This window comes from Erigeron canadensis, chromosome 2 (assembly GCF_010389155.1).
Source record: "Erigeron canadensis isolate Cc75 chromosome 2, C_canadensis_v1, whole genome shotgun sequence".
Lineage (NCBI taxonomy): Eukaryota > Viridiplantae > Streptophyta > Magnoliopsida > Asterales > Asteraceae > Erigeron > Erigeron canadensis.
In genome coordinates this window covers 20,757,014-20,821,179 of record NC_057762.1, presented here as the reverse complement: position 1 = coordinate 20,821,179, position 64,166 = coordinate 20,757,014, and the positions used below count along the sequence as shown (strand labels likewise).

At 33.0% G+C, this 64,166-nt stretch overlaps 3 protein-coding genes and 1 long non-coding RNA gene across 9 annotated transcripts in view; 3 read left to right on the top strand and 1 right to left on the bottom strand.

Annotated features, from left to right (window-relative positions):
* Nucleotides 1–15,030: 15,030 nt before the first annotated feature.
* LOC122589717 (TOM1-like protein 4) lies at nt 15,031–22,726 on the bottom strand. The gene is made up of 10 exons (XM_043762042.1): nt 22,566–22,726; nt 21,975–22,145; nt 20,201–20,279; nt 19,720–19,818; nt 19,513–19,626; nt 19,049–19,194; nt 18,174–18,255; nt 17,246–17,331; nt 16,570–16,764; nt 15,031–15,814 (listed from the first exon to the last, which is right to left on the bottom strand). Exons 2-10 carry the CDS (start codon nt 22,100–22,102, stop codon nt 15,118–15,120), a joined length of 1,626 nt encoding a protein of 541 aa, XP_043617977.1. The 5' UTR covers nt 22,103–22,145; nt 22,566–22,726; the 3' UTR covers nt 15,031–15,117.
* An 8,484-nt stretch (nt 22,727–31,210) lies between these two features.
* On the top strand, nt 31,211–37,763 carry LOC122589771. Of its 6 annotated transcripts, none has more exons than XR_006322335.1 (9): nt 31,211–31,481; nt 32,663–32,775; nt 33,750–33,873; nt 34,005–34,087; nt 34,520–34,808; nt 35,085–35,157; nt 35,397–35,462; nt 36,719–37,140; nt 37,469–37,763. It is a non-coding gene; the product is annotated as an uncharacterized LOC122589771 (long non-coding RNA). The 6 variants fall into 6 exon arrangements; XR_006322334.1 differs by lacking the exon at nt 34,005–34,087 and adding an exon at nt 32,478–32,559; XR_006322332.1 differs by lacking the exon at nt 34,005–34,087.
* A 20,339-nt stretch (nt 37,764–58,102) lies between these two features.
* LOC122589133 (putative pentatricopeptide repeat-containing protein At1g77010, mitochondrial) lies at nt 58,103–60,602 on the top strand. Its single transcript, XM_043761376.1, has 2 exons — nt 58,103–60,170; nt 60,522–60,602. The coding sequence occupies exon 1, from the start codon at nt 58,103–58,105 to the stop codon at nt 60,146–60,148; it is 2,046 nt and encodes a 681-aa protein (XP_043617311.1). The 3' UTR covers nt 60,149–60,170; nt 60,522–60,602.
* Nucleotides 60,533–64,166, top strand: part of LOC122589134 (probable serine/threonine-protein kinase PBL15) — an 8,348-nt gene continuing 4,714 nt past the window's right edge. The window contains exons 1-5 of the mRNA XM_043761377.1: nt 60,533–60,752; nt 61,251–61,516; nt 61,939–62,060; nt 63,594–63,691; nt 63,949–64,166. The exon at nt 63,949–64,166 is cut by the window's right edge and continues 135 nt beyond it. Of these exons, the coding sequence (XP_043617312.1) occupies nt 60,739–60,752; nt 61,251–61,516; nt 61,939–62,060; nt 63,594–63,691; nt 63,949–64,166 (718 nt within the window). The 5' untranslated portion in view covers nt 60,533–60,738. The remainder of the gene's footprint in view (nt 60,753–61,250; nt 61,517–61,938; nt 62,061–63,593; nt 63,692–63,948) is intronic.

Below are 64,166 nucleotides of genomic sequence, written 5' to 3'. Positions count from 1 at the left end.
CCTAATATCGTTTACACCTCAACTCCATTCCTGCGACGTTCGTGCTTGCACATATTTTACATGTGGGGTAGAATTTTAAATTTTCAATTTATTTGTCCAATCCTATGGTTAGCCTAACTAAGGTTGTTCTTTCTCACTCAGTAAGGTTCATAGTTGTTTGAAGACTCAAAATAAAATCATTATGTCCCGTTATCACCATCGATATTGACTTCGTAGTTAACTCCATTATTATTCATTCATTCTCATCAACTCACCCTAGTTAGCTCAGGGCGTTGTCCTAAGGTTCAATCCTAAGGGCATATAACACAACAAGGTTCTCATAATCATTATACAACTATACTTGAAATCTTCACGCTACTGACTAAGTTCTAAACTAAACAAGGGAGGATAACCTAGCCAAGTAATTTTTAATCGTCATACCACTTATACATACAATTGCTCACGTGACCATTTATACCTACGCATGCATCTTTAATTCCTAACCGTGTATACGATAACCAAGTTAGGCAACAAGATTTCGAGATATTCAAATAACTAGGCTAGCATGGCAACCTATACACACAATTGCCCAAGATTTCCATTAACTTTACGTATGTATTACCATGTCCTAACGATTTATCTCACCAAATTAGTTAGGCAACCAAAATTCAAGCATATTCACTAATTAGAACATCATGGCAACCATACATGTTCCACCAGATATTCTAACAATTCATCCACATAATCAAGTATGAGGTAAGATTTTTTCATGTTCTATCAACTAATCCCGAAAACCAACTCATACTTACGGTTTCTCACACGTTAAATAAAACTATGCATGTTTTTTCAATCATCACCGATTCGTCCTTATAACTAAGTTAAGAAATAAACTTAGGACATACTCAAATTTTAAACATGTCTACCATTCTTATTCGTCTAATTGTCCATTGATTACATATTTATACATGCATCACCGTATTCGCTTATCTCATGTATACAACTTAGCCTAACAACATAATTTATACATGCCAAGCTATCAAACTAGTACACCAATCCTTTATGAAAATGCTCTCCGATTAACACACCTACACATGCATTACCTACTTCCGTTATATCATGCACAAAAACCAAGTTTAATGATATAGTTTTCCCCATAATCATGCAATAAAACTAGCATGCTAAATTCATTCATATATAATCGTCCACCAATTAATACATTTTACGCATGCATCACCAAATATCTTATATCCCAAGTACAACCTAGTTCAACAAGGTCTCATGTTAGTTCAACTTCACATATTATTAAACAAAACATCCTCATTGTTCACCATAATGTCAACCTTAGTCCAAACCATGGATGTCTAGACAAATCAACACTAAATTTCTCAGCAACTAAGAGATTCAAATTGCACCTAAATATTTAAAATATCAACGTGACCACTACGGGCCATAGATAGATACACATCACACATGCATAACATATATGTTACTCCATCATACGAAACATGTCATTACATCATCAAATCTCCAACCATAGTAATAGCCCTAGAGTTTATGACCCGAGGAGTAGCTTCACAATTGTTCTTGTGTTAGTCGCACTAGTAGTTAGTGCTTTCATGTCGACACAATACACATGTTCAATGTCTTTACACTAAGGCCAACATATAAATGTTCTCAAGTAACTATCATATATCATGCTATCATACCAACATATCATATGTGTTTCACATCACTGTGCTAAGGACAATATACCAAGGTTCTCAAGTAATCGTTATCTATCATGTTCTCGTGCCAAGTTCACAACAACTGTCAACCATCAATACCAAGTACTCATATTCAACACATCACATTACAAGCAACTAAAATAAATCTACTAATACAAGTGGTTTAAAGTATAATCTGAATCTGATATGCTCTCCAGTTATTGTCCGGATATGTATACAGGGTGTACCAGTGGCTAACCCTCCACCCAACCAGCTTCCATTAAGCATAGCGGTTCCTTATTATACTCTAAGCCAACATGTGCAATCCGTGATGTCATTAACTTGTTATAATACTTGGTGACCACAAAATAGTTGATCAGGCTCTTTTTGAGTTGCCACAATATTATACTAAGTTAATGCCATAACTTCATTACCCTAAATCATCAAACTATCACTAATCAATTAAAACAATCCATCTCAACCACAATCAAGCTCAATCTAATGTATAAGTTGACCACATCGTACTCATCACACATTATCACATTGTACTTGTCACAACATAACACATTGTTCATCTAGTACACATCACAAAACAACACATTGTCCAATTGTACCCATATTGTCACATAAAAGGTCTCGTCTACGAACTCACAATGCATACTTTTCAAGGTTCATACAACTTCACATACAATAATCATATAACAACCACGTATTTGACATCAACAAATCCATCAATTAAACAATGTCATCATTCAACACACTCAAACATATGCCCAACTCAAATCATCTCATCAATCAAGAAAACCAAGCATATGCACAATTGAACTACGTCATCAATCAAGGTAAACATATAATTGCACAATCAAGCAAGTCAACACACAAGAGTTGTACACTTTTCAGCCCGAATCTCAATTGAGTAGGGAGCTACGAAACTCACCTTGACCGCTTAAGGATCGAGAAGGGAAGCAAGAAAGTAAGTTAGTATCTCGAGCTCCTAAACAATCTCAACCTACTACAATCATCACAACACATTACAATGGATCCCATACAATAAGGTTTGACTCTTAAAGATCTCTAACGAACTAGTTATGGCGTTTTCAAAATAGACCTGTACACTTTCCAACTAGCTATAACCTTGTAACCAAACACTCCACAAACTCTAGTTTTGTTAATTAATCCGACTTGTGAAGAAACAAAACTTAATTTGTCCATTGTTACCCACAATTAGACATAACAAAACATAACCCATATCACCAATTTGATTTAGGAAGCCAAATTCGTGCACACTTGTTCTTGACCCGTTTTGACTTTTGATATAAAAAACAGAACCCTAATTGACCTAAAATCGGTTCTTAGAGGTTTGGAACACATTTTTGCAACTTGTATGAACATATTTAGACATAACCCACTTCAAAACTTGATTCAAAACAACCATTTTTAGCTTAAATCCGAATTTGACCTAAATTACCCACTTTGTAACCCTAATTTTGACCCACTTCGCTTTTGACTTGCAAATTGACTCAAGAACACTTGGGTTTGACTAGAAACATGTTAATAAACATAAAATGATGGATTTGAGTGAAATGTAACTTACCAAAACCCCTTCCAAGTTGTTGACCCAAAATTTGAGCTAGATGGGAAGAATTCTTGCACTTTGACTTTCAAACTTTTGATATGATATAGTAATGATGTTGATTCTTTCATTAATCTAACTTCAATAACATTAAATGATGATAATTTTCTAGAGAGATTGTGAGAGATGCAAGAGTGTATTTTTGATGTTCTTGCAAGAATAAAGCGAGAAAAAGAAAGGTAAGGAATGGATGGGTGGGAGGGAGGGAGGGAATTAAGGCAAAGATAGGGGGGAACGTGGGAGCCGGTTTGGGAAAGTAAATTATGTGGGTTTTCATCCCACTAATGCCTCACAGATAGCTAATTACCCCAACACAAGTATAATGTAAATGCCTAAAAGTATAAATTACACTAAGGTTCTTAAATATTCCTTTCAGAAACATAAATTAATCCAAGTTTAACAAACATAATATAACGACAAGTAAGCAGTCAAATTGACAAATGTCACACTATTAACTTATATAAATAATATCTTTTTGTCTCCAACTAGTATATTTTCGTTTCCAACACTTTAAGACTATTATAGTAGATAGTTAGTTTCTTTCTGTCCACTTTTTTCTTTTCCATCTCTTTTAGACTATTATAGTATGTAGTTAGTCTCTTTTTGTCCATTTTTTCTTTTTAGCCTTTTTTAGACTATTACAGTAGGTAGTTAGTCTCTTTTTATCCACATTCTCTTCTTAGTCTCTTTTAGACTATTACAGTGGGTAGTTAGTCTCTTTTTATCCACGTTCTCTTTTTACCCTTACATCACACACGAGTTCACTAGCGTTGACCGGTCAAAGTGGCGGGTGTTACATCATTCCCCATCACAAGGTTTGATCTTTGACTTCAAAATGCAATGCAAATAATCATGATGCATACAATTCCTCAAAGCTTATGTTAAATCCTGAAAAGCATGAAGAAAAAATATCAACTACGAAAACGTAGTTGGTCAGTGCATAGGTTTTCAAGTAAATTTCGTTACATATCCGGTTCAAAACTTGGAAAACATATCATTTCATATCCATATACCCAAACCACATGACCGACGAAATTCTCATATCAACTATCAAGTTTACCAAATGCTATAATTTTATTTCAAAGAGTGAAAAATCCATGGTAATTGTAAAGTTCTCATTTGTCACATTCATCCTGAGAGAGAAATATATATATCAATCGATTAATCATATATCACACCCAAACCATGCGGTCATCAATAATTCAGTATCACCAAGTCCCACAAAGGCCATTGCCATGTAACCATGGGTATTATTATGATTTCGTATACCAAAACCATATCTTCAACACCAACCAATCACCAATAATAATGTCAACACTTGGTCAATGGTAAGATTACCAATGACATAATTTTGATGAGTTTATCTTGTGCCAATACTAAGACCAATCTACCATCCGATAATAATAATCAAGTATGTACCAATAATAATAATGATAGGCACATGCTGTTAATCACTTGCAATGATAATAAATGGGTCGTGTCATGGAGACGACCAATAATATAAAGTAGATTAGAGCACCCCTAGGCAGACCGGAGATGAGGGCGGCCACATAGGCGGCCAGTCAACCCGCTGCCATCTTGGAGAGTGAGGGGGACGTAAATCCTAGTTGCACAACCCTCTAACTATTCAGAGTTGATAGTGGTGTAACCGGGGAACAAGGTTTGACAGAACTCAAGCTCATCATATTTCTCATAATATATTGAACATACAATAATATTACCATATAATCATCGATCTTTCAAGATAATATTTTCATAAAAGAAAGCCATTTTAATTAATCTCACTTTTCACCCCGCAAATAAAACATATAAAAGAGTTTGAAAGGGGGCTATGACTCACCACGATATGCCGCGCATTATATCCACTTATCCAAAATGGGCACTTCCCATCGATCGCTTCTTTGATGATATGTCCCTTATCGTCCTCAATCACATTTCAAAGCCAAGACTATCCCTACGATAGGACTAATATATATAATCTTAAGTCATCACTTAGAAATGCCACCTTTCTTTATACGTTTAATTCCTGGTTTACATTTGTCGTGGTTTCGATTGTATCTTTTGTACCACTCGATCATTATGGTGTTTATTATCTACGTATAAGGTGTTTATAAGTATATAATAACTTAAATTTATTTGTTTGATATATAATTTTATCTACCATTTACTCGATAATTAGTTAAAATGATTTTGAATTTACCGTTTAGTTTACTTGACTTTGAAGTACATGCGTTATCGGTTATCTTCTAGTACTCTTAATTCATATCAATTCAACCTCTCTTGTCTTTTGATCATTTAGAGGTTTCTAGTGTTAAAATTGTAAACCGAAATAAAGATTTTAACCTAGTTTCTTAGAGGTTTCTAGTGTTGAAATTCTTGATATTGGTGGTGGTGTAATATGTGCAATTTGTGGCTTTCGGTTTGTGCTCAAATGAACCGAAATAGTGATTTTTAGACTTGTCTTTGTTATTTAACGACCAAGTAAGTTTTATAACTTCTCTTTGATATATTCACAATAGGTTTGACATATATTTGAGGCAATATTGTTAAAGTTGATTAAAGTTGCAATTTGGTGATTTCTAGCTTATTTTGTTGTAAAGTGCTTCTACTTGGAATTTTTATGTTTTAACACTTCTTTTCATGAAATCTTGACTAGGCATTCAAGGTTAAATTAAATTATTTGGACATTGGTGATTTTTCTACAAAGACATATATGTGTCGTATATTTATGTGAATTTTTACTAAATTTTTAGATATTGTTTGCTATCTGATGTGTAATTGGAGTGTATAATTTGTTGAATTGTTTTGCTCGTAAAAATCACCCGAGTTTTAAATTTATAAAACAAGGATATACTAATAGTTATATTACACACGGGCAGTGTACCCTGTCGCGTATAGCATAGCTAGTAATAACTCCAGGATCGTCCACAGGGAATTAGTATTAGTAGTAAATAAAACTATTAAATTTAATCTAAAAAGAAAGTGTAAAATTGGGGGGTTGTGACCAAGTTGTCACGTTTCTTAACAAACTACAAGTGATCTTTTGAAAGCTTTTAAATGACTAAAAAGGAAATTTTTGCGTAAGAGGAGCGAAAGATAAATCTTAAGGTCATTACAGCCTAAAAATAGTTTTTAACTATTTTTAACGAAAAGAGTTTGTTTGATTTTTAGAACTAGAAAATATTTTCAACCCCCAGTTTATAATCGGACTGTCACTATCCGATTAGTAAACTAATAAGTGAAATGACTAACCTGTAATTTAAACGATTAATTGCGATTACAAAACAAAAGTAAGAATTAGAACGAAAGGCATCAAGATTTAACACTGCTACTTGAAAATGACATGTCCTTGACTTAGCTTTTACTACAACTTGTGGCTGAAAATTACGTGAAAAAAATCCACATGCACTTCAATTGAAAATTATGACTTCTTGAACTCAAGTAAAACCAAAGCTAAATTTTGCACCAACGGAGCAACTTCGTCGCCCTCAAATTAACTACTGCGGTAACCGGTAACGATTCTACTACTTAACACGGGCTAGACTACACCTTAGGCTAACTATAATGTCACTCGAACGGACTTGAACCCTTTACGATTAATCCGTAAACTATATCGAAAATCACGAAAAATACTCGTAACTAATTTTTATGCGAACATGCAAACTACTACAAAACTTCACGAAATTTAACATACTACTTAATGGATGCTAAATGAGCTTATAACAATTTTTAGAACAAAATTTTAACGTGCGAATTTTATGCAAATTGAGATCGAAGTTTACGAACAAACTAATGAACTTAACTTAGAAAAGAGATTCAAATGACGAGAGTAGTTTTTAGAACATTTAAAACTAATAACTTTCAATAGTTCAACTATTACAAACTTAATTTGAGAGTTGGTGATGAAGAACTTAGCAAACAGATTACGACAGAAAGTTTGTTAAACGAAATTTGATGAACTAAATGTAACTAGAGTTGGTGATTTAAAAACTAAACAACTTTATTATAAACTAAGATTGACACAATGGAACAATGATTTAGAATTGGTTGTGACTGGAAATGGTTTGGAGACCATGGAAGACTTCCCAAGCACACTTTTGACGTTCTCTGCAAGCTTCTTTTTATAGCCAACTTCTCCAAGTGCTTTCTTAATTGTGGGAGACATTTAGGAGCTATAGAGTCAATTTGTGAACAGGAGGATTTTGCTCCAAATAGTGAAGAAAATGTCAGGTGTTGAAAATATGGTGTGATTTAAATTTGACTCTTTACTTCTTTTGCTTTTGCTTTTGCTTTTGTCAAAGGCATTGAATGCATGATGAATGTATTCATTTCGTGGATCAACTGACTTGATTACATCTTATATTGGTAAAAGTAAAATTGGCAAGTTGTAGATTTTTCATTCATCTTCGCGTGGCCAGCTTATTCGTCAAAAACGGATATCGGATGAAGAAGTTATGACCAAAACAGTGTATCAACGTCAATTTGTAATTTTTCAAGCACTTTTTCACCAAAATCCATTGCATCCTGTAAATTCACTCATACACACAATAAGTAACTAAAATATATTAATTTACATTCAAATGAGTTATAATTATACGTTAAATTGCACAATAACGATAAATTAAATATGTATAATTTAAGCGTTATCACTATCCTTAAAAATTACCAAATCAAAACTGGTCAGAATAAAAGCTAATGTGCGACTCAAAATAATTTATAAAAGATTTCTATGATGAACCTCTAAGAAAAATCTCCCAAATTTAATTTAAATTAGAGACACTTTTAACTCAATTACCACCAATTTAAGCTCCTAAGACCTATTTATGAAGTAATTAAAAATCATCAAATTTTACTCAATATTAAGCCAGAAATCCAGCTTTGACTACGTTTGGTAGAAAAATCATAACTTTCGTTGTACTCAGTGAATTGACCTGATTCTAACTCCATTCAAAAATAAACTCTTTGAACTTGATTTTAGACTCAAAAATCGTTCAAAAATGTTACACCAAACTCGAGATATGACCTCTCCAATTAACATAGTTTTCTGATCAGCTTTTCTTGAAAACACAATCACATGTCTTTACTTTATTACTTCACCCAACACTTATTTTGACTCCCCCAATGTATTAATTTTATTTTGTATCATCCTATTTCATTTGATTTGTATTTTCATAGATTTTGTACTCACTTTTAATAACAAAATTGTTGAATTAAAATGGTGGTTTCAAATTTGTATACATGAGATTTTCGGTTTGTGATTTTGATGTTGTTCTTGTTTGATTCTTACAAAAACCCATACTTCTTGCTATATTATCTTTAAATCCAGCATGTTATACATATTTTAACATCCATATATATATATATAATCATCAATCAAAGAACCATCTCAAATCCCAAATCAAAATCAACCAAAATTTTGCAAATCTAAGCATGCATGTAAAGATCTAACTCTTTTAAGCAAGATTAACTTATCATCTTTTATGTGTATGACTCTTTTATGATTATTTCTTTTAAATCAACATTTTAAATGTGCATGCATATGTAGATCTATGTGTATTTAGTGACAAAATGAAAGTTTAAGAAAGTGATAATCAAAAAGGTTCAAGTTATCAACCTTTGGAGATAAAAATAACAAGATTGAGTGTGTTGTTGAGTCTTGTTTTCATGGCAGATTTCGAGCTCCTTGAGGGCTGTTTTGACACGAAAATGAGAATTAAAAAGGGCAAGAAGGTTACTAGATGAAAGCACAAGGAAGAGACCAAATGGAGGGACACTGAAATCAACCTATGGTGATGAAAAAATAGGGAAGAAAGAGGGTTGTTCGGACAGCAGCTGAATCGTGACTTTGAGAGCTCTTCGGGGGTGTTTTGCTTCACCATGCATGCTTCAATCTTCCATAGATTGATCCCTTACTATATTATTATGTTATTGTTGTTTGATGATTTTTGTTAAGATTTAAGGGTCTTTTTACCCCATTTTTCTACTGGAAACCGAACAGAGAGAGAGAGAGAGAGAGTTAAGAGCATATTTAAGAGTGTGTTTGAGTTGTTTGCCTGTAAAATGAGAGAATGGTGTGTTTGAACATATGTCTAGGTTCGTATTATGGGAGTGTTTTGGATTAATGGATGTTTTAGTAACCAATTCTTGTAAAATATATGAGTATGGGTATTGAATTTATAAATAAATAAATATTTGTTACAAGTACATTTGTTGCAAGTATTTTATGAAAGTATTTTGTATATACATCTATATATACGTGTGGGTGTGTGAGTATACATATCTATTTATGTATTAGCTTTATAAAATTGATAATGTTCAGTGTTATTTTTGGAGCTTTTGATTATATTTGGATGTATGGATACTTGCTTGTTCAAAATTACATACTTATAAAGTTGTTATTGTCTTATATAGACTTTGGGATTGACTTGGATAGTTATAACAATTGGTTTGACATTTCTAACACATCTAGTTATCTATGAGCATTACGTTGAACTAGATGACAAATATATTTATGCCTTAAATGTCTAGAAGGTCAATTCTCTTAATAAAAATCTAGGGATAATGCCTAGATAAGTCCAAGTAAATTGTCCTAGTTGGATTTTGAGGGTTGTTAAATCATTACCCCCTTAACAAGAACTTCGTCCTCGAAGTTTGATGGTTCGCACGGTAGTAGGAATGAATAGATTGAGGATAAGGATAGCTTCACGGAGACTTATAAAATGTGAAAATCCAATTAGATTTCATCTTAATCCTAGGTTTCTTGCTAGCTTTTAATCTCCATAGTTGGCACATCCATTCATTGGTGCCCTAAAATTTCTCATGATTTGAAACTTTGAAAATGTTAAGAATGTTGCTCAACTTTTGAGACAACTAGGGTTTGATCATATGTAATCTCACAAAGAGCAATAATAATAAATGTGATGATGGAAAGAATAAAAATACGGAGGGTAGAATGAGCAAACGGTTTGTAAGGTGAGCTACAATAAACTTATAAGAAACGTATGAATATCGCTCGATAAGGTTGTTTCGCTACTAACCATCTTCTTGGTTAGTTTATGCATGTTACTTCATCGTTCTCTTTCACAATTAAGGGATCATTCCAATGGCTTCTCACTTACTTCCATTTCCTCCAGCTTCACATTTGACACGCTTGTCACTACTCAAAAATATTGACTTTGTTTGTGACCAATCACTTGTTAAGGGATTACCCCCTTAACAAGGGTGATGCTAACCCGGGATGCCGAGTTGTATTAAAATTACAAAGGTACATCTTTGTAGTACCTCACTTTAGGGTTTTCTAATGTCATCTTTATTGCTTTATGGCGTGCAAGGGAATCATGAATTGGTTGGTGATAGTTCCATCTTGCTCCTCATACTCACCTTTGTCCTTCAACTTCGCCCTTATATTCCCAAGTCACCTTTTCGTTATTCGTTAAGTCGCATCATTATCCATTTTCTCTTGTTCTTGCCAATATTGGCTTGCAAATGGTTTTAAGGTACCTTTAATTACTTCCTTTTTAAGGTAGAAGGACTACCATATATGACTCATCACCGGCAAATCTCATTTGGCATCGCACATATAACCCCCCTTCGGTTTTTTTGCTATACTTACGCATTCCTCATGATAGGATTTACTCATTTACACAATCCTTATGCTCACCAATAATCATATCACCACTATCTTGGCAAGACAAACACTTCAAGTCCTCATTGGTATGAAATCCGTCTTAAAAGCAATCCTTCTTAGGTCCTTATGACCTCTACAAAACTTCCAATTTCCTTGCTCTCAAAAGCCTCATGTCCATTTTCAGCTTTCTAAGCTATGCTTCTTTGCAAATTCACTAACCTAATGTTCTTAGGAATTGTGATGTAACATAATTTAGGTGAAACATCGGTTATTTTGTATTTTTCTCAACCATTTGGTTCCCTCCATTTTCCTTTTGTCTTCTTATGGGTAACCATACTCCTTACTGTTTCACCACTCAAATCCATCTCTTACTAGAGTAATCGTCATCTTCCATGACACACACGCAGTCGCTAGTCCTTGAAGTTAATTCAGGGGTACTCATCACATATGTGTTTTATCCTTATCAAGCTTTCGTTCAAACGTTCCATAACTAGCTCTTCCCGGAGTTTGTAGTTGTTTGAAACTTAGTTCCGCGACCAACTTCCTTGATCGTGGTGGTAATATGTGCCTTGACTTCTAGCGTCATATTTCATATTTGCTTTCACTACAACTTAGCAATTCCATGTTGTTTTCCTTCTTCACTTTTCTTGGGCGCACTACTTCATGGGTCAATGGCCCTTGACTGTTCACCATGTGTTGCAATGTTTTTCTCACCCAAGTTCATCTAATTTTAGCTTACCTCCATACGACCGTTGACCTTGAGGACATAACCATCACAGGTCATCGTGCTTCCTTCACTTATCGACTATACTCCTCTTTAGTAAAGCTAGCCTCCATCGGGTGTTGGGTGTATACCGCTTTCTCTCAGCTTAATTGATATGCTATACTAATAGTTTGTCTTTCGATAGAGGTTTTCCAATAGGTATTTGAAGTATAACACGTGGAGCACCATAAAGATGAATACCTCCAGAACTACATCTTGTATATGACGTGAATACCTTCACTTTACTATTTTGGTTAAATCGCCTTCCTCTACTTTACTTTCTACTTCATATCTCTTTCAATGATGCTAGTGAATAACTCTTCTTGAAAGATAAGGTATAATCTTGTGTTTCATACTCCATGTTCAAGTATCTTCCTTCGTGCGATTACCCCCTTAACATTTTTCCTCTGGGAAAATGTAAGGGATTTCGTACTCTTCATTTCATCTCGCCAGCCTTAACGGTCTTCAATTCGCCAGATTCCTTATTTCTTCGTGTAACAAATATCCATCTACTTAGGTGTTTTGAAAAAGAAAAGGATATCTCGGAATCCTTTTTGTTACTCTTTAATATCGAGGGTTACTCGACACATCCTAATATCTTATTGTCCTTAGTTTTCTTCTTCCAACAACTTTCGTTTTTCCACATTGCTAGTGATCTCTTCCGAGTTCTAGGTGAGTCCTTATACTTAACCAAAGGTGACCTTCATGTCACACAACCTCCCTTTCGTTGGCCGCTCAATATTTTTTTTTCTTTTGGTCGATCAACATAGATAGGGAAGAGGTTCGATCCTTTCTCCAAGTTAAAGCTTGGTATACTCTTCGATTGTGTTTCCTTGTACTTGGCTTACACATCATATGATTTCCACATCCTACGTTATGTACGTTATCCAATATCATTTTCTATGCTATATAGTTATCCCGAGTATTTCACTTATGGACAACCGGTGTCTTAACGTCTTTCGCATCCCTTGATGTCACAGCAAGAATAGGGTACTAGTTACTCGATTTCGCCGTTGCTGAGTGTTGCATAAGTGAGTTGTATGTTGTTAGGTCACTAACTTTTTAAGAGAAGCGGTGGTGATCATTACTTTGAATCATGAAGAACATCAAGGATACAGAATTTGGTTCCGAATGAATGACATAGGAAATATAAAAACAAAAGAATCATTAAGGCTCGAATCAGACTCCTTGCGCGAGCTAAAGAAATCACTTCTATGTCTTTCGTTGCCCAATGGACTAGAACTTTCAATAACGTTGATGTATTTCGCACCGACTTAGATAATATAGATAGTTGTTTGCGTACACTTGTTAGAATAGAAATATCGCACCAAATATTGAGGTTACAATCCTCAGGACGTGTGGTCTAGAATATATGGAAATGCGTCCTAGTAGTATCGTCGTATCGTCATATGGCTTTAAAAACTGCTCGCCATTCATATGTCTCCGACTTCAATTGACGTTTACATATGGTTCGCACCATTTCAGATCGAATACGAAGGTTATGCGCAGTTTCTAAAAGGATAGAGTCGCATCATATCTTGGGACTACAATTCTCAGAGTATGTCGTCCAACGTTCGTGAGAAGATGCTCCACCGATGATATCGCGTTGTCGTTTGTCCATAATGAATAGTTGTGTCATAAGAAATAGGATGTGGGATAATTTCAAAAAAGGCACGAGTGACAAAAATTGGATTGGAGGGGTACTTAATAACAACTTTCATACTTAGAAAATATCTAATTTCATAATGAATTTCACAGGAATAATCACTAGTTCTCAAGCCGTCAAATCTCAATACGTAATATCTATCTCCGTAGTAAGGACTAGCCACATTATCATAATATAGGGCGCAATAACTATCTTAATAGTAAGGAATGAGTACATAATCATCGTAATATGCACGCGCTAGTTTCAAATAGCTCAAACTTAGAGAGTAAAGGCTTTTATATCCATCATCCATGAAATTTCATATCAACTCGTCAGGATAGCTCAAAAAGGAAATGTATGTTATAACCATGGTGTGTTTATTGGAATGGAATTGGAATTGAAATTCGAATGAAGTTCAAGATTCTTTCACATTTTTTATGAAAAGTATAAAATTTTATTGGAATTCAAGTTTTGATAAAACTAAATCTTTTATAATTATACTTCCATTATTAAAAAATTTCAAAACTATGTTGTTATTATTATTATTATCATTATTATTATTAATTCCTATATTTATATCACAATACTTTTTATTAATATTGTTAAATAATTAATATTATTGTTAATAATTACTTCGGATATTACTACGTATTAAAAATATTTTTTTATATAAAAATCTAATTTTAGCTTATAACGTTTATATTACTAATCTATATATAAGTATTATCTTATTAAAATTTCAATAATATATATAAATTTTTAAAATCATTATATAAATAGTATTGTAAAAAAAATTAGATAATATTTATATAAGTATTTATAAACTCTAATATAATTATATAAAAAATATTTATAATTTAATTAAAACTTACAAAAAGCTAACTTTAGTATATAAATTCTTTTATAAAGTATCCTATAAAAAAATTATTCTCTTATAAGAATTTTAAAATACTTTATATAAATTCTTTTATTTTTGAAAAAGTATCAAACTAATTAAAAACTATATTTTAACTTTAATTATTATTATTATTATTATTATTATTATTATTATTATTATTATTATTATTATTATTATTATTATTATTATTATTATTATTATTATTATAAATCTCATTCAATTCAGGTCAACCAAACACAATATGATTATAATTCAACTAAATTTAAATTTCATCAGATTTCAATATAATTTTTTGGACCTATTCTCTACTTGAAGATTGTTTGAAAGTTAGGGTTTATGAAACGCTAGGTGAATGAGGCGCATGAGATTGACCGCGTTATCAATATAGTCAATCTGAAGGCATGACTGACGATGAAAGTCCCATTACCGTTTTGGTTTGCAAAACTATTTGCCCGTTGTGAAGCATTCGTTTTGTAGCTTTTAGGATTCGACCAATAACTATACGTGCTTATTCGTTAGCTTACATGTGTGTATGATTTTGTTTGTGTTGATTATCATATCATGGGTAATAGGGTTTTTTTTTCTATAACAATATTTTTACTTAATTTGAGACATCAACAGTACCCAAAAGTCAAAAGGTCAAGGTGGAGCTGTATCAGGACAAGCCTACTAAAAAGCATAGGTGATTGCGTAGTCTAAACTTTGTTGGCAGAGCCTGATTTTCTGAAACTTACCAGCTATTGTTAATTATACTTCTAATAAATACACAAACTACATATTGATTATTAGTGGGCAAAAACTATTGGTTATTAAGCTATAGCAAAATCCATTTTAGTTTAAGACTATTTCTTCAATAAACATCACGAAGTTCAAAATGACCTATTTGGATTCGAAGATGACGATGACTTGGCTTTTGCAAAATCAACAAGATCTTTAAATAATGCATCCTCATGTTTCTCTTTCTTGGCCGGAATTGACGAGTTAAGAGAGAGGTTCCCAGTCTCACCAACTAAACTGTCATAATATAAACCATGACCAGAAGCGCTACCAGAAACTGAAGGTCCAGAAGGAAGACCCTGATTTTTCTCAAAAAATTGCCGTCTTTGAGTGTGCTTCGACGGTGGTGGTGGGATAGACACAGGACCCTCCATGGGTTTGGTCAACCGAATGGGTTCATCAACAGCAGCAAATGGATTTACATAATCATCTGATGGAGGTGAAGGATGGCTGGAGATGGCAACTTTGGTTGTTCGTAGTGGTTTGACAGACACAGAAGAGGATGCACGAAGTGGAAGATTATTGTCCATGGATTTGGTCATCTGAGTTGGTTCATCATTTGCAGCAAACATTGTTGCAGTCGGGTTTACATAATCATCCAAAGGAGGTGGTGGAGGGGAGGAGATTGTGGTTTTGGTAGTTGATCTTTCAGAATTATACGAATCGCCACTTAAATAATCAACCACTGCACTCGCTGTCTTGTTTGATGATACTAAGGATGGAGGAAGAACTGGACTAGCACGCACCCTTCCAGTTCTTGAACCATTCTGCAAAGTATCACGTGATGACCTGAAATATACACTCAAGATTATTAAGCAGGCTTAAAGTTAACCCAAAAGTCAATGTAATTTCAGCCCATTCACTTATGAATGGGTTGATTGAGTTACATTTTAACTCAAACAAGTCACACAAATATAATAGCAGAAGAAATGGGTCAAACAGCTGATAAGTAGCTGTATTTTTACTGCCTAAAACATACAACCTCATAAATTTGTTTTATTTAGAAACTTGTGTAATAATTAACTTCTAACAAACTTGATTAGTTAACTATTTATATAACATTAGTAAGCCACAAAAGAAAAAAAAATTTGTCCACCAGCTCAACCAAGCCCGGCCCATTTGACCTGTACTATAATGTTTCATAGGCAAACCCTTACCAACCTGGTTAAACAACCAAGCTACCCATATTGCCACCTCTACCACACAGGAAGGCTATAAACTAATATTCCATGGCAATATGAAAAGGGTATAAAATAAGTAGTAAATAGCAACACATGTTGAATTCAACTCGAGTTTGGTCAAAGGACTTCAAAAATAGTTACTAAAACCATCCAACTTCCTGAAAACCTACCAAAACCCATTACCTGTATCAAAATCACTTTTTTTTACAAGACTCGAACTAAACACTTTATCAATATAGTAGTCTTAGAAACAGCCTATAAGTCCATTGACCATATTAGAAGTGAGCTGAAAGTATATCGCTAGATATTAAATGGAAATTTCATTGATTACTTTCAAACCAAAAGGTAAAACACCATACACACCTGTGGGATAGCTGGGAAAAATCATCGTCAGACTCGTCATCCTCATGAGTTACATTTACAAGAGGTACAACTGAATTTTTCAGTGCCTCTACTACCGAATGAGCAGGAACCCCTTTTGCCATTTGATCATGGCGGGCAAGAACATGTATCAAAGTATCATTTAATACCAAACCCTTACCTAGAAGCTCCTCGTCTCTGATAAAATATATAGATGACTTAGTCTTCAGTATTTAATAGGGTGAAATTTTTGACCCGTTTATTGATTCACTTTATGTTTTGTTTAACTCATTTAGCTTTGTACATAGTTTAGATCTATCAATGGGTCAATTCAAATTATCTTTTATTTCTGATGGGTTGCAAAAGGTAAAATAAAAACATTGCTCAAAAAGCACATATTATTTGTATCATAATATCAATTTAATCTTAGCTTTTCAAAATAAGAAAACAATGCTCAAAAAGGAATATGTGGAAAGCCCCTCAAAAGTGCACTATTTTTTTACCACTAAACCTTCCAATTTTATGCAAAAAATAGACTATATAAGAGTTTTGCTTCAACCGAACCTGAACAAAAGACGCCAGTAATTACTCATTTTGACCCCCAATCCAGCACACCCAAATTGCCACGTATACTTTTTAAGATAGCTAAGGAGTGCTAAGAAAACTAAAAGATGCTTACGAGGTACTATTTACAAGAGTCATGACACGTGTCTGGTACGAGCGACACTGGTCAACAAGATCAACAATCAATTCTTCCTTTAAGCCCTGCCACAATACAACAAAGTCAATAAAAAAAACACAGTGAAATTTTGGAAGTATATAAACAGTGTTAAAAGATTTGAAAATAGTTTTAAGTGAACAATGCATTTACAGTAACTCAATTACTTAACAAGAGAGTAACTTTTGAGAGTGAGAGTTAATGATGAAACTATATTCTTATATACTTGCATAGCACCCACACAATGAGGCGGGACAAATAGTTTATACATTTTTGTAGAATTTTACATATCTGATGGTTTTTGATGGTACTTGGTGGTGGGCTGGTGGCTGTCGAGTTGGTTTAAGAGAGACATAGAGATCATAATTTATGCACATGTTAAAAACCTAATATATTCAAATGACTAAACTAAAACATTTCTATAGTTATTAATAATTTAACCTATTTATAAAATAAGTAAAAGTTAAAATTAATTTTATATGTATTTTATATTAATAATTAATTAAGGAAAGAAAGTGTAATCGAAAAAGGTAGTTCGGATAGGTTGTGTAGCAGGTCAACATGATTATATTTTTAATGCCGGTAAAACTGCATCGGGTCAGGTTGACCAGTAAACAAGTCTTTATCCCGCTTTTGAGTTTTATGAATAACTGTGACATGAATAGGACTCTACATACAGGACAATTAGAAGAATTTAAATCGAACTTGGTTTGACTAAATCAATTTAAAAAGTTATTTTAAACCTGTTTGACCATTTTATGTTTCGGAACGTTTCTAAATTCAATCTGTTATAGATAAATAAAGTCCAACCAAATCAACCAACATTCAAGTAAATGAGTAGAAATTACCACTTTTAGTTAATTAAACCCATAAATAAACAAATTATTACCTCAGAATTTTTAGGATCCAAAGCAGTTAGCATATCCATCAGCACATCTGCTATTCCTTCTGCACTAGCAATTTCTGACAGACTAGATCAAAATAACACTTGTTAAGGGAACTGAAAAATGAAGAATCAATGCATTATGACAGTTGTAGCAAGTTTGATATCAACAGTCCAACATGATGACAGTTATGGATCTATGTTCATCTCAAAGAAGTTTCACTAGAGCTGATTTTCAAAACAGCTTCCTTACATCTAAAGGTTGAAAAGACCATGAAAACTTAAAAACGGTAACTGGAACAATTTATTTAAAATAAAAAAAAAAAAGTGAAACTTGGTATATGAAAAAATAAGACTGAAAAATGGTACCTGCCTAATAAACTACAAATTTGAGAGGCTAAATTTAGACCACTCACCCAGAACTTACTGGATAGTTCTTGGACCGCAAAAAAATGAGAAGTTCACATGACAGTATCTGAAGCATAATTTGGATAGAATTTTTTCCAAATAACGCAGAAAACTTTCTATAAGAGAACAAGTCGGATGGGTCAAATGCATTAGCAAATCATTAGTCTGCTAGCGTATATTTAAACAATTACGATGTCTTGAATCATTTAGACAATAATATCTTACTATTTCAATAATATATGTTTCTCCATAAAATTGAACACATTTGTTATCTACAATATACAGAAAACATATACAAGAAAGTATCAGTGGGATGGTCTAACCTGACCTAACCTATTTCGACACATACATAGAAATTACCAATTCAACCCATTACCCAACATGCTTGTTTTGCCGCCTCTAATAGGTATAACACCTTAAGTTATGTGTACGAACATTAGTTAAAAACCATGGGACCAGTATTTGAGTAATACCTGAGTCCGGAAACATCCGTCTCAAGGGAGGCCTGAACAGTAGCTTCCTCATATGCCAAAGTAGGGTGAACAATCGGTTGACTTTGTGGTGGCGTAAATAATGGCACACTGTTCTCTTCTTTGGGTGGAAATTCGACCCCAGCAGCCTGTCCAAGAAAACGGATTTTGGTTCAAGGAATGAGCAACATACAGATAGAACACAATGAAAGTAAAAAGATTGAGACAAACGTATCAGAAAAAGAGAAGGTAAAGACTGAAATATATGATACAGGTGGCAATTTACATAAAAAATGTCGATTCAGATTATGTTGTATCACCAACTAGTCAGATTATTTTGTTATTACATCATAATTGCAATCATTCATATCACACTAATTATTAGTTAGGCAACTGAAAATGGATTAATAATAGTGTTTGATGACCATGCTACATAGTATTGTGATATGAATAAATTAGCAGAGCACCTTGAGTTCTGTATACGCTGCATAGTATTGTGGATATCTTCCTCCACGACCTCCCAGAGCTTCTTGCCAAGTATCTATCAGTATAAGAATCTTTTCTCTTACATTTAAATCTGGCTGCAACACCAATGAATACAGGTCATACTAATTTAAAACTTTTTGCAAAATGGAATTTGTCATGGAAGACAAAAAGTACAAATTATATAACACCTTTTTCTTTACTATTTTGACCATATCGTGCAAAATGTCCCGTTCAACCATTTGCTGAAATACGTTCTCCCCACAGTTTTTGCTTAGAGTTTCCAATACCTAAACAAAGCCAATAACCTCAAAATCACAAACATGGACAAATATGACTAGAGGTAGCAAGATGTGAAGGTATGATTTGAACGGATAGTTTTTGGATTGTGTCTGGTTGATCTGCAAACAAACTTATGTCCACATTATATGGGGTACATTATCTTCATTACTATATGATTTTGTATATAAAAATTTAGAAAGTTGTAATGTCATATGCTTAAGAAAACACTTTGGAAGACTTTTGAACTGTTTCGGCCAATCCTCCATTTAGCTAATAAATTTGAATTGAGATACACTATATCCCAAATTAACCTTTCTTAGATAAATAAATTGTGATTGCCACCTCTTACCATGACCATAAAAGAAAAGCATAACGAAATGAAGTACATACAAACAGAGAAAGGAGCTGTATTTTTGGATTTTTGCTTTTCACTCGCTTCTTGAGTATCTTTAATGCATCTTTTGTTTGTCTGCAATTCAAGCATATAGTAAATTCAGTCGACATTTGCAAACATCTTTAGTCTCAAGCCAACACAGGATGATTGTAATTATCAGCAGTATGGCAGCCAACAAAGAACGAATTAAGCACTTAAAAATTGCGTAGCAACAACACTAAGATAACATGGGTTAGATGATAATCAGCTTTTCCGGCAAGTTATATAACGTCTAAAAGATGCGGTGACCAAACATTTGAGATGGTTCTTTGAATTCTTTTCAACAAAGGACATGTTAACAGCATCAACAAGAAGGAAGTGAAACATGTCCATGTCACCAAAACTTGAATTTTCAACCTACTACGCTGATGATCCGAATGAATGATTTACAAGGGTCGGTCAATTTTTTGAATGTCAAGAAACACCAACACAATCTTTAGCTTCTTACCATATTCAAGGTGAAGCCAAACAATGGCTACATAAGGCGTATAGGAAAAAAGATACAGTAATAAGGTTACATTGGAGATTTTGGTTGCAGTAATAAAGCATTATGAATGATCAAACAAGTTGCTCTTTTCACGGCTACCGGAAAGAGTTTGAATGGCTAGGTAACTGTGACCCTCACGAGAAATGTGAGCAAATATATCATGTCGATTGCTGAAACCGGAATTTGGCAATCTTACATTGAACACTGCTGATCACCAGTTCACCACCCCTTGCAAGCAACCATTGGCCTCAAATGGGAAAATAATATGCTATCATAGGCGCTTCTTATTTATCTGGGGATCCTAAATGTTGAAACCCGCCTAGCTACTTGTAACAATGAAGCAGCACGTATGGTATGAGACACAGAAAAGAAGGGACCGAGATTTTTAGTTTAGTTGTAGGATGAGATATTCAAGATAGGACACAGATGCAAAAGACCACGACTTCTACATCTTTCCTTTTAATTGACTTTTTTGTTTTATCAGGGGATTTTGGTTGTTGTCATCATCCTACTTTGAGGTTTTAATTTATGTCTGTTTAATTTTCGATTTCTTGTAAATTTATATTCAGGGTTCTCACCAAGCATCTACCAAAATGTTACACGAATTTTTCTGTTATTTAAACCCTTATTGAAGAATGAAAACAGTGTATGATTTCAATTTATAACATTAGATGGTTTGTGATCACCAAAAGAGAGCCATATAAAACTATTAAGACCACATAAAACTGCCAGACATCATATTAAGGGGACTTATAGATATGCTTTAAACCTGATCATTGCAGTTTGAAATCCAGATATTCAGTTTTGCTGCTCAAATAAACACATAACCATTCTTATTTAGGGTCGAAACAATTTGGATCAACAAGTAAAGTCAGTGTCTAACTATCTTGGGTATCAGTTTGAGATAATAATTTTTGTATTGGCTGCAACAATACTGATTACCTAAGTGTAAACAGAACTACCAATTCCTTGAATAGTCATAATTTATCAAACAACATATCATACAGTCGGCTTTGTTACAATTAGATATGTCTAATAACGATTTTTTACATCCGAAAATCATTTCAGCACCCCACAAGTAGCTTTTAACTAATCATCCATTTAGATAAATAATAACCATTGTTATAATCACTATAAACCCCAAATATTCAAACACAGATATGTATAAATCTTAAAACGATCAATTTTTACCCAAAAAAACTACACCGGAATAATATGTAATAAAAATAAAAAAAAAGTCATACCCGGGATTCATATTGATAAGATCACATAACTCAATGTTGATAGCCCAATCCGGACCAATCAACGATTCACTTGTTGCCCTTTCAGCATATTCTGCTACATTGTTATTGTTACTAATATTATTTGCCATTTATATTTTGCCTTTTTAATACTCTCAATCTGAAATAATCTTCCTACAAAAAACACAAAGCTAAATCATTACAAGAAAAAACACAATGCATTATTACTTTCACAACAAAGACATGTTACAAAAAACACCCTAAAGAATAAATGACAAAAATATATAAATATATGAAAAATCAATATTATACACATGACTGTGATAACCCCATAAATTTATGAACTTTCGACAAAACCCATAAATTTATAAACTTTTCACAAAACCCCGGAAATTTATGATCTTGTGACAAAACCCCATAAATTTATAAACTTTTGGCGAAACCCCATAAGTTTATAAATTTTCAACAAAAACCCTTAAAAATCCGAGGAAAAAGTTGGGATTTTGTACGAAAACCCATCAATATTAGAGTTGAACTAAAAGATAAAATAATTAACGAGTTCTTGATTGGGATGATGATCATTGGGTTGCTTACCAAAATACTAAGTAGGTAATTAAGTTGCGAAGGAAACAATAGATGAGATGTTTTTTTCCGACCAAAAAAGAATAGTGAATGATAATAATTTAATAGAATGATGATGGTATATAGAAAGTACAGAAAAGAGATGAAAGTAAACGTGTATGGGAAGAAAATTCTTTTCCATATGTCAGCCTTTCTTTCTTCGCAACTTGCTTTACTTATGACCAAGTCCTTGGAGCAATGACCAAAGACCACACCAATCCAACACGCCAAGAACCACATTGTCTCAAAAATCTCATTTTACTTTTAAACTAGTTAATCAGCCCGGCTTTAACCCGGGCACTTTTAATGAAATTTTAAAAGCAATAAAAATCTAAAAAAATGCATATAATTTTTGTTATTGATATATTATAACTCGGGTTAAAGATATTAAATTGATTAATACAATAATTATATATATTACTTTTAATAAAACATAAAAAGACATTTATGATATTATATAAAAAAGTATTTATTTTGTTTTCTAATAAAAGAATAAATTTGTAGACATCATAAATAAAGTAAAACATTTTGAAAATATTTAATTGGTTATTTATCTTTAAAATTTTATTAATTAGATATGACATTATAAATAAAATAAAAACATTTTTAAAAAATTTGTAGACATGCCACATCATAATTGTTTCTAAAAATAGTTTAAAAAATAATCATTCTTTATTATATATAAAGATAAAGATTTTCATATTAAAAAAAATTTTTAAAATGTAAAATACAATCTTCAATTAAGCAGCTTCGCATCGTTAGTCTCATTATGTTCAACTAAGTCACTTCATACCTTAGAAAGGACTGGGAGCTCTAGCTCATTTCTATTTCTACTTAAGGATATAGTTAACATTGTTTTTTGATTGAGAAAATTATGTCATTAGGTATATTTCATTACGATTGTACCAAAATAGCTAAGGTTTTTCGGATTAGCAAAAAATAGCCATGAAAATCGCACAAAAAATTAAAATTGCAACAAAAAACTGTAATCACAAAAAAAAAAAAAATCGCAACAAAAAAACTGAAAAGCACAACCAAAAATGCCAGTTTTTTGTGAGTTTGTCCTTAAAAAAAAAAAAATTTGGTATTTTAACTATATATGTTTAAGCAAGGGTTCTCGCTTAGGTAAGGGGGTTAATCTTGCTAAGGACGAGACGGAAAGGTTTCGGATACTTACTGGCGATTCCCTTACGGTGATGTATTCATCATCCACGCCAACTAGTACTTTGGGTGTGTGAATAGTGTCATTTTCCAAATGAAGATTTGAGATAGGTATTTATAGGGGTTGTGAATCGAGGTTGGCCCCTCGATCCTTTGTACGATCCAATAAAGGTCTAGGAACATGGTGTTTGTTTTGTAGCGTCCAAGGGAGACAGGGTCTACAACTTTGAGAGAGTACGACTATAGTACTTGTACGATACAGTGAGTCTTTGTCGCTGTTCGTGCCTCGACCAGATGTAAGACCGTACGCGAAATGTTTTGGCTGTTCTGGTTACGTTCCGGCTTGTTTGTTAAGGGAAACATAGTGGTGTACCAGCAGTACAAAACTAAGTAAATAAAAAGCATACTTTAAATTTGGATTTGGGAGAGAAATTAAGGAGAGAAATTTGAAATACATCTACTAATTATGTTGTTAGAATAGATACAATGAAAATGATATACTGGTTACTTTTTGTACTTATATGTTCAGGAAATCTTATATAAAAACTTATCTTTTTATGGATAAAATTATAAAATCACAAAAACAAAATCTGTACAAAACTAAGTAAATAAAAAACATACCTTTAATTTGGAATTAAGAGAAAAATTTGTAATGTATCTGCTAATTATGTTATTAGAAGAGATACAATAAAGATGATATACTAGTTACTGACGTAATTTCCTCTTTTTAATTTTTTAGTAACGATTTACTGACATAATTATTTTATTAGAAATATGCTAATTATGTTGCGATTTTCATGGTTATGATGTGAGAATTTGCAAAAACTTGGTTATGTTGGTACAATTGTAATGAAATCTGGGCTACTTACGTAATTTTCTCTTTTTAACTTCTTTAGTAAACATCTAAAGGATTTCTTATGTTACGATTGATTTTACTTTAAATTTCATACACTTTATTTTTGTTGGGTGCTGCTGAATTATGTAATTATATATATACTAAAAACCTATGTAAATTTAACCCCCTAAAATTTTTATTTTTTAACTTTTACCCCACATCAAAGTTTTCGTTTTCATTTTCGTGACACTAAACTTTTAAATTCTCATGTTTTCATTAAACAACTTTCACACAGTTACGGGTTTACTTTTAAACATTTGTTCTTTGATTATTTTCATTTGTCTTTTTATACATATACCGTTTTCATTATATAATAACTTTTATCATCGTTACGTCTTACGTTCATGTTACATTTAAAACATTAATATACTTATTGTTCATGTTTTTATACATCTTAATATTCTTTACATTATTTTTATTGTATTGCTACATGTTTAGTTTTTTTTTAATGAAAGGTTTCATCTTTTAACTTGTATCCCACATCAAAATTTTCGTTTTCATTTTTATTGACACTAAACTTTTGGGTTTTCAGATTTCATCATACAATTTGTACACGTACAGTTATGGTTTTACTTGTAAAGATTTGGTTTTTGATTATTTTCTTCCGTTTTTACACATATATATAACGTTTTTAATATATAATAATTTTCATCATGTTTACGTCTTACATTCATGAAACATTTAAAGCATTAATATAGTTGTTATTTGTGTTCTTATATGACTTATTATTTATTTACAATATTTTTAATGTTATTGCTAGATGGTTAGTTGTAATTTTTAAAGTTAGGGTTCGAATATTTGACATAAATTTACCAAAATTTTATTGTATACCCTCCACTTCTTTAGGGCCCTCACTTTCTCACCCAACTCACTCAGACGCTCACCAAAAACGTACCCCGCAGCAACACGCAGGGTCAACAACTAATGATTACTATTTTTGATTTATCAATCTAATAAAATGTATAATTCTTTTACTACGTAACCACATTTTTCTATGGCTAATCAATAATAGTGATGTTGTTTAAGTTTTTGTTGCAATTTCATTATATTATCCATTTAATTCATGTATTTCTTTTCATTTTACTTATTGATGTTTTAAAATAAATAAATTTACCAAGCACTCATTATTTAAATATTATGATTTAAACAACATAATAAAATTCAACACTATTTTCTTACAACACGTTTTGTTACATCTAATTATCTTATTTTGATTATTCAAAATACATAATCTAATTTTAATAAGTAATCCCAAATACCCCCTTCATGAAAGTTATATTATTAAAAGTATATTTAAAACTCAATTTCTTTTTACATATTACATCAAGTAATATATATTACATCAAAAATATTTACGGTCAAATATGAAAATGAAAGAATCAACAACTCAATATAAAACAAATAAAATGAGCTAAATGGAGTAACATACTAGAGTTGTACCCGCGTAATAGCAGTTTGGATAATTTTTATAGAGAATTTATAATGTATGGTACATTAAATTCGTAAATTTCATTTAATACATGAATCAACAGGTGATCGTGGCGATCGGCTTTCCTCAACGCCACTTCTAAATTGTCTAATACGCGGTTATATAAAAGAATCTTATTATTATTATTACTAGAATATTCAAAAATGAAACTGATTATGGAATTAATTAGATAGATGCTCCCACGATACAACAGTGATAGTGGTAACGATGGGAGTGTGGTGGTGGCGACAACAGTTGATAGTGGCGGTGACTGGTGGTGATGATAGCGATAACAAGTAGTGTAGGTTATCAGTGTAAAGATAATTAATGTAAAAGTGAGTAGTGTAGTTAATTTAGAAGTTAATGAGTATATTTTCTAAATTAATCCATTTAAGGGTATTTTGTTAGACCATGATTTTTAGTTGTTAGGTATGTTGATTATATAAGGGTATAATTGTACTACAATATGAGCATGGTACTCGAGCAATGCGTCGGCGATGACATTAGTTGCGATGTGGTGGCGTCGACGGATGGTGATGGCGTCGGCATCAAGTGGTGTAAGTAATTGATACAAAGATATTTGATTTTTAGGGATAGTGAATATATCTTTCAAATTTATGGAATGATGTGTAAGTTAATTAATTAAGGGTAAAATAGTAATTTCATATGTTCCAAAATTTTTAAACTTTTCAACATAGGAGTATAATTTTTATATAGTAATATAGATAATATAGATAGGTAAATAAAAGCTTCAACAAATTTAAGTAATTAAATAAAAATATCATTAACTTTACGGGAAAAAAAATAAAAATATCATTAAAAAATATAACATTAAAGCTTTTAAAAGTAAACAAAAAACCTAAAAATTATAAAATAATTGATTAGTTGCGATGTGGTGGCGTCGACGGATGGTGATGGCGTCAGCGTCAAGTGGTGTATGTAATTAATAAAAAGATGCATGATTTTTAGGGATAGTAAATATATATTTAAAATTTATGGAAGGATGTGTAAGTTAATTAATTAAGGGTAAAATGGTAATTTTCATGTCCCGAAATTTTTAAATTTTTCAACATAGGGGTATAATTTTATATAGTAGTATAGATACATAAATAAAAGCTTTAACAAGTTTAAGTAATTAAATAAAAATATAATTAACTTTACGAAGAAAAAAAATGGGAGTGCCTATTTACACACCATTTACTGTTCATCCACACACCGCTCATACGCCCATTTCATGTATAACTCCCCATTTTAGTGTCCAAAACGCCCCGTATAAAGTAAAACAGAGAAAAAAATGGTGTGTAAATAACTCTGCACTGTTGCACTGACATGTCAGAGCCTGACACCTCAATTTCAACATATATTAAAAAAGTAATACGGACCGTCACATTTTAAAACGGTGGATATTTTATATTTTTTAACAAAAGTTTTCACTATTTATCACTTATGGTCCCTCTTTCTTAATATTTTCCAATATCAATCACTTACCATCCCCACGTTAACCCCATCAATAGGTGTCCCATAATTAAGCATATACTATAAAACGGAGAGTATTTTACCTGGCTAATATAATACGGTCCGTATTAGATAAATGACATAAAAAGTAAATCAATAGGTGTCTCATTATTATCCATATATTATAAAACAAAGAGTATTTATGGTTGGTAGTCCATATTATATAAAATGACATAAAAAGTAACATTTTTCATAAAAAAATTTTTTTAATAAATTTGATTTGCTACGGGTCAATTTGCTTCTCAAATGGGCCTATTGGGCCTTATGGGCCAAATTATGTTTATCATTTGTATAAATAGGTCAAATAGGTTGTATATGCACATCTTTTACTCGAATGGGCCTATTGGGCCTAGTGGGCCTTCACACTCGTTTGATATCTCATAGGCCTATTGGGCCTACATACTTGTTTCATATCTCATGTGAGTCGTGTATATGTATATATGGATATATGTATGTAATTTCCAAAAGATCTACATCGTTTGATAACTCATGGGCCAAATGGGTTGTATGTGCTTGTTTTTCACTCGAATCGGCCTATTAGGCCAAATTATGTTCATCATTTGTATAAACGGGTCAAATGGATTATATGTGCACGTCTTTACTACTTAAGGGCTTATTGGGCCTAGATACTCGTTTCATATCTCATGTTAGTCATGTGTATGTATATATGGATATAAGTATGTAAATTCAAAAGATCCACATCGTTTGATATCTCATGGGCCAAATGGGTTGTATGTGCTCGACTTTCACTCGAATGGCCTTAGTGGGCCAAATTATGTTTATCATTTATATAAATGGGTCAAATAGGTTGTATATGCACATCTTTTACTCGAATGGGCCTATTAGGCCTAGTGGGCCTTCACACTCATTTGATATCTCATAGGCCTATTGGGCCAACATACTTGTTTCATATCTCATGTGAGTTATGTGTAAGTATATATGGATATATGCATGTAATTTCCAAAAGATCCATATCGTTTGATATCTCATGGGCCAAATGGGTTAAATGTGCTTGTTCTTCACTCGAATGAGGCTAGTGGGCCAAATTATGCTCATCATTTGTATAAACGAGTCAAATGGATTATATGTGCCCGTCTTTCAATCGAATGGGCCTATTGGGCCTACATACTTATTTCATATCTCATGTGAGTCGTGTGTATGTATATATGGATATAAGTATGTAAATTCAAAAGATCCACATCGTTTGATATCTCATGGGACAAATGGGTTGTATGTACTCGACTTTCACTCGAATGGGCTTAGTGGGCCAAATTATGTTTATCATTTGTATAAATGGGTCAAATAGGTTGTATATGCACATCTTTTACTCGAATGGGCCTATTAGGCCTAGTGGGCCTTCACACTCGTTTGATATCTCATAGGCCTATTGGGCCAACATACTTGTTTCATATCTCATGTGAGTCATGTGTAAGTATATATGGATATATGCATGTAATTTCCAAAAGATCCATATCGTTTGATATCTCATGGGCCAAATGGGTTAAATGTGCTTGTTTTTCACTCGAATGGGGCTAGTGGGCCAAATTATGTTCATCATTTGTATAAACGGGTCAAATGGATTATATGTGCCCGTTTTTCAATCGAATGGGCCTATTGGGCCTACATACGTGTTTCATATCTCATGTGAGTCGTGTGTATGTATATATGGATATAAGTATGTAAATTCAAAAGATCCACATCGTTTGATATCTCATGGGACAAATGGGTTGTATGTGCTCGACTTTCACTCGAATGGGCTTAGTGGGCCAAATTATGTTTATCATTTGTATAAATGGGTCAAATAGGTTAGAATCAAGATGTCGAGAAATCCCTCAAAATCAATCATCAACCCCGGCGAAAAACCCACCCGAAATATCACCGGAAAGAGAAAGCTGGACATTGATGTTTCCAAAAGATGCAGTCGCCAACTCAAGTTTACCAAGAAAGAAGTCAATTCAAAAGAATGGTGTTGATTTAACCAATTATTATTCTGTTTTGATTGATCCGCAAAGAGCATGGGTTAGAATTAAATCCCTTACTAGTTTTTCTTCAAATATAATCACGAAATTTATATGTATATATATATAGGTAAAAAGACAAATTAACCCTCATGTGCAGTGCACGTGAGGGCCTTAACGGAGACACGCAAACGGACGTTAGATAGAGGGATATGTAATGATATGAAAAACCACCATAAGGTCATGTAATGATACAAAAAAACGAGAGGGGTGAAACTTAATAATATGACATACGCTAAGGGTATGTAATGAAATTTTCTCTTTAATTTAATACACATATATACTCGTATCTACTAACCGAAGGCTATCACTTCGTTTCATTATTTTATCAATTTATCATTTGTATCTTTGCAGAGAAGTTTTCAAGGTTCCTTCTTCCTTCCATGCTGAAATGATTTTTTTCTTCTTCTAATTCTAGATAATTATCGTTTCCCTTCATAATCTATCTAGTAGTACTCAAATAAATCTCTATTCTAATACCCTTCTCAACAGATTAAATAATCAAGATCAATAATTGGTTATTCACGATGGTGAACTGAGGTGGTCGGAGATGGGTGGATGATGGTGACCGGTGACTGGTGGCTGAGTATGGTAGGGATGATGGCTAAGGGTTAAAGAAGAAACTTTAATTTTGTGAAAGAAAGATTTCAGATGAAAAGAAGAGGTTGGTAAACCCATGAATGATTATGAGGTATCTCAGAGTTTTCAACATCTGAACATAAAAGAAAAACAAAAACCTCTAAGTCTCCTAACTTCTGACTCGGTCAGAACTAAGAGGTTGCTAAGATGTTTTATAAGAAAACAAACAAGGCATATAATCCTTAAATAATATATTTGACTAACTATTTCCTTTAAATAGTATCACAAATTACTAAAAGGAGGAAAAAAATGGCAAGAAACCAAAAAACTTAGTTGACACTCTCAAAGACCTAAGCGACATTATCCCTATATTATCCACATTAAATATAAATAGATTAAATACATAAATACATATCTATCTATATATCTATATTAAAACAGTAAGAATCCTAATATTTTTAAGCATTCTTACAATCTAAAGCTAGCTTCAAACATTGCCACAAATCCTATGTGGCATAATAGTAAAAATTTTAGCCTTTTCAAGCCTTCTTACAATCTAAAACTAGCTTCAAACATTGCCACAAATCCTATGTGACATCTTCACATTTTTTATTAATCTTAGTTTTATTATCTACATATATATAGAAAAAAAAATATTACTAAAAAATAAAAGCTTCTTTACTATGACCTTCCAAAAATAATGCCACCTTATAACCCACCAGCCTTTTCACTGGTCAGTTGTAAACATCCTTGTCTCTGGAGACAAAAGTTATGGGTTTGATCCTCATCCCATGCAAAGGTTGGAGGGTCTTTTCTACCATTTAGGTAGAAACTGGAAACAGCTTCTCTACTTAGGTAGAGGTAAGATCTACTTACATCTTAACCTCTCCATACACCGTCGAGGTATTAGGCTCAAAACCCGCAGAAACTTACTTAAAACAGTCTCACATAGATCTTTATGCCCATCCCCTTTCCAGTTTTCACGTCTTTTCCTCACCCGCTCTCTCTATCCCTCATCGTCATGGGCTCAAGTTTTTTCCAACTTTCTACTATATTTTTGCTCCGGCGATGCTCACAATCTCATTAACTCTCGCCGCCTTTCCCTTACTCTCACCGTCTCTCTCTCCATATATATAATAATCACTTCACAAAAAACTCACAGCTCGATCGGCAACCCCACCGTCGGCCGCCTCCGCGTCACCACCACAATAAACGATCATCATCTTTATATCACTTATTGCAACGGAAGTTGTGTAAGTCTATTACTTATTTATTTATTATTAACTGTAGCTCTTTGATATTTTTTTGTAACTATGAAATATATTTTTTATTTGGATTTAGATTTTAATCTTTATTTAGAATTCTGTTTTTGTGCCAGAGTTGTTTTTACTACTTTTGTTTGGATTTATATGTTTGCTTTATCAATTATCTTGTTGTTTTTGTTAATTACCTGTTATTGTTGTGATATTTGTATGTTTTGATTTTGATTTAATGTTTGGGTTTCTTCTATTGTTAGATTGTAATTAATCACTTAGGGTGGTAGTATATATACATATATTACCTATATAAGAAAAAAAAAACAGAAGCAGATATATACTGTAAATTTTATCTTCATATATACTGTCTTTAAAATGTTCTACGCACGTAACAAGGCATTTACATGAGAAAATCAAATAAGTTGAGTGGTTTAGTTAATTGCTTGTTCATCGTTTATGCAATAAAGTTAATTCGTGGGACTCATTAATTGGAAATTGATGGTTAGTTAATCAGATGAATTATGTTTTCTAACCATAGAAATTTTTATAGCAAAATGAAAGAGATGTTTAGATGCGTGTTTTTTCCAAATGATTATTGTGATTTAGACAATTAAGGTTTGATAACCAGTCAATTAAAGTTGGAGATGCATACGACGTTTACATTTAAGGTTTGTTTTGGTATCTGAGGTGATCAAAATTTGGGTTGGCCTGAAAAACCAAATGAAATGGTTGGGAAAAAGTCTAAAACCATTATAACCCATTAAACCCCGGTCTGGTCTATGAGCTTTAATATATAGAAGTATCGGTCCCCAGGCCAGACACAGTCTGAAGTTATGCAACATTTGTTTATAAATTAGCCTAATCATCGGGTTTTCTTTGACAGGTGTCTTTTATTGCTTCTTTTGTGCTTTATTTTTGGCTCATACTATTTGCAATTCAGGTGTAATTTTGTTCGTAAATGTAATTTTTTGTTCGTAAATGTAATTTTTGTAGAGGCAACTCCACTGAGTAAATTAGCCTAAATTTAGGCATAGTTGAACACTGAGCCAAGTTGAAACTCCTTGCCATAGGCGTGGTATGTGTATATTTGATGTGATGACGTTTTATAAGCAGCCACATGATTCTAAAATGATCTTTATTCTGGCTGTGTTGACATGCGGCATTTAAAACTTGTCCAGGTTTGTGTTTGTAAGGATGCTGACAATGGAAGAATAAGATTTGCAACCACTGGGACATCGGCTGAGGTGTAGGCACACCTCATACTCTAATATAGGGGTGACTGCATCAAATGGTAATTAACTTGGACACATGCCTCTTTTAGTTTCAACTCTTTTGGGTCAAAAACAAACCATCTGAGTTTCAAAGTTTACCATTAAAAGTAAAAAACAAAACCAACTTGGTCAAAAGTTAATGACATATATCAGTTGCCATTTTTGGTGGGTTACCTGGTCATATTACTTCTATCAACATTTTTGAGAATTAGTTGCCTATCATAATATTTTATATAAATATCGATGGGTCATATTACAGCCGAATGCATGTTTATATTGGAGGTCAATGCTGAAAATTATAAATGTTTGGATAACAAAACCAATAATTTTTTGCAAGAATAAAATATGTGAGCTTCCAGAATGTCTCTAATGACCTTTTTGAGGATCATTGTTGTCTCATTTCCAATTGCATGATTTTCTATGTTTATTTTCTCTTCGTCATTCTTGATACATTTATGTTGCTCATGTAAGTATCTTATTGTAGCTAAAACATTTGTATATTTTTCATCCTGATTCCAGTTAATTGTAGATTTTATCTATGTTTTTGGTGGGATAAAAAATGGTGTAGAATTTAACGTCACTGTAGTAGCTTCAAGCCTATTCATTCATACTCGCCCTGTATTCTAAAAAGACCATTTTTACCCCATTTCATTGATAGGAAATAAGTGGCTTGGTATTTAGTGTTGCAATTTTACCCTGTGAATAATTCTTATTGGATTATGTTATATCTTGAAGAGGTAAATTAAAAAATGGCTAGGTAGGGAATGAGTCATTGTTTGAGCAGGTCGATAATTGCTCAAAGCATATTCGTATTCATGATGCATAAATGATGCTACGTTTAAAATAGTTAAAAACTTCGGAATATTATTGTGCTTATATAGTTTTAAACATCATCTAAATTCATCTATAGTTGTAACATATATATTATCTATCTAAAAAGGTTTACCAAAAGGGATTGTGGGTCAACTGCGCAATGTATACCTTTGGTTTGCAGTTACGCATAGTGCAAGAAATTCAGAGAAATACAAGTAGAATCAAATACAGGGTGTGATTCTATTGCCCGACTGGCAGTCTGGCACGTGGAGTCAGCCTGCAACATAGTACTCACCAGCAGCCAGGTAGACACACGTATAGAATATTACTGTATTTCATTTTAATCGTATATTTTTAGCTACCAATATCATTGATATAATCCTACTTATTAATGACTAACGCCCTCTTTCTATGTGTGTTTATTGTCACCCTACAGTCAACCTAAAAAACTATGAAAGCAACATGCCACAATCGTCGATAACCCTCCAATCACTGACACACATCAGGGTCGATCGAAAGGTTCATGCATACTGTGGACTCAAATTCCCAAACTATAAAGCGGCATCAACATAATAGTTTTTGTCGCTGACCTCACATCTCATTATGTTCATTAGGTCCCTTAGGTGACAAAAGGAAGAGATTCCCTCAAGTTATTTCTCCAACTTGACTCAAGTTGGGAAGATCTTGACCCTGGATTGAAAATCAAGGGACAAGATTCAAAAATGAATCTTGTCCCTTGATTTTCAATCAAGGGTCAAGATTACTCTAACATGACTAGTAATGTTAGAGTAACTTGATGGAATCCTCCCCCATGACAAAATGAATGTGTCAGGATAAACATGACCCATTTGGTTGTTCAGGCATATATAAAATTGAATAATTAGCAAATACATTGGGTGTCATATATTGCTCATGATTTTTGTAGCTCTAAGTATCATGTCTCATCACCAGGTTGAGCATCCAAGTCATGGATCGTTGGAACAAGTTTTGGTCGCTTTTGTTACCTTCTTCAACTTAAACTCTACCCACCTTTCTCATACCCATCCCCTTTCACACCTTCCTTTCAGTCGGTCTCTCTCTCTCTCTCTCTGTATTAGACCCACACCCACAAGTACTCTCATTATATACATATAAGCACTCGTCGCCCCCCACCCCACCCACACCGGCAGCCACCACCACAAACATTGCCGCCGCCGATCCCACCACAACTACCTAATGAAACAACAGATCCTTTTTTTTGGTAAATTTTTAATTTTTATTTTATATATTATGAATTATTTTAGATTAGTTGGTTAATTGTTACATTCATTAATTTTTTAGATTTAATTGTTAGATTAATATATTAATTGCTAGATTTGTTACCGTAGGTTTAAAGTAAGCTTCTTCTAATTACGCTCCGTTATATTTTCCGCTTATTGAGCCAAGTATTGAAATAATTTTCCCAAATCTGAAAAAAAAAAGAAAAAGAGTGGTTTTAATGGTTTTTGTTTTGATTTGATTCTTTTGGTTGGTGCAGAAGATGAAGTTTGGAGAATTCGATGAACAAACTGCGAAAGCTTGTGGATTTGGATCGGATTTTCAGCTGAAAGGTATTTCCGAATGCCCTTCTAATAATTTGATGCTAACTGTTGAAAAGTTGTTAATTTAATTGGGTGAAATTAAACAAAAGGAATGACTTAGAATAAATACGTGAATGAGGATGCTAGATTTTCATATAAGTTTTCATTAGCTAATATTTTTGTGAAGATTTACCCTTTAGTTCTGTTGCTTTCTCTGAATATATACTCATTTCACCAAACCTATCCATATACCTCCTATATGTTTGCAGGAAAATACATTTAGTAAGAAGTGAAGCTTTAGAAAGAAAACCTTCAGGAAGAAACTGAAAAGAGAGGTATATTAACTTTTCTAAATCTGAATAATGCTAGATCAAATAAATAAAGCAATTAGATATATAATTTTTAGTACTGGAACTAAAAAAATATGTGATATCCTGCATCATGAAAATAAAAAGAATAACAGCTGAACTTGTTTTGATATTGTGCATCACTACTTAACAGCTCACAAAGATGCCAACTTTAGATCTGCGCCATTCATTCATCCTGTTACGATGCTAGAAAGCCATCTCATTTATGTCTGAATGTGTTTAGATAGCATGGGTCAACTTATATATATTTATGTGCACAACTTTTTGTGTAATAGCAAGTAACCGAAGTATGGATGGCTTGAGTAGCATGAGTATTTATGAGTCACGTGCATAATTAGTTGGTCTTTTAACATATTTATTGGAACTTGTTGGTTAGCTTACTTTCGGAAAATGATCCATGGGTTCAATTCGGTTCCTCCTTAGCTGAACAAAGAAACAATTTATAGGTTCTTGTTCTTTGATTGATCCCTTTATATTCACACGAAGACAAACTCAATCGTGTGGCTCTCAAAAAAACCAAAAAATCCTATAGTTTATGATGCAAAATGCTTGGATGCTACAACTGCAGTCGGGTCATTAATATTATTTGGAACACTCAATTCTTACTTGTATTGAAACACCTTAGGTGATTTCCACATCCATTGTGGACTTTGTTGGTCTTTGGTTTGATAAACAACACCACGAACCCCCCCTACTGACCACATGAATTTGGGGACTTCAGCGCATCATACCGTTAGGCTACTTTACTAATATATTTTGACTGCAGTTGTGACCGCCACCTATCAAAAATTTTGAACTACATTTGTCACTGACTTGTATCTGTAAAATTGTGTTTATGTTGGTCTCTATTGTAGTTCGCTATTTTCTTTATGTGTGTAAATGTATAGTTACCAACCATTTTTTTCCCCGGCTTGCCTAATGTAGAGTTAAACCACAAAATGATAAAGGCACTTTATGTATTGATCCATGCGCTTGTTTTCTTGCTCAAAAAGCTTTAAATATTAAATCACTGTTTGTTCTTGTGATCTTTTTCCTGGTATCTCTTATATCTCTGTTATGTGATAAACTTTATGAGTGGCAAAATGTGGAATGAAGAGAGGAAGCAATGATGTGAATGTGCTTCATCTTGTTATTTGGTTGCTTTCTTTCATATATCCATCCATATTTTTCTTCCCTCCAGCTTTAAGCATTTTACCGACATGAATATTTCATCTATCTTGCAGCATTATATCCGGAGCCAGTCATACTCCAAGATGTACTATAATAATAAGCCGAATACTGCGAAGAATCCTGCTCATACTGTAGCAATTTCAAAGAATGAAATTCAGTTGCATACAGTGCAAAGAATCAGCCAGCTATGTCAACAGGCCAAGCAGCCAGTGCAATGATTCAGCCATTTGGCACTAATGTGCCTTTTGCAACTTCAGGGTCTCTCTGCTCATTTAAGGGTAACTCTAGGGGTCGACCCTTTAGCATCCTTTATCAGCAACGCATTAGTTAAAGATCATAATGTTTAGTGTCTGCATTTGTATTGTCAACCAGTGATCGTAATGAAGATTATGTTATTTCCGTAAAGAACACTTTTTAAACTTTTGTAGGAGATCATATGCCTAAGATGGCAGTCGTTAAGGTGGACTAAGAGCAGGTATAGCAAATCACATTTCTCCTATCTTTATACTATTATATATAGAAACTTTTACTACAAGAGCTAATTTTTTTTTATACATTATTAAGTAGGTCAATGTTTAAAGGGTAAATGCAATAAACTGTGATAGGCCAAGCTTCACTTATATGCACTTGAAGCAACTATTTTGTTTTCCGTATATTCTAATGGACATTTAGATATTAGCGGATATAGTATTATCTTTCAAAATAAGATAGATCTCAAAGAATTTTATTATCTTGCTTTGTTTCACCACCGTATCCATTCATTACTCCAGGGATTAAATTGACATGTTCGTCTTTGTTTATAGTATGTGGCAAGTCCTACAGAAATGATATGATGGACTGTCTATAGAAGATATCTACAAAAGATGGAGAGGTTCTTTGCAAAGTTTGCAAGGTCTGTACTATAAGGAAGAGAACGTTATCGATCAAGTTGCAAGATTTAAGCCAATTAGGCATCAATACGGTGCAACTTCTTGTGATAACACAAAAGAAAGATATATAGGAGGGCTGTGACAAAAATATTTTTTTTTCAAGTCAGATTTTACAACTATGTTGTTTTTATACTCTATACAAGTAATGTTTTGAAACAATTTACGATTAGCTTTCAAATCTTACTAACGAGCTTCTAACATCATATATAAGGTATCTATTTTAGTGGGCCGTGCAATCTATCCACGCTAGTAATGTCTATATATTAATCCAAAGAAAATATTTTCAATATTTTAGAAATCTACGTAAGTTGTATAAAATGAATTAAATAGTTAAAGTTTTGATAACCGAATAAATACTAAAACTTTGATAATCGAATAAAGCCTAATATTGTTAGGGATTAACATATTTTATATTTTATTGTGGATTTTTCTAATACCTTCATTTGAAAAGATATATATACGCATCTATCTTTTAAGAGTATCACGTTTGAAAAAGTTCTTGATATATTCACTGGAAAATCATCGATGCTTAGTTTTAATTTGATATGATATTATAATTATTGTTTAACTAATTTATTGTGTTTTGTATAATTTTTCCCATTGAATTGGTTATACGTAATATGTTTTTCTGTAATCTATTTATTGTCATTATTTATATTAATTGCTTATCAATATATTGATTTTGAGGTGTTGTGTTGTTTGTTTGGTTATCCATGCATATATAAATTTGGATTTGTACGATAAATAAATTTTACACATTATTTATATAAGTAACTTTAAATAGCTAAAAATAGTTATCAATTTGACGTTATCATTGGAATAACACTTCTATTATTACAAGTTAATGTTATGCCAAAAAGCTTAACAATAACCTCCAATTTTCAGTTAGAGCTGCTCGATCTAAATAGGTTATATTTACCAGACAACCCAATTTTGACGGCATATATCGAACATTGTCTCCTATTTTTTATCATGTATTTACTAAACAAACAAGATATTAAAATAGTAATTTAAAATAATAAATAATACTCAAATTGTTCGCACGGGTAACGTACCTAGTTAACTATAAAACGATTAAAATAACTTAAAAGATTACAAAATAACAAGTGCACAATTTATTTTAATTAATCGATAATCTACATTGCATTATTAAAAACCTCTCTAAATATAAAAAAATAATAAATTACTATCAAATAAAAAAATTAAAAAATACAGTATTGATGAAACAAAAGCTAACTAATAACGATAAATATCATCATCGCGATTCTTATGATAATTATTGGAAACTTATTTATTTTAATTTACTTGAGAAAAAGATAAAGATGTGATAATTACCTACATTTAACTATTAAAAATTATTCACTTTAATTTACTTGAGGAAAAAAAAATAAGGATATGATAATTACATACATTATTATCTTATTATTAGTTATTTATGGCATTGAAAAAATACTAAATATAAAAAAATGACAAATAAGAAAAAATTCTATTTGTTAAAAAAAAAAAGATAATGTCACATAAGATTTTTTATATCATTTCTTAGTTATATAGAGTTATATAGAGAGAGGATCGATTTCTAAATATCATAGCTAGTTACACTAAATGGTAACTATATTACTTTGACCTATAAAATAAAGAATAAATCATTTTTTTTTAAAAATTGCTCCTTACGTCCCAATTTAAACGTCCTACTTTAACTTGTCAAGTCTTTCTTTCGTAACTTTGACCGTAAATATTTTTTTTGTGTTATATAATACTTGATGAAAATTATACCAATGTAAAATACATTTAAGACTCTATCCATTCATATATTTTACATCAAGTATCATATAACACAAACAATAACATTGACGGTCAAAGTTAAACATGAAAGACCCAAAATGTCAAACTAGGACATTTAAATTGACGGAAGGAGTACATCATATCGATTTAACAGATTCGTAGCCCGAGCTACCCTAATTATACAGTAGTTCAGCTTATGATGATAAACTAAGAAAAAATAATTAATTTGTTAAAAACACACTTTAATTGTACTAATTACTAAATGCGAGAATTTCTTTCTGGGTAATGATCAATTCTTCTAAGTTATTAGCCTACAAATCTTTGTAATTAATAGGATTGTGACATGTAAAAAATCAGAAGGTGAGATTAGAAAAGAGAGTTAGTGGATTACATGTGTTAACAAGTGGATATATTAAGAGGATTTTTAGGAGGATTAATTAGGAGGATTTATCATTTTCCTTTCTAAATACCATATTAAAACCCAACTTCATTTTTTTTTTCATTTCAACAAATGCGACATTTGGAAATTTCATCCCCTGTTGTGTCATATTTCAAAATTTTATGTACTCTTGTAGATTCAATGTGTGTAAATTTTATGCAAACACGCATATCTCTCAATTTCTCAAAAGTGCATTATTTGATCTTTCTTAAAATCCTTGAACATTACTATTATACTTATTACAAATTCTCCTCTCAAAAATATTGTATATTTTGGGTGTTTCTAAGAATTTGTAGACTTCTGCTAATGAATCTTTGATTGCATCTTAGATATATCTTTTAAATTTTAAAGTTAATTCAACTTTAACGACTCTTTCATCAACTTCTTTCTTCCACCGTCAAGTGAGAAAATTATTGATAATGTTGTAAATTTGCTGATAATCAAACTTAGCTATTTAACTTAACTTATTAAACTCCTAAGTTCCTTTTTAGGATTAACGAGCCATTGAGATCGACAATCGTGTATAGTCTTAGTTTGGGAGATGTTCTAGGTGAATTTATGGATGAAATTCTTATGGTGCCTGTAATAAAAGGTCGTTGGAGAAAAATTTTGGCTGAGAAGAAGGGTGATATACATATTAAAAAATACTTACCAGTAATATTTTATTCGATGTTTGATGTATTGTGATAATGAAAAAGAAATAAAAAAAAATGGGAGGTGATGTTATGCTCAAAGATAGAAAGTAAATTAGTTTATTTGTTTGAGAATTTAAAACTTTTACTTTTTTGATATAGAGAGTAAGTACTCGCGTGTTGCAGCGGTGAGATGGTGGGGTGATACCTAGGTCATAGAGTATGATAGGTTATAGGAGTTGATATGTTATAGAGTATAATAGTCAAATGCTTTAGCCGTACGGGCTCCGCCCTCGGATTTAAAAATTTGTCGAAAGTATATCGAATGACATCTCTAATGAAAGAGCATGAAATTTTAAGAACACCCATACAATTTTTATAATTTATCGATGTACGGTTTTTGAGATAAAAGATTTTGAATGAATTGGAGGAATAAATGATTTATGGAGGGGAGAGAAAAAAGATGATTGGTTGAGATTTGATGATAGAGAAAATGTATTATAGTTATTTTAGATAAATATAGAATAGATAGGAAAAATTGTCTCTTTGGTAATATTGAAAATTTCAAGTTCAATGTTGAAAATTTAGGAAAAATCTGGTTTATAATATAGTATAGATGAGTGATGTGTTTAAATTGTCTCTTTGGTAGCCTGGGGAATTACATGATACGGAGAAATACAATTTGTTGAGAAATCCACTCTATGCATTTTCATTTCCATCCAGATTGAAAAGAAATGTGAGGAACTGTGTTTTCTTAACAAAAATTTCTCCACCTTTTTATTCGGAGAAATTAGAATTTGGCTTAAAGAAGGACTATATAAACATATCTCACGTGCATAGCACATTCCACACAAAACTTTAGCCCCCTTTTCCTCCCTAGTTCCAACAAAAGTCTATCCCCTTCTCTGTAAATAAATTATTTTTAATTCCTCTTGTGCCTATCTTCCTTATTTTCTTTAGTTATGTCACCGTATTACTATATGATGATAGTTAGATCTATCGGAAAGAGCATGACGTATTTTTTTTATTTTTTTTTAATTTATTTTTGATGAGCTTCTGTAACTCTTGCTTACCATTTACTGGTTCCAAAACAAAACCAGGATTTGCAAAAGAAAAGGAAAATGAAGGTTTCTGATGATTGTGATTATATATGTATTGTTAATGTCATTTTCATCGATCTAAAGTAAAGTAAATACGAGTATGTTGGAAGATTCTTATTGATGTGTTTTTTTAATATCTATTTTTCTAAATCAGTTTTTTATATATAATTTTATTTGTTTTAAAAGGTGTGTCACACCCCGACAAAGTTGACTAAACTGACCAAAGTTGACCAAGGTTGACCAAATCGGGGTAGTAATCGAAATCCGAGGTCTCAATTGAAATCCGGGGTCTTAAATTGATCTTGAGGTCTTAAATTGAATTTGGGGTCTTATTTTCACTAAAATACGAGGTCACATTTGAAATACGAGGTCGCAAATGGAAATACGAGGTCTCGTTTCGACGGGATCGCAATCTGGGCTGTTCTTCCCCAAAATTCATTCTAGAAAACCCTAATCATTTCTTTCGATCTGAAAGTGTTTTTATCATCAGATTGTACTTTTAGACTCCCTAATATGATGGGAAAACAATACTAAAGTCGGAAACTTGAAAAACGGACTTAAACCCAAAAACCCATTTGAACAAAGTTTATAAAAAGTGTACAAAAATTTTTATATCACAAGATTTTGTTAACGAAATCACACGAAACTTTGACAAAAGATGTAATATATGATTCTAAACAGTTTGGATGTAAAAAGTTCAATACTTGGTTGGTGTAGCGTGTGTATTAAAAGAAAAACCGAAAAATACAAAAAGAAGAGCATAAAAAAGGTTTTGATTCTTACATCAAACCTGACCAAAATAGATGTTTGTAATGATGCTTAGAAGGTAGAAAAACTGTTTTTGACACTAAATCTAAACAAAAGTAAGGTTGGATTTCATTAAAGCTTGTTGTTTATGGGGAATGGTGATGTAGTAAAGTGAGGTAGTAAGGGAATATGGGGTAGTAAAAAGGGGGGTAGTAAGGGTATGTGTGTGATTTGCTTGGAGGCTAAGTTGGTGAAAATGAGAAATTGTGAAGGAAAAGGAGTATTTATATGTAGGGTAAACGAGAATGTTCCATACAAGGCCTTAATACTAGGCTGAACCAAATACGATGCGACCACACAAATACGAGGCTAACTCTAAATACGATGCCGACTTAAAATATGAGGCTGAAACCGATTTACGAGGTCGTATTTACTGAAAGGTTTATTTTGACTCGAAATCTTAAATGGTCAACACACGGATGTTACAAGGTGACATTTTGTGGTGTTTATAATTTTTTTTCTTTTGGATTATATATAAGTAAAATGATATATTTCAATTAAGTTCTATTTTTATTTCTCTGATTTTCTTATCAAACATAAGAAATAATTTTTGTTCATTTCTCCAATTCACTGGATTTCTTAGTCAATTTCATTTCTCTTCTTCATTTCATTTCTCTGAATTTCTCCCTACCAAACGTGCCCTTAGAGCATATTTGGTTAAGAGAATTTAAGGATGAGAAATGGAAATGACTTAATTTCTTATGTTTGGTAGTCTGGGAAATTACATGACACAGAGAAATACAATTTCTCGAGAAATCCACTCTATGCATTTTCATTTCCATCCAGATTGAAAAGAAATGTGTTTTCTTAGCAAAAATTTCTCCACCTTTTTATACGGAGAAATTAGAATTTGGCTTAAAGGACTATATAAACATATCTCACGTGCATAACACATTCCATACAAAACTTTAGCCCTATTTCCTTCCCTAGTTCCAACAAAAGACTATCCCCTTCTCTGTAAATAAATTATATTTAATTCCTCTTGTGCCTATCTTCCTTATTTTCTTTAGTTATGTCACCGTATTACTATATGATGATAGTTAGATCTATCGAAAAGAGCACGACATGTTTTTTCATTTTTTTAAATTTATTTTTGATGAGCTTCTGCAACTCTTGCTTACCATTTACTGGTTCTAAAACAAAACCTGAAATTGCAAAAGAAAAGGAAAACGAAGGTTTCTGATGATTGTGATTATATATGTATTGTTAATGCCATTTTCATCGATCTAAAGTAAAGTAATTACGAGTATGTTGGAAGATTCTTATTGATGTGTTTTTTAATATTTATTTTTCTAAATGAGTTTTTTATATATAATTTTATTTGTTTGAAAAGGTGACATTTTATGGTGTTTATAGTTTTTTTTTTCTTTTGGATTATATATAAGTAAAATGATATATTTCAATTAAATTCTATTTTTATTTCTCTGATTTTCTTATCAAACATACGAAATGATTTTTGTTCATTTCTCCAATGAAATTCTCTCACGTTACCAAACAAAGAAATTCACTGAATTTCTTAGTCAAATTTATTTCTCTTCATTTTATTTCCCTGCTTCATTTCATTTCTCGGAATTTCTCCCTACCAAATGTGCCCTTGTGGTTTAAAAAAGTTGCAAAACATTTAGAGTTATTTATGCTTTTGATCCATGTATTAAGGAAAAGACTAGCATACTTTTCATGTGCAAGTCACATGGCTTCAATTGGATAAAAAAAAGGTGATGAAATGAAAATTTTAAACGACAAGTATAATTATCTATACTATATGACGGTTGACAGCCCACAAAATTACCAACTTGCACTTTTTGTCTTCCCAAGGTAACAAAACCATCATTTTAAGTTGAAAAAGTCATGCCACGTAAGATGAACATTAACTGTCCATTTTAAAGAGTTTGTAAGTATGACATGCACTAACATCGAGTATTAAAATATTATGACTGACACACCATGACTCATTTCAATGCATCTGGAGGTTGACTGGACACTCCGGTATCACTGGTGGATTAGGCCAGTGAAATATGCATTGATGGCACACTGGAGGGACACTCCAGTAAGTACCCAGATTAGACCATACTGGTAACCTCAAACAAGCACATCAACTAATATAGACAAATGAGAGGGACACATTTACAAAGCGACTGAAGTCACCTCAAACATGCACGTCAACTTATCCAGTATCAGTGAGAGGAACACATTTACAATGTACCAGAAACATTTTCCAGAAAATTTGTCCAGTGAGAAAATAAATTAATAAATTCCCCCTGAAATTTAGATAAAAATAAAATAAAATGAATGTGGTCTGAGTCTTCCCCCTAGAATGGTGATCCATAAATCTATCAGTGTAAAGATAGTATCACAAAGACGTTCGATAACTTTACTGGTATAGATTTACAAATCTGGAAATCAAAGAACTAAGCCAGTGTCACAAAGGCGTTCATAACAAGGTGCCAGATTTAAGGGTTCAACATTCCCAACTCACCAACAAGATGTTCAAAAGTTTTTACATCCAGAGGTTTAGTAAAAATGTCAGCGAGTTGTTTGTCAGTGAGAATAAAATGGATTTCTATGTCAATTTTCATAACATGATGTCGAATAAAATGATACCTGACATCAATGTGTTTCATCTTGGAGTGCATGAATGGATTGTTAGAGATAGCAATGACACTGGTATTATTACAAAATATTGGAGTTTTCGAATATTTAATACCATAATCAAGTAACTGGTTCTTCATCCAGAGTATCTGAGTACAACAACTGGCTGCAGATACATACTCAGCTTCAGCAGTTGATAATGAAACTGAAGTTTGCTTCTTACTGGTCCAACTGAGCAGTTTGCCACCAAGGAAATGACATCCACTAGTAGTGGATTTCCTGTCTATCTTACAAACTGCATAATCTGAATCTGAATAACCCATTAGATCCATGCCTGAGCCTTTGGAGTACCAAAGACCCAAACTAGGGACACCCTTAAGGTATTTCAGTATGCGCTTTACAACAAGCATATGAGATTCTTTTGGATTGGACTAATATCTGGCACATAAAAATGTTGCAAACGTTATGGCTAGTATACTAGCAGTTAAATACATCAGTGAACCTACCATGCCTCTATAGACAGTGGAGTTCACCGGTTTTTCATCTGGATCTGAGTCCAGAGTGAGTGGTGCAGAAATTGGAGTGGGTTTAGATGGTGAAGAGTTCATATCATATTTTTTAAAAGATCTCTAACATATTTTTCCCGATTAATATAAATACCATCGTTTGTTTGTTTAATCTGGAGTCCTAGAAAATATGTTAATTCACCTATCAAACTCATTTCGTATTCAGAGGACATGATTTTTGAAAATTTCTTGCACATGTTTTCATCAGTAGACCCAAAAATAATATCATCAACATAAATTTGTACTAGTAGAAGATTACCTTTTTCATGAAGAATATATAAGGTATTGTCAATTGCATCTCTTTTGAAACCGTGCTTGAACAAATGTTTAGTCAGAGTATCATACCAGGCTCGTGGGACTTGTCTTAGACCATAAAGAGCTTTGTCCAGACGATACACCTAGTGAGGATGTTTTTCATCAATGAAGCCTGGTGGTTGCTTGACATAAACTTCTTCTTCCAATTTTCCATTTAAAAATGCACTCTTTACGTCCATCTAGTAGACCTTGAATTGATGATGAGCAGCAAATGCTAAGAAAATTCTGATTGCTTTCTAGCCACTGAGCAAAAGATTCATCAAAATCAACATCTGACTGGCAGTACCCTTGTGCTACTGTCTGGCCTTATTTCTAATGGCGTGGCCACCGTCATCTACCTTGTTCATGAAGACCCATCTTGTTCCAATTAGTTCTTTCTTGCCAACTGGAAAAGGGATCAGGTACCATACCTTGTTCCTTTCAAACTGGTGTAACTCTTCTTGCATAGCTATCACCCAGTTTGGATCTTCCATAGCCTTGTCAATCTTCTTCGGTTCTATCAGTGATAAGAACCTGACATATAAACATTGTTCACTAGAGGCTCTTCTGGTCTGAACCCCTCTACTGGAGTCACCTATGATATGATCAATAGGATGAGATTTTGTCCACTTAGAGTAATGACCAGGATTGTTTCGAACAACAATATCAGTGCAAGTATTCAGTTGATTTCCCTCTACATTTTCTTCCGGAAGAGGGTCTTGCCAGACTATTTCAACATCTTTATCTGAATAAGTAAGATCATGATTTGCATCATGAAATTCTTCAGTTGAGGGTATTTCTTCAAGTACTGGTTCAGTATCAACTAAAACTGATACTGGGGAGTAGTACGGACATCTGATCCAATAACAAGTTCAGAGGGTTGTTTGAAACATATTGAAGGATAGAAAGGAATACTACTTGGGGGGTTTTTCAGATAAAACAGGTTCCAGATCAGGATGACTGGAAACTTCTTCAGATGAATCTTTATTGTAGTTGATAGGATCTGATTCACAGAAGATAATTAGATTTTCTGGGGGAGAATTAAGAGTTGGCTTTTTATTGATTGCATTGTTTGATTCATCAAATGTGACGTAGATTGACTCCTGAACCCTTTCCAGTCTCTTGTTGTACACTCTGATGGATTTGCAAATGGCTGAATATCCTAAGAAATATCCTCATCAGCTTTGGCATCAAATTTGCCTAACTGATTGGAGTCGTTAAGGATGTAGACTGGACATCCAAAAACGTGAAAATAACCAATATTTGGTTTTCTATTTCTTAATACTTCATAGGAGGTCTTCTTGTGTCGCTTCACATACACTGATCAATTCTGGGTATGGCAAGCAGTAGCAATTGCCTCAGCCTAGAAAGTGGTAGGAAGACCAGATTCAACAACCATAACTCTGGCAACTTCAATCAGCGTTCTGTTCTTTCTTTCTACAACTCCATTCTGCTCTGGAGTTCTTGCTGATGAGAAGTTCTGAGAGATTCCAGTGTTAGCACAAAATTTCTCCAGAGTTGCATTCTGGAATTCTGTTCCATTATCACTTTTTAATTGACCTACTTTTCGCTTATACTTGAGTTCAATTTGCTTAATAAAAGCGATGATTTCAGCAGCAGCTTCACTTTTTGACCTGAGAAAGATTACCCAACAAAATCTGGAATATTCATCAACAATCACCAGGGTAAATCTTTTACCAGCATGAGTCTTAACATTCACTGGACCAAAGAGGTCCATATGAAGCATATGAAGTGGTTCAGAAAATGCTAAAATTCTACTTGGTCTTGAAACTGGCACGTTTCTGCTTCCCTATCTCACATCCTGGACATGGCCTTTCCTTTTTGAAGGAAACTGAAGGTATCCCATCTTCAAGTTGTTTTCTAGACAACTTGTTAATATTTTTGAAATTTAAATGGGATAACCTTTTATGCCATAACCAATTTGTGTCTTCATCAACTTTTGTATAGAAACACTGCTCTGAGGGAGATCTTTCCATATCCATCACATACACATTACCTTTTCTGGGAGCAATCAATACTACCTTCCAGTCCTTATTGAATACAATGCCCTGAGAAACATTAAACAGAACCTGGTAGCCATCATCACACAGTTGGCTCAAACTGATCAGGTTATATTTCAAACCATTCACATAAGCCACCCGTCTGAATTTGACTTGTCCATTATTCAGGACACAATATCCCTTAGTTTTTTTGCAACCATTATTTCCAAAAGTAATGGAGGGTCCATCAGAAACTGTGAACTCCTCCAGCAGGGTCTTACATCCGGTCATTGTCCTACCAGCAACACTGTCAACATACCAAATATATTTCTTTCGATCGCCCTGCACATCCACCAGATTAATTAGTTAGTTTTGGGAACCCATCGACAGATGGGTTCCTTGGATCCTGCCATATGGATCCCTGGAGATATCTGGTTGAGTTCACTTTCTTCAATAGTAGTCTTAGTTGAAAAGACTACTGGAGTTGACAGTTTTGAAACCTTTTTCTTTTTCTCAGCAGAAGATATCTTTTTATCTTTCTTTGAAAAAGGTTTAGAATTTTGTTTAGGGCCAGATGAAGTACCCTCAAAGTTGTTTAATCTTGCATTACAGCTTTGGACTTGACGAGCCAGTAGTTGAAACTGGCTCTCTAACCTTAACAAAATTGTTTCTTCAGATGAGACCTGAGCCTTTCCAGATGAATGGACTTTAGGTTTAGGTATGACAACATTCTTCTTTTTCTGAACCTGAGGTTCATTAGAAGTAGATTGAGGCAAAGGTTTATTCTGCTTAACCTTTTTGACTGGAGCAGTCATCTGGGGTGCTCCATTTTTGACCTCAGATAATTGAACTTGTGGAATAATACTAGTTTTGGGGGTCTTAGGTTCATCATAAATGGTACTGGGTTTGACTTCTTATGGTAAACGGTCAATTACTGGAATTAAAGCTGCAATATGGGTATTTCCATCTAAATAGGCACGTTTTTGAGATGGAAATTGATTAACTCCAGCATCATATGGCTTTCTTGTTTCAAGCCATGATTTAATTACCCGTTTTTCTTTTTCTAAAATTATCTCCAGGTCTTGTTTTTCCTGTACCAGTTGTTCAATGACCAAAACTTGTGCTTTAAAGGCCAATTCAATATCTTGAAGTTCTTTTAACTTTGATTGTAAATTTGACATTTCAGAGAAATCCGTTTCAAAATTATTTGTCATTTCAGATTGAACAGTTTCAACAAAAATTAAATCAAAGTTTAGAGCTTCAGCAATGTCCAATTTTAATTCAGGATCAACCTCCTTATCATAATCAATTACCTTTTTAATGACAATGTTCACCCATCTTCCATATGTGACATCTTCTTTCACCAGATGCTCTTGTCATCAGAGGGAACCCACTTCTCTTCAGCAACCATGCATTGATTATTATCATTTTCTGCAGACATGAGAGCAATTTGAGCCTTAAGCTTTTTGTATTTTAACTTGTAGCTATCATCAGGCTTGTTATAAGAAGTAGATGGACCAGACTGGGATACAAACTGATTGGACTTGCACTCCTTCATGAAATGACCTTTTCTGCCACACTTAAAGCATGTCAGATTGGCCTTGTCAGTAGAGGAACTGGGTGCATGTTGTCCAGTAGGTCTGTTGGCTTTTGCTTTAAAACGGTTGAACGTTTTTGCAATCATAGCCACCAGATCATCACTATCAGTTTCATCACAGTCATGAGAAATATTATTAGTGACTCCAGATTCCATTAATTCAGACATCATTTTCTTCACGGAAAAAATATTCTCGGAAGACATTAATGCCGCACAGGATGGTTCAGTATGACTAACCACAAGGGAACCATTGGAAGCATGATTTAAAGCATCTTTTTCAGCCTCAATACTTTGTGCTTGATTTTCTTCAGTGAATCTAAAGGCTCCATACAACGGTGACAAAGTATGGGAATGCAAGGTTTTGCCTTGTCTTAAGACCACGATCATATGAGACCATTTTGAAGGAAGAATATCACAAAATTTCTCCAAAAGTATATCCTTGTCTTTTTCTACTCCCAGTCCTCTTAACTGATTTATGATGTTCATAAATCTGGTGTAAGTACGAGTTAGAGATTCATTGGGTAGAGCAAAAAATGACTCATACTTCTTGTTCAGGGAGACTTTCCTGGTAACAATAGTGTCATCACCACCTTCATACTGGTTCACTAGTTCATCCCACATGCTTTTACCACTAGGATAAAGAACTATTGTGGGAATAAGAGATTCAGGAATGGCCCCGAGGATCATATTTTTCAAAATAGTATCAATATTAACAAGTCTTTTATCCTCTTCAGACCAGTGTTCCTCTCTCTTTTCCCTTCCAGATCTTGCTCCAAGAGGGTCAAGAAGTGGATTGAGAGGGTTTCTAGGAATATAGGGTCCTTCATTTAAAATTTTTATCATATTCCTTTCAATTCCAGTAACATGTAAAATCATCCTAGCTTTTCACGTTCCAAATTCATCACCATTCCCACTGAATTTGGGAACATGAGTGTTTGAGTAGTGCACATGCACGTGTGGAGAAGCAGGAGTTGGTAGAGGTGGTAGTGGATTATTGTTAAGAGGAGGTGGTTCATTAGTTTCATTAAACATAGGAGGATGTTCAACATTTAAAGGGTTTCCTTGTGTATTCTATGGGTTGACCATCAAGAAAAGCAGATCTAGGCAAGTATATTAGCCTTCTGTTCTGATACCAATTGTAAAGTCTCTCACTCGATGGTTTAACCAACAAGTGTAAAATAACAAGGTCAAGTATGCACTAGATTAGACTATTATTGCTTATAATATAAATGCAAGTATATAAATAAAGCAATAAAGACTTAAGCAATAAATAAGTAAACAAGTATGTAAATGGTGGAACACAAATGTAATTTTCATGTGTATTTTATTTATTGATGTTAAATAAAATATAAGGTTGTTGCGGAACCAAGATATTATAAAGTAAGTATCTAAACAACCTTATGAACTACAAGTGATCTATATTTGCTAAATAAACTCCTTAATCGAAATACTTAAAGTTGTGAAGTATAACTGTTAAGATCGAGAGTATTTAGCAAAACACACCAAAATGCAAAAGAAATTTGGACAAGGGAAATGAATTGGTATTTATAGGCAAACAGAATTAATATTTAATTCTTTTTGCCGTACAAATAAGGTTTCATGTATTTAAGGAATATGATATTTATTCCTTAAAAGCATTGGTTAAAGTACATGAATAAAGTTAATATGATGTGACTTGTAATACTTTAACCAACCACCTTTACACGCGTGTAAGAACTTTTAACAAAAGACAAATGGATTGTCCAGATAAAAGCGTGTAAAGGCAAATAAGTCAATTCCTCGTAATCAGTGTTCAGACTTGTAAGGTCTAGAACACTGACAAGAACTCCAGTCAGGAGATCTGGTAAGACTACCAGTAGGCTCCGCCATTTGTCAGTCTTCTGTCTTCAGACTTCAGTATTTGACTTCAATGAGAATGTCTTTAGTGGAAAGATCTTGACTCTAGTGAAGTCTAGTGAACCAATCTGGTGGAATCAAAATTCCTATACAAGTAAATGGTTCACTGGCCTTCTCATAATTTCTGAACAAATCTTCAGAGGACTCCAATTTTCATGGAATGAGTCCAGTAGATCTGGACCTAACAATCACTACCTAATATACCAATAATAACCTTAATGAAATAACTTACAGCAAAAATCTCTCAATCCTTAGAATAACTACACTACTTTCTTTAACATCAATTACTTTTACATTCACCACTATTGCCGCCCCACCACCTGTCACCGTCGTCGCCGTCACCCTTCGCCCCCGCCGCCATCCGACGCCACTACCACCATTGTCGTTGCATTACGTGAGCATATGACTCGTTTATAAAAGGTACAGATAAAATCTTGTTAATTTTGTCGCCATGATAAGGACCAAAAGTGTAAATAACTCAAAAATCTAATATAGATAGTTAACGAGATATGTCCCCGGGCGTTGCCCCGGGAGATATTATATTTATGTATATGGTAGCATTTAAATTTAAAAGGATTTATCATACGTTTAAATAGATAATATGTAAAATTTATAAGATGTTTTCAAAGTCAATTAAATGTCATGGAGATTAAAAAAAAAAGCTAGTGATTTGTTAATGAATTGTAACTGTCATACAACATAAAAATTGAAAAAAATCGGTTAGAAAACCCAAAAACTTACAACATATTACATATTGTTTAAAACCCCAAAACAATATATTCAAGTTTTTATATTCTTTAAAAACATGTACACGAAAAAGGTAAATAACATGGACTACATATACGTAAAACTCATACTTGTATAAAAATTTATATCGACATATACATAAATCTATCAATAATGTTGACACGAAATTCAATTCACGCAGCACATCGTTGCAGGTAGGACATATTCTAAGTACACTTTATTAAATTATAACTAATATTTGATTATAGTTATAAAAGTGTAACATAAGTCAATCTCTCAATTTACAAACTCAGATAGTATTTAACGATTGTTAAGACACGTTAGTAAAAAGAACCGAACCCTGTTAAAGAAAAGAACCTGATTTGCAACAGTTTCCGTAACTACCATTAAACATCCCATTACATCCAAACAAAACTTAACGGCCGTTAGCTGATAGGGACCATTATAGCAAATGGATTAAACATAAATTAAAAAAAGGGGAAATGATTAATTATGTTAACAAAATAGCCTAAAAATCCTTCTAACTATTGGATGATTACATGTGGAAATATAAGGGGGCAAGATTAGGAAAGAGAATTAGTGGATACCACATGTCACATTCTTAAAGTTTTAGTAGGATTTTTAAGCTAATCTTAGGAGGATTTATCATTTTCTTTAAAAAAAAAAAAAGGAAAAGAAACATGCTGCACGTAGTCCCAAATTTCAAAATTATATATATATATATATAGAGAGAGAGGTTGGTTACTATAAAACAAGTATTAAAGTAAAACAAATAAGACAAGATCTTGACCGTTAGATCATGATAAAATTGATGCACGAAAATTCACGAAGCACATGATGCATGATAATTTTCATGATGCACGATGATTTTCAATAAATAAAACATACTGTTTTATCTGTTTTACTTTAGTATTGTTTTATTTTACCTGGAACTTATATATATATATATATATGGGAAAATGATCCTAATTGCAGACTTTACCTAAGCTTAGGTATTGGCCCTGAATTTTACATAATCTCCCTGCTTTACCTAAGCTATGTACCACATGTTTTACTTAACCTTTCCCCTATATATATATATATAGTAATTTGTTAATATATATATATATAGGGTAACACTCCGGTTAGAAGAACTTTAAAATAAGAACGGTGAGAACACTTAAAAAATATCATTTTGATGCATTAAAAGTCCATAAAACTAACATAGTGCATAACTAATTATCATTATTTAAGTGTTTAACAACACATTGGCCTGTCAAAATCAAGAAAATCATGTTTTTTGTTTTGTGCATCCATCTTGGATGCATATTCTTCAAAACGATGCATCTACCCAAAAACATGAATTTTTCGATTTTGACGGATCAATTTGTTGTTAAACACTTAAATAATGATAATTAGTTATGCACTATGTTAGTTTTATGGACTTTTAATGCATCAAAATGATGTTTTTTAAGTGTTCTCACCATTTTTATTTTAAGAATGTTCTTATTTGATTGTTGTCATATATATATATATATGACCCTTATTTTAGGAACCCATTTTTTTTGTAAGAATGTCAGAACTCCTAATATTTATATTGGATCACATGTTTTTTTTTGTTCATTCACATGTGAAACGTTATAAAAATATATGTTGCAGAAGAAATTTTTTTGTCAAAACCTTACATATAGTCGTTTGTCACATGTGAACAGAAAATGTGAACAAAATCATTCACAAGTTTATAAAATGCTACTTTGAAGGTTTCATAAAAAGGTTTATTTTACAACATACTTTTTTACATCATTTCACATGTGAATGGACAAAAAAACATGTGAACAAATCTATATATTTATTAAAACAATAGGAATTCTAACCTTTTAAAGCCCTCTTCAATATAAAGCTATTTTTAAAATTTGCCACATAGGTTTTTATCCTATGTGTCATTATCACATTTTTTTGACAATATTTATGTAACAACCGTCTTAGAAATATTCTTATTAAGTTCTTAAAAACGTACATTTGCCATTAGAACGGCCAGACAGTTCAATTTGATTAAGTTCTTGACGTACTTTAGACCTCCATTATATGCTTATGTGAAGGTCAATTTGGTCTAAAAAAAAACCTTGATTTATATGACGAGTTCATGATTATGTGCAATGAAATGATAAAGTTCGGTTCATAAATTTTCATGTTCATTAAAGTTCTAGTTCAAAATGTTCGCAAATGGTCCTTGCATTTATGAAGTTCATTAAATAAGGGAAAAGTTTATAAAGGAATAAGATGAAAACCTAGAGAGAGAAAACCTTCATTCTTCATTCTCTTCTTCTCTCTACTTTCTCACTCTAAAACACCTAGTGCAGCCACATTTTCACACACTAAATTCAATCTTTGATTTTGTGTTGTTAAATCAAAATCGTTTGTACTTTTAGCATCCTTGTGATAATCAAAACGTGTTTCTGGAATCAAATCTCAGGTAACAACAACAAATTATGAGTTTTGATCAAATTAAAAGTGAACTTTTCCAACTTTATGTTCTTGATGATTTGGTCCAATTTTGATATGAAATCGTGTTAATGTTTAATGGGTTTGTGTCTAAAAGTGTTTAATAACATATATGTGAACAAATTTGGGTCATAACATGCTTGAATCTCCAAAACCCATTTTTGAAAAAGAAAGGAAACTTGTTCTTGATGTGCCACACCTATTTTATGTTATAGATGATCTTGAAATCGTTAAAAGTATTAATGGTTGGTGTTTATATGCAATTATGTACAAGTTTCATGTTCTAACTTGTCCCGGATTCGATCTAGATCTTTGTGTATTGAGCTTGTTCTTGTTTCAGCCGTGTTTGGCTCTTGAAACGATCCTGAGGAACGATCTTGAGCCCAAGATCGTTCTGGCAGCCCTCCTAGATTCATTGTTCATGTTCGTTCGATCTTGTGTGGTGTTGTTGGTACGTATAATGGGTAACCGATCCTTTAGATTTGTTTTGCTCAAACACTTGATCATGTCCTTGGAATGGGACGATCTTGTGCTAGGTCCAGTGGGACGATCTTGTGCTAAGTCCAGTGGGATGATCCTGTTCAAATACTTAAGACGATCTTGACTTCTTGTCCTCTAAAACGATCTTGTACCTTGTTCCTTAAAACGATCTTGTGCTAGGTCCAGTGGGATGATCTTGTGCTAAGTCCAGTGGGACGATCCTGTTCAAATACTTAAGACGATCTTGAGTTCTTGTCCTCTAAAACGATCTTGTACCTTGTTCCTTAAAACGATCTTGTGAGACGATCTTGATCCTTGTACAATGAAACGATCTTGGAGAAACGATCTTGACCTTGAGGCATCTAAAACGATCCTGGTTAGACAACAAAACGATCTTGACATGTCCATTAAGACGATCTTGGCTTCAAAACCCTAAAACGATCTTATGTTCATCTTTTAACAACACGTACTTGTTCTTTAACACACCACACTTGATCCTTAATCATCTAATCAGTTCATAACAAAATCATTACTCGATTAAACACATCTAAGGCTGATCATCTACACTTAAGCTAGATCATGGTTCGATCTAAGACGACGTACAAAGTGCAAACCCTAATTAAAGTACAATTAAGACATGTTCTATCTTGATTATCAAAGTACGAGTTCTATGATCAATTAAATTGAGTTCTAAAGACTAACAGTCCATCATTAAAGACATGTTCAACTCATTAACACGATAAGTACTTATGTGTGAGTTCAAAGACGTTCAGTTCGAGTCCAGTTCATGTACTTAAAGTTCATTTAAAACTTTTTTGAGTCAAAACGTTCAAAGACCTTCAAAGGACCAAATCATCAGTTCATCAAGGACATTTCTGTGATTGAATAATCACATGAACTAATATACGTACTTCTTTATGATCATCATGTGCTTAGGAATCCATCAAGACGTGCTTGGATTTCGATAGATATACTTATCTATCTTTGTGCTTGTTCTCTGTACTAATACTACTTGTGCTTGTACCAGATCACTGTGAGTTCACTAATCCCCCTTTCGTACATTTGTTCAAAGTTCTTTATCGGGGACTGAAAAGCATGAAAACTATTTTCGTACTTGTACGTATGTTCGTGAACTATTTTATGTACTAGATTATGAGCTTGATCTTGAACTACTTATGAAATTATTCTTAAACTGTTTGAAGGAGTATTTAAGTTTTGAATGGGCAGGATCTTAAATACATTTATACTACTGTACTTGATCTTTATTATGTTCTAGTTCGTACATGTACTTGTTCAGTTCTTGTTCACTGCTATCAATTCATATCCCACAGTTCAGGGAATGAACCGTAGGTAATTATGGACAGCGCTGTTTAGGGTAGGCCCACCCCCATTCTCCACAGTTTAGGAGGATGCATATTACTTGTTCTTGTTCATGTCATTGTTCTGACATAGATCTTACTTGACGTACTTGAGCTATATGAGCATACTATTACATTAAGGTTCAGTTCTGGCCAATCGGTTTAGCAGTGAAAACTTATAACTGAAGTTATTATATGTTCTTGTTCTATTCATACTATTATAAAGTGCTTGTGTTCAAAGTGCAGTTCTTGACCTAGTTCTTACTATCATAAAATACTTATGTTCAAAGTGCAGATCTTGACCTAGTCCTTATTATTATAAAGTACATTGGTTCGACGTACAAAACTTATGATCTTGTTCTTATTATACATATATATGTATATGTAAACTATAAGTACATTATGTGAATCTCACCAACTACTTTTGTAGTTGACCTTTTGAACTTACATGATTTTCAGGCTAGGTTCATAGTTCTTTAGCATAGGAGTCTTCCTTTCTAAGCTCATACTTTTGGCGATTGTTCGAGCGTACAAGTTCAGGAGCAATGAAGATCTTCCTTACTACATCAGTTCAAGTTCTGTTCTTAAAAGACAATTGTTCTGTCTTCTAGATATTGACTATTCTAAGTTCATTCATGTTCTGTAATAACAATCGTACTTCTGTTCTTTAAATATAGTAATGGCCGTGTTGGAACTTGTACTGTGTGCAATTGTGCTTATCTGTGCATCCCGTATATTCCGCTTTAGCGGGGTGTTACAATTTATCCATTAAATATTAAATAAAAAAGATATTTATACACAAATTTAAGAAACCAAATCTTTATATTTAAGAAACAAATCCCATATGCAAAAAAGAAAAAATAAAACCGTATAAACTTAAATATGAGTTTAAATTTTCTATATATCTTTTTTTTTCCCTGTAAAGGCAATATTCTTTATCTAACTTTTTTAATCTTGGATTCATTTAATCAAATCGTATATTATCAAAATCGTTTTATTATAGGAATTTAAATATTTTTAACTAGATAATGATATCACAATTTGATTCATTGAAGTTACGGGTTATGCGGGTTCATTTCTTTCATGGGTAGCAATTGTTTTAATAAAAACATGGGTTGTAATTACAATTATTCTTGATCAAATACGATATTTAGAGCAAATATGCAGCCACAAGATACTGTCAATCTCATTTAAATTAATTTTCATTATCCAAATAGCACAACACCATTAGGTTTCTAAATATGTTCAACTAAGTTTATTTTTTTTGGTATTTAAATGTTGAACATTATATATATTATTGATTTCAATGTCAATATTAAAACTTTTAAAACATAAATTTAATATCCGCACATTGTGCGGGTAAAAAACCTTGTATATTATATAAGAATTCTTATGGTTCTTAAAAAAAATAGTTCTCAAAATAAGGAAATTCTCTCTCTCTATATATATATTTTCAAACATTCAAGACACGTGAGAAACTTCACCCCATAGTATTGATTATGGACCATTACTAGTATTCTAAAGGAAAACTTTAAGGTTTTTTTTTTTTTCTAAACATTCATGATATTGATTATGGACCATTACTAGTATTCTAAGGGAAAAACTCTAAGGTTTGCTATCCTTATGGATGTAACTCAAGACCTCGAGTAAATCGGGGATGCGACTAGGCTAAGACATCATTGGCCATTTAGTAAAATAATTTCACGATAAGTTCTTGGAGGTGTAACCCAAAATAAATAAATGGAAATTGATTTACAGTCATGTAGTCGTTTATTACAAACAATAACTTCAAAAATCCACATCAAATATGGAAAACAATTACATCTGCTGTTTCTCAAAAGAGGCATTTTTCCATCCTTCCTAACGTTTTCAAATCGTCTCATACTAATGTACACTAAATGTGACTCTTTACACAATGCACGCAAAGTGTTTGATGAAATGCCTCAACGAAATGCCTTTACATGGAACTCTATGATAGAAGGTTATGTTAAATCACGAAATGAACAACAAGCCTTACATTTGTTTAACGCAATGCCTGAGAAGAATAGTTTCTCCTGGAATGTTATTATATCCGGGTTTGTTAAGTCGGGTAAGTTGGATACTGCTAGGAAGTTTTTCGATGAGATGCCTATGAAAAATGGGGTTGCTTGGAATTCAATGATACATGGGTATGCGGAAAATGGGCGAGCTTTGGATGCGTTAAGGTTGTTTAAGGATATAAAGTCGGGTTTCTATGGACCGTGTGATGTGGATGCATATGTTTTGGCTACAGTTTTTGGTGCTTGTACTGATTTGTTAGCTGTTAAATTTGGAAAGATCGTTCATGGTTTGATAGTCGTTAATGGCGTCGAGTTTGATGCAGTTTTGGGAAGTTCAATTGTTAACATGTATGGGAAATGTGGTGATTTGGATAGTGCAAGCTTGTTGCTGCATAGTTTGCCATACCCGGATGATTTCTCTCTATCGTCATTGATCTCTGCGTATTCTAATAGTGGTAGAATTACGGACGCTAAAAGAGTTTTTGATATCAAGAGTAACCCATGTGTTGCTTTATGGAATTCTTTGATTTCGGGTTACATTGTTAATAATCAGGCCATGGAAGCACTTCTTTTGTTTCGTGAAATGAGGAGACGTGGGACTCAGGAAGAGACTTCTACCATTGCTAGTATTATTAGTGCGTGTGATTGTGTAGGTGTTCTTGAGTATGGAATACAGATGCATGCACACGCTTATAAATTTGGAGTGACCCATGATCTTATAGTTGCATCTGCTCTTATCGACACTTATGCTAAGTGTGGAAGGCATAACAGTGCTTGTGAGTTATTTGGTGAACTAAATACATACGACACAGTTTTATTGAATTCAATGATTACAGTTTATTGTAATTGTGGAAGAATTGAAGAAGCCAAACAAGTTTTTGAGAGTATACCATCTAAAAGTTTGATTTCATGGAATTCGATGATATCGGGGTTAAGTCAAAATGGTTACCCAATTGAAGCACTTGCGTGCTTTCGCGAATTGAATACAATAGGCTTCTATTTGGACAAGTTTAGCATTGCCAGTGTGATCAGCACATGTGGTATCATTTCTTCATTTGAACTTGGTGAACAATTATTTGCAAGGGTTACTGTTATTGGTCTTGAATGCGATAAGATCGTTTCTACCTCCCTTGTTGACTTTTATTGTAAATGCGGGCTAATTGGTTATGGCCGAAAACTCTTTGATCAAATGATGAATCTTGATCAAGCTTCATGGAATTCGATGTTGATGGGGTATGCCACAAATGGTTACGGCGTTGAAGCATTGGATCTATTTAATGATATGCAGAAAGTAGGTGTCATGCCTACAGATATTACATTTACTGCGGTCCTGTCTGCGTGTGATCATTGTGGTCTATTTGAAGAGGGTTTGAAATGGTTTCATGAAATGAAACACAAATATTTTATCGTACCACGGATTGAACATTACTCTTGCATGATAGATCTTTTTGCACGGGTTGGTCGCCTTGAAGAAGCCATAAATTTGCTTACGAAGATGCCATTTGATGCTGATGCAAGCATGTGGTCATCAATTTTAAGAGGTTGTTTAGCACATGGAGACACAATATTGGGGAAGAACGTTGCGGAGAAAATCAAAATGATCGATCCAAAGAACCCAGATCCATATGTTCAGTTATCAAGCATTTTTGCCATCTCTGGGGAATGGGCGAGATCGGCACAAGTTAGAAACTTAATGACAGCGGATAGAATTAAGAAAGTTCCTGGTACAAGTTGGGTTGACCGTTGAGAAAACGATGCTTATTTTGATTGTAAGTGTACTTATCCATACTTATTAAAATTCAGTTAGAAGCTCGTCTCACAGTATAAAAGATTTGTATAGAACACATGTATATAGAACTTAAAAGCATGATGTGCATTAGTTTCATAGTTCATCTATACAATGTTTATTAATATAAGCCTAAATCAAGTTACTTGGATATGTACTTGCCTACCTTTCTGTTGTAGATCCCATATTTTGGTTGTGTTGCAGGACTGTCTTTGACATCCTGACACTGCCTAATATTAGAACATCATCCTTCTGTTGTGAAAATGTCTATTACAGTGTCAAGTATGTTAATTCATGAATCTAACGTTTCCCATACTCCTATCCCATCTTGTAGTCAAACTCATTGATACGTGGAACTCTATTGAGAGAGGTGACGAATTTGACCCATTACTTCATAAATAGGATGGGTTATGACTTAAAAAAGAGAATATTGGCTAAAAGGAGGTGGAGAGGTCCATACAAATCCAACCACTGAGAACAGAGGGCTAGTCGGGTCACAAGGCTAGGAAGCATGAACTGATGGGAGACAAGGTTTGAAGAAACACATATCTATGTATTCATACGGGTAAAAACCCTGTTGCTAACCGAACCATTTTTATATGTTCATGAAGGTGTTAGTCACTTAGTCAAATTGATTGGTTAAAAAAGTGGTTAGGGCTCTAATCGTCATTTTTTAAAAAAACTTTGGGAACTCTTTAATAAAAATTTTAGCAGTAAAAGGGAGTGATTCAAAACATAAGGACTAAAACGGAATTAAACTGAGACAAATAAATCAATGAAAGTTTTGTTGTGTAAAATAAATAATGAAACTTAAAGTTCCACCAGTGCAGTTTGATTTGACTTTCAACCCTTATTTTCTGAAACATTTTCTGGTTGTCTTCATTAACTGCATTGTAATCATCGATTTTTTTGGACGGCTGAGTATTTCCAATATTTCTCTTATGAATATGCTTAAGGAAGATACTGTGTTATTTATTTACTTGGCTTTACGAAATATACTAGGGAATGTTCTATATTTTTACAATGATCTTTGTAAGAAGATGTATATAATTTATGTTTGCAGATCTCTTTTTTTCTCCCTGCATAGAAAATGGTTAGAAAAAAAGATTTTTGTTGTATGGGTTTTTTTTCATGAAACCATTACTGACGTGAAAATGGAAGACAACCAGTCTTTGATGACGGGTCGTGTGATCTTGGCATTCGATGCAACTAAAGATCGAACTGAGAAGGAGTTTAAGAACGTCATTAAAGAAATCAAAGCTGGAGACGTGCTTAAGAGGGGAGATACCATCATTGTGTTTGGTGTTATGCATAAGATGTCACATCCCTGTAAGTGTTTGTGACTTGCCTCTTTTAGATTTTTAGTTTCTTACCTTTTTAACATGCTATTTGGTCTGGCTTTGTGTTCTGTTATTGTTTATATCCGTTGCTTGCCATAACTTTTTAAAGATAAATGGGTAGATGGATAAGATATTCCCTATTTAAGTTACCCAGGAGGGGTGGTTCGTTGACTCAGATGTATGTTGCCTAACCGAGGACCAGGGTATCTCGGTGACCATTTCAGATGCCTTTCCCTCGCCATTCCCAAGATGTTTTACCTAGTGAGGTTCGAACCTTCAGACCTCTTGTGAGGACTTGTGACTGACCATTAGGCAAACTTGGTGGGGGTTCATGATATCTTAGCATTGTTTAAAGTATTATCTTATGAAGTTTTGCACTTGACTAACCTATCCAGTTTATTATTTATTCAGTTGGTTACCAAATGAAGATAGATGGAGTAAACATTAGAGCCGTTGAAGAAGAAATTCAGTCGAAACTTGATATGTATGCCAAAATGTTACAGAAAAGTGCGGAAGATTGCAAAGAAGTAGGGGTAATACTTATTTTTCATAACCTGCAAAGATATTAAATGAGAATTGGCTGTGTTTTTTTACCAAAATCAAAGACATTAAGACAATCACATGTTACATGTATCTGGTTTCATGGTGCACTCAAACCAGATAATAGGTTTTTTCGTTTAAAGTAAATATAACACATGCTTCTTCTTAAGTTTTATATATTTATTGATATTGAAGATGTTAAGTCTCCTAGTAGATTTGGACTAGAGTTTACAAAATGGGTTGATTGAGTAACTTGGTTAACCGGTCAAAATGGTCATCTTATTGTACAGCTCGAAACACACCTGATTCAAATGGTATGGCCTCGTAAGACTTTTTTGTCCATTTCATGCAATTATAGTTAATGCATTAATAAGTACAATATGTATTATTACAATATTTATCAAAAAATTTGAATAAGACAATTTAGGTGGGTTGATGAATCAAGAATAAATCATGGGTGACTTTCAACCTGTTTGACCGCTTTGGCCTGTTCTCTTTTTGCATAAGATATACTAAATTTGGCCCATTCGATTCATTTGAGATAAAACACAACTTAAATTGACCCGTTTGTAAGTAATGGGTCAAAAAATTTACCCTTAGTATTGACATAAAGTTGAGAAGGTAGATGAAATGGAAAAATCTAACATATGTTATGTTTCTTTAGTCTAAGTGAATGTCAAAACCCACTATGTTACAAGACCTTACCGAGATGACATTTTTTGCATGTTTGATGATGACAATTTTACTTAATATTAATGTGCCAAATATAATTACAAAACTATTTTATATCTGTTAAACATTTATCTATTTATGAATATTGTTTTCTGGTATATTAAGCCATCACCTGAACAGGAAAATCTCCTCCGTTTATCCATTTAGTTTCTTGGTAAATTACTGTTATGTTTACTTTCTTTATCTTAAGTGTAAGTGGGTGGGAACTGGGAACACCTTAATCCCATGTACTGCATTGGTACTCAAAGCGCACACCGTGTAGCTCCTTGCCGGTGAATCACCATTCTCATACATGGATTACAAATACAGTTCCTCACTTGCCTTTGGCAAGTTTCAACCCGGGTATTTTTTGTTAACCCCCTACGTTTATTGGCTCATGTGGTCACATGGTGGCGTTACCATCCCTTCTAAGAAGGATTGGTACTTACTTTTCTTATGTAGCCTAGGTATTGTATATAAAATGAGGTCTTAACCTTACAATGAAATAGAGAAGATGATTCACTCCATTTATTTGATAATAAGTTTTAATACTTTGTCGTAATTTGATAAACTGAAGTAAATGATTTAGGAGATTTCATACTTTATATTGACACTTTCGGAGACTTTTGGTCTGTTTGTCCTATTTCTTTCTAGGCTTTTGTCGTAAATATCTTATTCTACCCAGTTATCCTTCGAGAGATGGAAAATAACCTGAATAATTCCAGTTATAAGTAAAATTGGTTGAGTTTGGTGTAAACTACATAGTTTCTTCAGCAGCTAATGATTCACATAAATTTCCTCTCCCTGTTATTTAGGTTGACATAGAAGTCAAGATTGTTTGTGGAAGTCCTATTAAGAAAATTATTCAACAAGAGGCTTCAAACTGTAATGCAACATGGGTTGTCCTTGATAGGTATGCTCTAGTTATGGTTTAGTTCAGAATTATAAGCTCTTTGGTTTTTTGAACGACATTAATTCACACATTTACCGCTACCAAGACTTGAACCTACAAACTTTTGGCTAGTGGACTACCTCGAGACCACTATAGTATTGTACTAAATGTCTGTTGTTGCTCATATATAAATAAAATACCAACCTCTAGTAAGAATTGTTTGAGCTGCATCTTTAGCTATCTGAACAAAATGACCAATTTAAGCCAATGCTTGACAGGAATTTGAAACGGGATGTCAAGTTTTACCAAGGTCAAATCCATTGCAATCTGGCATCAGTTTTAGACAACTTCTCAATAAATACTTTGAAAACAGAGCACACTGCCGATACAGATAACACAGAAGTAAAAGTGGTTCTTTACAGGTCAAAACACGTTCAGCTGTCAGCTCCACAGGATAAAGAAAACGTTTACCAGTCAGTAAAATCTCATGGCTTTT

Excerpts from the sequence above, each read along its gene's own strand:
- LOC122589717 (XM_043762042.1), bottom strand. The coding sequence starts at position 22,102 with ATGGCAAATAATATTAGTAACAATAACAATGTAGCAGAATATGCTGAA. Across the intron at positions 19,195-19,512 it reads CAGCGTATACAGAACTCAAG|GCTGCTGGGGTCGAATTTCC; the intron begins GTGCTCTGCTAA and ends TTTCTTGGACAG. Across the intron at positions 17,332-18,173 it reads TGGATCCTAAAAATTCTGAG|GGCTTAAAGGAAGAATTGAT; the intron begins GTAATAATTTGT and ends GTATTGTGGCAG.
- LOC122589133 (XM_043761376.1), top strand. The coding sequence starts at position 58,103 with ATGGAAATTGATTTACAGTCATGTAGTCGTTTATTACAAACAATAACT.